The sequence below is a fragment of the Gossypium hirsutum genome, chromosome A04 (assembly GCF_007990345.1).
Source record: "Gossypium hirsutum isolate 1008001.06 chromosome A04, Gossypium_hirsutum_v2.1, whole genome shotgun sequence".
Lineage (NCBI taxonomy): Eukaryota > Viridiplantae > Streptophyta > Magnoliopsida > Malvales > Malvaceae > Gossypium > Gossypium hirsutum.
The window spans coordinates 42392435-42464523 of NC_053427.1; the positions used below are offsets into that span (position 1 = coordinate 42392435).

General features: G+C 36.6%; 1 non-coding gene across 1 annotated transcript; it reads right to left on the bottom strand.

Annotated features, from left to right (window-relative positions):
- Positions 1-36183: 36183 nt before the first annotated feature.
- LOC121228331 (small nucleolar RNA R71) lies at positions 36184-36290 on the bottom strand. The gene has a single exon (XR_005925907.1). It is a non-coding gene; the product is annotated as a small nucleolar RNA R71 (small nucleolar RNA).
- Between the last annotated feature and the right edge of the window lie 35799 nt (positions 36291-72089).

Sequence of the window (72089 nt, forward strand, 5' to 3'; positions counted from 1 at the left end):
TTTTTCACAAACAATACTGGTGCACCCCAAGGTGAGAAACTTGGTCGAGCGAAACCTCTATCCGTCAACTCTTGCAACTGAGCTTTCAACTCTTTTAACTCAGTTGGTGCCATACGATACGGAGCTATCAAAATCGGTGTAGTCCCAGGTACAAGCTCAATACCAAACTCTACCTCCCGCACAGGTGGTAAACCCAGTAATTCCTCGGGAAAAACATCCGGGTATTCACAAACCACAGGCACAGATTCAAGTTTCCTTTCTGGCTCTTTATTATCAAGTACGTATGCAAGATACGCTTCACACCCCTTTCTCACATATCTTTGAGCTAACATCGAGGATATTATTGCTGGCAATCCACTCAAGACAGTAGATTCAACTCGGATTATCTCACTATTTGCGCACCTCAAATTAATAGTCTTGCTTTTGCAATTCACAACCGCATTATGCACGGTCAACCAATCCAAACCAAGAATAACATCAAATTCATCAAACGGCAAAAGCATCAAGTCCGCCGGAAAATAGAAACCTCGAATTACTAGGGGACATTTCTTACACACTTTGTCGACAAGCACGTAACGACCCAAGGGATTTGACACCCGAATTACAAACTCAGTAGACTCAAAGGTAGAGTCTTACTGGATGCTAAGGTTTCACATATATAAGAATGAGTAGAACCAGGGTCAATCAAAGCAATCACATTAGTATCAAAGAGAGTAAAAGTACCGGTAATAACATCTGGCGAGGAAGCATCCTCGCGTGCGCGTATAGCGTAAGCTCTAGCAAGAGCGCGAGCCTCAGATCTGGTTGTAGCATCTCTAGATCCTCTCTGACCACCACTAGGATTTCCCGTGTTTCTAGATGGTCTACCTCGAGCAGTGGTAGCACTCGGTTTCCCACTCTAATTTACATTCTGTTCAGACAACCTCGGGCAATCTTTAATAAAGTGGTCAACAGATCCGCACTTGTAACAGGAGCGGTCATGGAATCTACAACTCCCCGAATTCCATTTACCACAATACTGGCACTCCGTTCTATCTCGACGATCATTTCCAACACTGGCGACCGAAGTGACTCGTGCACTCATAGGGGGTCGATCGCGATCTCTTCTAGAAAAGCCCGAAGTATCTCTAGATCGGCCTAGATCATCTCTAAATTTCTTCGATGACTGTTGGAAGGGCTTTCCCGAAGATCTCTTACGAAACTCCTTTGCTCCCATATCAGCTTTCCTTTTCTCCTTGCTGAGCTCCTCGGCTTTGCAAGCTCGCTCGACAAGTACCACAAATTCTCGGATTTCTAAAATGCCAACATACAGCTTTATATCATCATTCAGTCCATCTTCGAAATGTTTACACATCACAGCTTCTGAAGAAATGCATTCTCGTGCGTACCGGCTAAGCCTCACAAATTTTCGTTCATAGTCGGTACCTGACATGGAACCTTATTTAAGTTCAAGAAATTCCTTCCGTTTTTGATCCATGAATCTCTGACTGATATACTTTTTTCGAAACTCGGTTTGGAAAAACTCCCAAGTTACTTGATCTTTGGGCACAACAGAAGTCAACGTATTCCACCAATAGTAGGCAGAATCACGTAGCAAGGAGATAGTACACTTTAGGCACTCATCGGGTGTGCAAGATAGCTCATCGAGTACCCGAATAGTGTTGTCCAACCAAAATTCAGCTTGCTCGGCATCATCGCTGTCTGTAGCTTTAAATTCAGTAGCCCCGTGTTTTCGGATTATGTCAACCGGGGGCTTATTTGACCTTATTTGGTCAGTTTTCGGAGGTATTGTAGGTGCGGGGGTGGTATTAGTCGGGAATGGAGGTTGTGGAACAGCCGTATTAGTTCGAATGTATTGGTTGAACCAATCATTCATCACGCTATAAAAAGCTTGCCTAGCCTTATCATTCGGATTGCTAGCAATAGGTTGAGAGTCCGCCGGCGCTGTCCCTTGTGCGGGAGCAGGCGTTACACTCTCAAGATCATCAGCTACCACTCGGTCGGGATCGGGATCCATTACTATAAAAAAACACATTTTCAATTGTCGAAATCACCACACTATCAAATAATCACACAAATGGCATGTATAGCTAGACCCAAACGTATTACGGTAGTCCTAGAATTGACTAAACCGTAGCTCTGATACCAATAAAATTGTAACACCCCATACCCGAGACCGTTGCCGGAGTCGGACACGAGGGGTTAACAGAGTTAATTCACTTATTTGCACAGTCTATTTTAAATTTCCAGACGAGCTGGCTAACTACATCACTGTCACCTTAAAAATCATATCTCGAGTTCCAAAACTCGAAAACCAGTTCCGTAATTTTTTACTAAAACTAGACTCATATATCCATCTACAAATATTTTTCTAGAATTTTTGATCGATCCGATTAGTACAGTTTATTAGTTAAATTCTCCCCTGTTACAGGGTTCGACTATTCTGACCTTCATGCATTACGACTTGGATATCTCCCTGTACAGGGATTCGATACTGATTCCGTTTGTTTCTATAGAAACTAGACTCGAAAAGGAATCTATAAATATATGGCATGACTTCTAATTCTCTTTGGTTAATTTATAATGAATTTCCAAATTCGGAACAGGGAATCCAGAAACCGTTCTGGCCCTTTTTGCGAAAACTTTAAAATCTCATAAAATACTGTTCATATGATCGTTTCATTACTTCCCTATGAAAATAGATTCATCAAGGTTCAATTAAATAATTTATTCACTATTTAATTCCATTCTTAATATTTTTAGTGATTTTTCAAATCCACACCACTGCTGCTGTCAGCATCTGTTTTTAAGGTAGACTTTACCTATTTCATAGTTTCCATGATTCAACTAGCCCTTTAGCATATATAGCATAAAATATGATCATGATTAACCATTCCAATGGCTAATCATTTCCAAACATTTCCATACCTCTTAATGAACAACATACAAACGATTATAATACTATGCTCAAAGTGTATATAAGCCATTTTCGCATGGCTATCAAAATTTATACAAAACCAAAGGGTACATGACCAACAACAAAAAGGGTAGTCCTATACATGCCATTTCAGAGTTCAACCAAAAGTGTACCAAAGGGCCTTTGATAGTGTGGACGACTTCGACTTTTACAATCCCGAGTCTGATAGCTGACGAACCAAAATCTATAAAACAGAGATTCAAAGAACGGAGTAAGCATTTAATGCTTAGTAAGTTTTGAGCAATGAAATTAGGCACAACTGAAGTATAGTATTCATATAACTAAACGGATAATTTCATATACACATATTCACAACAATCAGTCCTACTTCACATTTCCAGCCCTTATAGTCATACATAAGGGATCAACTTAACCAAAAGCCGAAAGCTCATTAATCGACTGAGCGAATAATATTTAAACGGAATCACTACTCAAATGCATATACGAAACGTACCTCATCGTTGGGATTTTACGAGCGTGTTAATTGAAATTATTACAGCAAGATCGCTCATTCCCAACCAAGTACCTTCGGGGTTTAGCCAGATATAGCTACTCGCTCAAATTCCTTCGGGACTTAGCCCGGTTATAGTAACTCGCACAATTGCCTTCGGGACTTAGCCCGGAAATAGCAACTCGCACAAATGCCTTCGGGACTTAGCCCAGAAATAGTAACTCGCACAAATGCCTTCGGGACTTAGCCCAGAAATAGTAACTTGCACAAATGCCTACGGGACTTAGCCCGGTTATCATCCGAGTATTCATGCACATATCAATAAATCATGACACATCTCTATTTTATTTTCATAACTAGAATTCAAACACAAGTCACCTATTAAACATTCCCATTTTCGGCTCAATAGCCACTTACAAACAACATGGTTTGGTTTGCTTTATGACATGATCTCTATGCACATACGGCTACCCGTCATACGTATAGACTAATTAACTCAACACATAGTTCAAGTAGAATCATTATATCACCGTATATTTGTTATGCTCATACGTCATGACTTAATCAAATCATTAACTCGAAAACTTACCTCGGATGTTGTCGAACGATTTCAATGGCTATTCGATCACTTTTTCCTTCCCTTTATCGGATTTAGTTCCCCTTTGTTCTTGAGCTAAATATTAACAAATAAATTGATTTAATCATTTTGAACATCAAAGAGGAATTCAAGGTACTTAGCCCTTATATATTAGGCATTAGAGTCATATATGTATGAAATCACGAATCAAATTCAACATATTAGCCAATATTCTCCTTAGCCGAATTTTCTAAGTCAAGATAAAGCCATCAATATGCTTACCTATGGCCGAACATACACAACAACCTATATACTCATTCATGTGGCCGAATATGCATGTCTATGTTGAGGCCGATTGTATACTTAATACATTCTACAAATATGGTCACTTGTATTGACTAAATACCATTTTGTTTCAAGTTCAAAACTCGGCTAATACACATATATACACTAGAAATCAAATACTAACATTTGCACTTCACCTTAATAGCTAGCTTAGCAGACCTTGATTTAACATATAATTGTTCATAACACAATTTAAGCATACTCTCCATTCCATCAATTCCAACACACATACATTACTCAATAATGTTCAAAATTATATTCGGCCTTAGCACACAACTTGCTAGCCGATTCTTCTCCATCTAGCAACTAATGCACATGTGTGCTCATTTGTTAGACTCTACTTCATCTAACAACAACCATATTTTTCTTCTACTTCCTACCATGGCCGAATGCTCAAGATACCTCAATACCGAAACTTTTAACTTGGGTTGCTTAAAGAACTTGGTGATGAGTTAAAATTTATCTAACAACTCAAGCATCATAACACATCCATATAGCTAACATGCTAATAGTATCAAGGCTTCAACCGAAACTTTTGAAGCCTCTTAGTCGAATACTAACTCTCTAATAACCCCAAATCCATCCATGAGATAGTTAGAATTTAGACTAATCATCCAAGGGATGTATGAACTCTCAAAGCAACCTTAAACATACCTTAATCTAGTGAACCACCATAGCCGATTTTCTCCAAGCTCTTTCCCTTCCTTTCTTTCCTCTATTCGGCCAAGGATGTTCAAGAATGAACACTTTTTTTGTTTTCTTTTTTCAATTCACGGTAATGGGGGGGGGGAAACATGGATGAGACAATTTTTTTTCATCACTCCTCCCTTTGCATTACTTTAATACTAACCCCTTTTTTTTATTCTTTCTAACATAACACACTAACACAACATTTTTACAACATGTTTCCACCCATAGCATGGCCAGCCACTAGCTCAATTTTGGGTAATTTGACATGCAAACCCATCATTTTTATAACATGCATTAATAGGCCACTTTACATTTGCCTAGCACATTTCTAAATTTTCTCACATAAGTCCTATTTACTAAAATTCACCTAGAATTAAGAAAATTCAAATATGAAATTTTCACACATGCATATATACATAAAATAAGCATCAAACATGACAGCTAATTATTTTTATAACTCGGGTTTGTGGTCCCGAAACCACTTCCCGACTAGGGTCACATTAGGGCTGTCACAGACCTAGGCGGCTTCTACTCCAAAACTGCTTCAATTTTTCGAGGATCCACCTTAATCCCCTCAGCAGAGACCACATGTCCTAAGAAAGTTACCTCCCTCAACCAGAATTCACACTTGCTAAACTTTGCATAAAGTTCCTTCTCCCTTAACACTTGTAGCACTATACGGAGATGCTCATCATGCTTTGCTTTCGTTTCAGTATATACCAGAATATCGTCAATAAAGACGACTACGAATTGATCAAGAAATGGTTGAAACACCCGATTCATCAGATCCATAAATGCCGTAGGAGCGTTCGTCAGCCCAAATGGCATAACCAGAAATTCGTAATGACCATACTGAGTCCTGAATGCCGTCTTATGGATATCCGTGTCCTTGACCCTTAACTGATGATATCCAGATCTAAGGTCGATCTTAGAAAATACAGAAGCCCCCTTAAGCTGGTCAAACAGATCGTCAATCCTTGGCAGTGGATATTTATTCTTAATTGTTAGTTTGTTCAACTGGCGATAATCAATGCACATCCGCATTGTACCATCCTTCTTCTTCACGAATAACACCGGTGCTCCCCATGGAGACACGCTTGGCCTAATAAAGCCCCTATCCAACAACTCTTGAATTTGTGCCTTTAGCTCCACCAACTCCTTCGGTGCCATCCTATACGGTGCGATAGACACTGGCGCCGTTCCAGGCAACAAGTCGATTCCAAACTCCACTTCTCGGTTTGGAGGTAATCCCGGAAGCTCCTCCGAAAAAACATCTTGAAACTCCTTTACGGTCCTGACCTTATCCACTGTCAATCCCTTCTCTTCTGACTGGCTTACGAATGCCAAATAGGCCTCACAACCTTTTCGAATCCACTTTTCGGCCCTCAATGCCGACACCACATTAGAAAAATAATCCCTTCGCGCACCTATCATCATAACCTCCTCACCCTCCGTGGTCCTTAACACCATTCGTTTTGCAGCACAATCCAAAGTCGCCCTATGCTTAACAAGCCAGTCCATTCCGAGAATGAGGTCAAACTCTCCGAACGGCAACTCCATTAGATCTCCAGGAAAGATCTTACCTTGAGTTTCTAGGGGTACATCCCTATACAGTTTGTCTACCCTAATCGAGTGGCCCAAAGGACTTAACACAGAGACCCCACTCACTATCTTTTCAGAATGCACTCCCAATGACTCAGATATGGCACATGCAACATAGGAATGAGTATATCCAATATCCACCAAAGCAGTATACGGCATGCTAGAAACCAAAAACGTACCAATTATGACGTCAGGTGTGTTGCCCTCCTCTCGACGACGAGCCACATACACCAACGCTGGTTGTCGAGCCTCAGCATTTTTGGCACCCCTGCTAGGCGCCCCTCGACCTCGACCATTTCCATTTCCATTTCTGCCCCTACTTGTCCACGTCCTCTCAGTGGTTGTGGTCCACCTCTCGCGGGTTGAACAACCCTCTGTACAGCAACCTGAGCCTGATCAGCTCTCTGTGGGCAGTCCTTAACTCTATGCTCCATAGATCCGCATCGGAAACAAGCACCGAAACATTTCCTACACTTGCCCAAATGTACCTTACCACAGTCTCCACAGATTGGTGGTCTAACCACATTCATCGGCACTACTCGCACTGGTTCCTCTAGTCTTGCTCTCTTAATATTCTTATTGGCACCACCCGAGGGTCCTGAATCCCTCCGAAAATGGTTTCGATCCTTCTCTTGATTCTACTTTTCAGCCCGCTTAACCTCCTCTGCTATCTTTGCCTTCTCCACCAAGACCTCAAAATCTCGCTCCCTCTGCGGAGCAATCAACACCCTCAGGTGATCCCTAAGACCATCCTCGAGGTGCACACTTCGCTCATATTCCGTAGCAACTATGCCCACGGCATACCTGCTCAACCTCAGAAACTCAGCCTCATACTCAGCAACAATTTTACATCCTTGGACTAGATTCAGGAATTCCTTCCTACGGGCATCCACATAACTTGCCCCGACGTACTTTCCTTTAAAGGCTGTCTTAAACAGCTCCCAAGTAACCCTATCAGCTGGGGTTCCATCCCTCACGGTGAGCTACCACTGATAAGCCTCATCTCGCAGCAGTGATACAGCCCCCTTCAGCTTCTACTCCACCAAGCAATCCAAGTCATCCATAATTCGTTCTGAGGCCTCCAACCAATATTCCGCCACATTCGGGGCTACACCAGATACGCCCCTAAAGATCTCCGCTCCGTTAGCTCGGAGTTGTTCAGAAATCGATCCTCTAATTCTGTTGCCCGAACTTGCCACGAAAACCCTTTCCAGAACTCGAAGCATAGCCTGCGACAGGGCGTCATCCCCGGCACCACGATCATGAGACTCCACTTCTGTTGCCGATGGTACCGGTGCATCTGCCGCCGACATATGTCCCGAAGATGAAGATACCGCTCAAGCCCTTCCTCGGCCACGTCCACGGCCTTTTCTACGAGTGGCTCTTGTACTCATATCGTATTATCTGACTATGAATTTTATGCATTAATACCATTCCAATGTTTATTACAGATGTTTTATGATTCAAACAGTAATTCAGAGTTGGTTTTCGCAGAATCGATGTCTAGCTACAGTTTCAGTCTTTTAGCAAGCTTTTCTAGGATTTCAGTAGCATCCTATCTAGAGTATTCTAGTAAAGTTTCAGTACAGACAAATAATTCAGAATATATTCAGAATACTTACAGCTTGGGTCGGAGATTCGGAATGCCACCTTCAGAAGTCCAGATTTTAAAAACAGAATTTTTTTTTGAAATCTTCATTTTTGTAAACCCATTCCACAGCTGAGTTGTTGCAACTTGGCTTTGATACCACTAAATGTAACACCCCAAACCCGGCCTAGACGTTATGACCGAATCTGACGTGCCACATCAAAAACGTTAAAAATATTTTTCCGTTCTAAGTTCAGAAAATCGTACTTGATGTTCAAAGGATTAATTCATTAAGGGTTAAAGTGAATGGAAGCTGTGTACCAGGTAGGAAACTGGAAAAGGAGGTGAGTCCATCGGACTGCTTAAGTACCAAGCTCTTTCGGATCCAATCCTAGACATGCACACCGCCATTGCCACACTCTAACATCGCGTATATTTTTAGGTTACCATTGAAATTATGTCTACTTTAGAATAAGACGTATTTAAGTTTGTAAAACGTTATCATAGTAGAAGCCTTGTTTGTAATCGTGTTACTTCAAAATCAGTTTATGTTTTTGGAAAATGAACCCTAGATCTAGCCCATTTTTGATAGTTAATATAATTTAAGGTCATTATGATAAGTTATAAATCGAAACCCAATTAAAAATAATCATAAGCGGCCTTATTACATAACAAAACCCAAATCATCAAAGTAAAGAAAATTGAAGTCCAAATCACCAGAAGAAATCGATATTGCAGAACGAGTGGCCACTCCGAATCCCTCGCAACTCCAAGCCCACTATGGCTGGGGATTACCTGCATGGATGAAAATAGGGGATGATTTAGGGGAAACTCAGTGTGTAAAATTAACCCAACCATAGCCCATATCAGCTCAAACCACAAAAATAGAATAAATTGGCCTTAGCCTAGAACAGGATACAGAATTAAACCCATAGGCCTAGAACAGATCAGATCAGATATTTCATGTATATGCAAAACCCAACACATAACCAACCACATACAGCCCCTTACCAACCTTTCACCATGTGGGGAGACTACTCGACCCACCCAACCGCTACACGCCACAGAATTATGCAGCATGGCTGCCAGAACAGATAATGTGACAGAGTCATCAGATACAGATAATGTGGCAGAGCCACCAGAACAGAAATATGTGGCAGAGCCACCAGATCCGATAATTGTGGCATAGCCACCAGGACACTTCCTCCAAAATATAACCCATGTCTCCATGCAACAAATATTCTTTCATGGCATACACCATACAGATTTAAATCAACATGCTTTTCAGACAAAATTAACCTTAGGGGCATATTGGTCATTTACACCTAGGGGTATCGTGGTAATTTTCCATACATAAGGGTATTGTAGTAATTTAGCTACTTTTAGGGTTTTCATGCATATCCTATCCATTTATGTACTATCAGAATACTTACCGCGCATACTTACCAAATTGAGCCCGTTGGCCTATGAACCCGATTTTGGCCCATTAAGCCCAGGTTATCAAAATGCACGAAATTGCACGTACCGTAGTTTATTACCTTCAGAATACCAAACATACAAACCCAGCTATCTTACGAGCATTCGCACACTCGTAATTTCCCAAAATACCAACTTTTCAGCATTTTGACTTTTCAACTTTTGCCGATCTAGTCTATGAGAGGGTGTCAGTTACACACCTGTTTTATGACAATGCACTGACGAGATCCATGCACGAACTGCCTACAATTATAATACTACCACATTAATCTTACTACCGAAACGAACTACATATTAACTTCTTACCATATTGGGCCAACAACACCTTAGGCCTTAGCGTTCCTACCTTTACCAAAAATAGTGTCCCGATCCAGATCCATTCGCTCCACTTGTCCAAGCCCTTGATCAACAGCCTCTTAATCACACTATTACCAAAATAATACTATTATCACAACCCCTTAGGGCTACAAGTCCAAAAAATGATAACCTCCCTAACCTTTTAGGGATTCCAGCTTTTCTTAAAATATGCAAGATAGACTAAGTTGGAAAGACTTACCACCGATTCTTCCAGTCAACGTTCCTCCTTAGTTCCTACTTGATTCTAATGCAGTTCTAAGCCCTCAAATGATAACAAAAGTCGAGCCCTCAGTGATCTCAGTATTCGACTATGTCCCTAGGATAGTGTGGGAGTTTCGGCTTTTTGCAAAAGTGTAGAGAAAGATAAAATATGAGGGTTTTTACTTGTGGTATTGTCAACAAAAACCTAGGTTTTAGAGGTTGAGAGAATCGGCCAAAGATGAGAAAAATAAGAGATTTGGCTAGGGAAAAATCAGTACGAAAGGAGTCAAGTTTTCAGGATTTCGAGATTTGAGGCAATCGGCTATAGTCTTAAAAATAATGGAAGGAAGGTGGTATAGAGTAGGGTGGCTGAAGGATTCGGCTATGGGGAAAAGAAGAAGAAAAGAATAAGAGGATGGAGAGAAAAGAAAAAGAAAAGAAGAAGACAATGGTCAGGAAACGGCACCACTTACCACTAATGCCGAATTTATACTGGCACTAACCCTAGCCGAAATTCCCATGCTAAAGTCCCTTGGCCGGCCACCTCTTGTTCCTTGATCAACTCCTAGATTTCCTCCCTTATCTGCTCCTAAATCCTATCCCTTATCAACTCCTAAATCCTATCCCTTATCAACTCCTAAATCCTCTCCTGACAGACTTTCACTTCAGTTCCACTGCTTACCTTTTCTGAACATAAAAAAAATAATTCCCTTAATATGTTGCCATTGTGACTTGAACCTCAGCTCTCCTAGCATCCACACGCCACTTTTATAGCCTTGCCAGTGGCGTCACATGCCACTTTGCCACTTGCTTCCTTATGTCTTATTTTACCCAAATAATATTTAAGACCCTTGTTAACCAGAACCCCTTTTTCTTATGGAATTAAAATTAATTAAAACTATCGGGTTTTACCTTCATCTTGGGCCTTCTAGAGGCCCACTAACGTACTTAATCCTACGAAAAACAAATAGGACACAGAATTTTCAAATTTTTCCAACATTTTTGAAATTCCCGAAAATTGGGGCGTTACAATAAGTATAAGTATATTTGATTATCTAATGATATATTGGCCTTGTAAGTGAAATGTTGATTACTTATATTGGTTATATAAGCATTCGGCCAAGGTGGGAATTTTTTATAAAAATAAAAATATCATTTATGAAATTGGTAGTTTGGGACTAAGCATATTTATGCTAGTATAATTCGGTTTAGTTTAAAATAAGTTGGTTATATCACTAGATTATTTATTTGCTTATGGTTTACTAAGCTATAATAGCTTACTGTGTGTAGATTTGTATGTTTTATAGATTTTGGATTCAAGTTACAAGCTCGGGGATCGTTAGCAAAGTCTATCACACTATCAACCGCTTTTGGTATTTTATAAGTCACATTTTGGAATTATGGCATGTATGGGCTGGATTTCGTTTGAAATAATGAACTTTGGTTATGTATAAGGCCATGTGAAAATGGCTTAATTTCTATACTAGATTTTGGTTTTAGCATATTTGTGGTTTAAATCCATTTGGTTTTTATGCTATGTGCCATGAATGAATATATTTTGTGTTATGTGATTGTACATTGAAGTGGGCTAATGATTTTGGACGAGGCATGAAGAAATTGATCATAAGTATGTTTGACTACCTTGGTTGTGTTTCATGCTAATATGAATTATATAGGTGAATTTGATTACTATGTTTGGTTTTAATTTGTCATGTCTTTGATTGAAACAAATTAATGAGCTTGATTATTGTTAAAATGATAATGAAAGTCTTGTATACATATGTAATTTAATGTAATGAGGTTCGGCTATGATAGTATGAACTAGGTATACTAGTCAATTTTTGATGGAATTATGTAATGTGATAATTAAAGTGATGGGTGAATGTATGCTAGTTTAATAGATTCGGTTGCTAAGTGGTAGGTATAGCATGGGTTGTATGACCGTTTGGTTGGTTGTTTTAGTATGTATTTAATGCTAAGTATAATATTTATTTTAAGGTAAAATGTGCATTGTATATATTTATATGATGTTATATATATATTTGGCCACATGGTTCATTATGAATGTAATTGAGTTAATACAGATTATAAAATTATTAGATAAAGAGGAAGACATATGCATGATGCAAATTTTGGTGTTCATTTATGAATAAGTTAAGACATATTTATATGACATATGGTCTTGTATTATTAATTAAGTTTTTATGTGTCTTGTATGTGTGTAAGGTGTTCATATTTTGGGTACTTTTTACGTATGTACATGGCTATATGAATTTACTAATTAAGTGTAAGTTGTGAATGTGTATAATGATATACATATATTAGCCGATTAAACCAAGAAATGGAGTGAGTTGATTTATAACCAAAAACTTGCTTAATGGTATTAATATGTAAAACATATGAGTTTCATATAGATTACTATGTTAATGCCGTATATATGAAATTTTTGATGCATATTATATTTTATACTGTTAAATGTGAATGGTATGTCTATTTATATATACATATGGTATGAATGTCCAAATTTGAAAGTTGTATTAGTTTATGAAAATAATTTTGATTAACCTTCAAGACTTGTTTATATGAATAATTATATATTTATATTTAATTGTTTGGGATCATGTGCTATTCTTTAATGCCTTATGACTCTATTCTGGCAACGGATACGAGTTAGGGGTGTTACATTTGATTGGTATTAGAGCTATGATTTAGTTAGTTCTAGGACTAACGCAGCGTGTGTGAGTCTAGCTATACATGCCATATTATATACTCCAATAGTGTGATGATTTTTGACATTTGAAATGTGTTTTCATATAGTAAATGGATCCCGACAGAGTTGTGGCTGATGATGTCGAGAGTGTAGCGCCTGCTCCCGCGCAAGGCACAGTGCCGATTGATTCTCGATCGATTTTGAGTAGCCAGGAAGAAGAGGATAGACAAGCCTTTTACCAAATGATGAATGACTAGTTTACTCGGTATATCCGGACTAACCCGGCTGCACAACAACCTCCACCCCTGACTAATCCATCTTCGATGCCTGCTATTCCTCAAGTAAGTGATCCGTTGAGATCGTGTAAGCCACCTGTTGATAAAATCAGAAAACATGGCGCTGAAGAGTTTAAAGCTACTGATGATGATGACGCTCAGCAGGCTGAGTTCTGGCTTGATAATACTATCCATGTGTTTGATGAATGGTCTTATACCCTAGATGAATGTTTGAAGTGTGCCATATCTTTGCTTCGACATACAGCATATCACTGGTGGAATACCCTAGTATCAGTGGTTCTGAGAGAGCGGGTGACTTGGGAATTCTTTCAGACTGAGTTTTGTAAAAAATATATCAGTCAGAGATTCATTGATCAAAAGCGTAAAGAATTTCTGGAGCTGAAACAGGGTCAGATGACCGTGATAGAATATGAGCCGAAATTTGTGAGACTCAGTCGGTATGCCAGAGAGTGTGTTTCTATCGAAGCCATAATGTGTAAAAGATTCGAAGATGGATTTAATGAAGACATTAAACTATTAGTTGGCATATTTGAGATAAAAGAGTTCGTAGTACTGGTTGAGCGAGCTTGCAAAGCTGAAGAGTTGGGGAAAGAGAAGAGAAAAGCTGATTTTGAAGCCAGAGACTCGCGTAAGATATCATTCAGTAAGTCAGTTCAGTTTACACCAAAGAAGTTCCGAGATGATTTTAGTCATTCTAGAGCCACTTCGGGTTACTCCAGACGGGATCAAAATAGACCACTTGTGAGCTCGAGAGCTACCTCAGTAGCTAGTGTGGGGAATGTCAAATCAAATCAACCTGAGTGTAAACACTATGGTAAATGACATCCCAGTGTTAGCTGAAGAGAATCCAGTGCAAAACACAAGATCAGGTAATACTGCAAATCGGGGTAGACCATTTAGAAATGTGGGTAATGCGAGCGGCAGTCAGAGAGGAATTAAAGATACAACAGTTAGATCTGATGCTCGTGCACCTGCCAGAGCCTATGCTATACATGCACGTGAGGAGGCTTCATCCCTAGATGTTATTACTGGTACATTCACTCTCTATGATACTAACGTAATTGCATTGATTGATCCTGGTTCGACTCATTCTTATGCCTGTGAGACTTTAGTATTCAGCAAGACTCTACCTATTGAGTCTACTAAGTTTGTGATTAAAGTGTCAAACTCCTTGAGCCGGTGTGTTATGGTTGAAAAGGTGTGTAAAAATTTTCCTTTGATGATTCAAGATTTGTGCTTTCTAGCTGATTTGATGTTGCTGCCATTTGATGAGTTCAACATAATGCTGGGTGTGGACTGGTTAACTTTACATGATGCTGTTGTGAATTGCAAAAGAAAGACCATCGATCTACAAAGCCTGAATAATGAGGTCATTTGGATTGAATCTAGTGATTTGAATGGTTTACCAGCAGTGATTTCTTCGATGCTAGCTCAGAAATATGTGAGAAAAGGTTGTGAAGCTTATTTTGCCTATTTGCTTCACAGTAAAGTGGCCAAAAGAAACATTGAATCAATGCTAGTTGTATGTGAGTATCTAGATGTGTTTCCTGAAGAATTACCGGGTTTGCCACCTATTCGGGAGGTAGAGTTTGGTATTGATTTAATGTCTGGGACGACTTGATAGCCATACCTCTGTACAGAATGAAACCTACAGAATTAAAAGAATTGAAAGCTCAGTTGCAAGAGTTGACAATAGAGGTTTCGCGCGATCGAGTTTCTCTCTGTGGGGTGCACCGGTGTTGTTTGTAAAAAAAGAAGACGGAACTATGAGAATGTGCATTGATTATAGACAGCTTAATAAGGAGACTATAAAGAATATGTACTCGTTGCCACGAATTGACGATTTGTTTGAGCAACTGAAAGGGGCTACAGTGATTTCAAAGATAGATTTGAGATCGGGCTACTATCAGTTGCGAATTAAAGACTCCGATGTGCCAAAGACTGCTTTCCAAACGAGGTACGGACACTATGAGTTTCTGGTTATGCCATTCGGACTTATTAATGCACCTGCTATTTTCATGTATTTGATGAATCGGATCTTTAGACTGTATATGGATCGATTTGTGGTCGTGTTTATAGATGACATTTTGATCTACTCTCGTGATGAAACTGAACATGCTGAACATTTGAGACTTGTATTACAGACTTTGTGTGATAAGCAGTTGAATGCAAAGTTCAGTAAATGTGAGTTCTGGTTAAGCGAAGTCAGTTTTCTAGGTCATGTGGTATCAGCATCGGGTATTCGGGTTGATTCGACAAAATTTTAGCTATACTCGATTGGAAACCTCCGAGGAATGTTTCTGAAGTCCAAAGTTTTCTAGGACTTGCTGGTTATTATAGACGATTCGTGAAAGGTTTCTCTATGATTGCAGCTCCGATGACGAAGCTATTATAGAAAGATGTTAAGTTCGAGTGGTCAGAGAAGTGCCAAAAAAGTTTTGATCAGCTGAAAGCCCTTTTGACCGAAGCTCCAGTGCTAGTTCAGCTAGGATCGGGTAAAGAATTTGTTGTTTATAGTGATGCATCTTTAAATGGTTTGGGCTATATATTGATGCTGGAAGGCAAAGTTATAGCTTATGCCTCAAGACAGTTAAAGCCACATGAAAAGAATTATCCAACACACGACCTAGAATTGGCAGCTATTGTGTTTACGTTGAAAATTTGGAATCACTATCTGTTTGGTGAGAAATGTCATGTTTATTCTGATCATAAAAGCATGAAATACTTGATGACTCAGAAAGAACTGAATTTGAGACAACGCCGATGGCTAGGACTGCTAAAAGACTATGAGCTTGTGATTGACTATCACGCAAGAAAGGCTAATGTTGTTGCTGATGCTTTAAGCCGAAAATCACAGTTTGCTTTGTGTGCAATGAATGCGCAAATGGCTATGTCTAATGATGATTTGATAATAGATGAATTAAAAGCAAGATCGTTATTTGTTCAACAAATTTGTGATGCCCAAAAGGTTGATAATGAATTACTAGCAAAACAAGCTTAATGTGATATAGATGCTGATTCAGAATTCAGAGTTGATCCTGATGACTGTTTGAGATTCAGAAACCGAATATGTATTCCGAGCAATTCAGAGTTGATTTAGATGATTTTGAATGAAGCTCACAGTAGTCGGTTATCTATCCACCCAGGTAGGACAAAGATGTATAATGATCTGAAACAACATGGGTGGCATGGTATGAAACGAGCCATTTCTGACTTTGTTGCAAGATGTTTAGTATGTCAACAAGTAAAAGCTGAACATCAGGTACCTTCTAGATTTTACTTTAGTCGATTATGATACCTGAGTGGAAATAGGACAGAGTTACTATGGATTTTGTATCTGGTTTACCGTTGACACCAAGCAAGAAAGATGCAATTTAGGTTATTATGGATAGATTAACTAAGTCGGCTCATTTTGTTTCGATACTTACAGACTACTCACTTGATAAGCTGGTTGAATTGTATGTTTCTCAGGTTGTGAAATTACATGGTGTGCCAATATCTATTGTTTCAGATAGAGATCCGAGGTTTACATCCTGGTTTTGGAAGAAACTGCAAGATACACTAGGTACGAAATTACATTTTAGTAGTGCTTTCCATCCACAAACAGATGGCCAGTCCGAGCGAATCATTCGGATACTTGATGATATGTTGAGATGCTGCATTCTCGAGTCTAAAGGTACGCGAGAACGATACCTACCCCTGATTGAATTTGCGTATAATAACAGTTTTCAATCAAGTATCAAAATGGAAACTTATGAGGCTTTGTAGGATCGTAAATGTCGTACACCATTGTATTGGACTAAGCTTAGAGAAAATAAGATACATGGGGTCGATTTGATCAAAGAAACTGAACAGAAAGTAAAAGTGATCCGTGAAAGTCTAAAAACAGCATCAGACTGTCAGAAATTGTATGAAGACCTAAAACGTAAAGATATAGAGTTTTAGATCAGAGATAAAGTCTTCTTGAAAGTCTCACCGTGGAAGAAAATACTCAAATTTGGTCGTAAAGGCAAATTGAGTTCGAGATTTATTAGGCTATATGAGATCATAGAGCGTATCGGGCCAGTTGCTTACAGATTATTGTTGCCACCTGAGTTAGAAAAGATCCACCATGTATTCCATGTTTCGATGCTCCGTAGATATTGATCTGATCCTTCACATGAGATTAGTTCGTCTAAGATTGAGATTAAACCCGATACGACATATGAGGAAGAACCGATTCGAATTTTGGCTCGTGAGATTAAAGAGTTGCGAAATAAGAAAATTTTGTTAGTTAAAGTACTGTGGCATAGACACGGGGTTGAAGAAGCAACGTGGGAGCCAGAATATGCAATGAGAGAACGCTATCCGAACCTATTCACCGGTAAGATTTTCGACGACGAAAATCCCTAAGGGGGAGAGTTGTAATAGCCCAATTTAGACCCTCATCAGAAAGGTGGTTTTGGGACCATAAATATAAGTCTAAAATATTTAAAAATTATTTTCTGTGTTTATCATGTGTGAATTTATATCTATGAAATTTTTGTGATTTAATTTTGCCGTTTGAGTGCCCAATTAAATAAAAGGACTTAATCACATAAAATGAAAATTTGATGGTTAATAGTAATAGGGACAAATTGTTGATGTCTTTTTAAAGGGAGGCATTTAAGTTGCAATTGGACCAACATAATAAATGTTGGACGGTTGTAGGCAACCAATATAAAGAAATTATATTATATAATAAGGTTAATTAGGTAAATTAAATAATATGTTAATATATATGTCATAATATACCATGATTAAAATAAGTTTTCATATTATCTTTCTCTTGGCCGAAACTTAAACAAGAAAGAAAAAGAAAAAAGAAGCTAGGGTTCGGTTACACTCAATCTTGAGTAAGGTATGAGTTTAGCTCGGTTTTCGATAATTTCTACGTTTTTGAGATCGTTGCTTCGAGTAGTACAAAACCCATGCTTGAATTTCTGATTTTGGTGAATATTTTGAGTTATGCCATTGTTGAGAGCTTGTGATTTTTGTTGTTTGATGATGAAATATGAAAGATATGTTTTAGATTAACATATTTTGTATTGGAGTTTTTGATGATTTTGAGTAATTAGGACTAAATTGAAAAAATAATAATTTGAGGGACTAAAATGTGAATTAAACGAATTATATGGGATTGTATAGACATGGGTAACATTCGGCCTAACATGAGTACTTTGAGATTTTGCATATTTTGTGTTTTGTGCAATAGGGACTAAATTGTAAAATTGTAAATGTCAAGGGTAAAATGGTTATTTTCCCATTTATATGTTTTTGGACTAAATTGAATGAAAATATGTTTGAATGAGCTTAATTTGAATATGTTTAGATCAAGAACCAAAAAAATCGGATTTGGATCGGGGAAAAATGAAAGTTGTCGACTAGTTGCCTTATTCCGTTTTACATCGTCCGAGGTAAGTTTATAAGAAAATAGACAAGTTTAATTGTAGTTAAATGTTAATATTACATGCTGGTATGGAATGTGTGAGCATATAGAATGTGTATAATTATAAAAGTGTGTTCAATCTTGATAGATATATTGTGATTGTCTTCGAAATGATATGTGATATGTATATAGATGTAACCATGTGTATTGATAAACCATAATATATACATATTTTTATCCTATGCTTGGCATATTTTTGGATGATTTAACATAAGTTTTAGAGAATTTGATGCTCCTAATCCTTTAAATTCATGTTTTATACTTAGGTGAGCATAGGAAGGTGAAAAGAGTAAGAAATGGGCCAAAAACGGACAAAATTGGCTTATCTCAGTATTCCACATGGCCTAGGCACTTACACACGGGTAGTCCACTTTCCCGTGTGTAACACACGGGTAGGCCACATGACCATATGGCATAGCCATGTCGACATTAAACCAAGTCCGAATTGCACATGCTTGAGGACCTTCACACGGGCGTGGCACACGGCCGTGTCCCTGTCGATCCAAAGTCTAATTCTATTCAGAAAAGGCTAATTTTGGGCTATTTTGGGCATTCCAGAGTCTATATAAACACCCTAGAAGAGGATCAAAGGGGACACATAGTAAAAGCAGAAAATATTCAAGGATAGCCATCGAAATCAGCTCAGAAGAAGGATCTACTTCAAGAATGAAGATCTCCATTCAATTTCCTTAGAAGTTCTTTAGGTTTCTTTATGTTTTGTTGTTTTCCCAATTTTAAGATGTTTTCCATTATTATGAACTAAACTCCTTAAATACCTAAGGGAGATGAAACCTAAGACAGATCTTATTACTATTTGAATTATATGATAAATACTTGTTCTTATTCTTAATTGTGAGTTTTAATTCTTGTTTTAATATTTCAGGATATTAATTCAGGTTTTGATGTACTTATTCAGTGGAGCAAAAGTCCCTATCTAAGAGTAGATCATTCATAATTAAGCGAAGTTGCATGCAATCCTAGAGTTAAGATGACATAAATTTGTCGGATTAGAGTCAAATCTATTAAGGGAATCTATAGACGGAGTTAATGCGACAATAGGGGTTTTAATTAGAAAGAGATTTCGATTAATCAACCTAGAGTCAGTTGTTTTTAGTCTCGAGAGAGATAATAACATAAACTAGGGATTTCTACGGATTAAGTCAAGTGAATAAATCATCTAATTTAGAAGCAATAAGTGAAGTCTAGGTGGATTCTTCCTTGGGTACTGTCTTCTTCATCAGTTTTCCAAAAGTATTCTTCAACTTTCATCTCTGTCACATTTTTAGTTAATTAGATAATTAAGTTTAGTTTAGAAAACACCCTTTCAATTCTTAGGCTACATAATAAAAAGATAGTAATTACTAGTACTTTTAGTCCTTGTGGATACGATATTTTCGTCTCACCATAACTATACTACTGTTCGATAGGTGTGACAGTCCTAATTAGACCCTAGTCGGAAAGTGGTTTCGGGACCATGAAAACCAAGTTTTATAAATAATTAAAAGTTATATTCTATGTTCATGATGTGAGTAAATGCATGTGTGAAAGTTTCAAGCATTAATTTGGTCATTTTTAAGTGAATTTATTAAAATGGACTTATATGAAACACTTTAGAAATGTGATAGGTTAATTTTTTATAATGGTCTATTAGTGCATGTATTAAAAAGAGTGGTTTTACATGTCAATTTACCCATAATATATATAGCGGTCGGCCAAGAGATGATGATGCTCCACAAATTCTAATTTAATATAATTTTTAAGTTAACAAATGATTTAAATAATTCTAATAAAATGAAAAAAAAAGAAATGATAGGGATGAATAATATAAGAAAGAGAAGAGAGAGAGGGTGTTCATCTTCTTCTTCTTCTCTCAAAGCCGAAACAAAGATGAAGGAATAAGGGGAAATTTACCCCAAAGCAATTCGGCATTTTTCTTTAGCTAGTAAGAGGTAAGTTTTGAATTGTTGATTTGGTTTTATGATATGTTAAGTTAATAATTGGATGCACTCTTGGTAATGTCAAGAAAGTTGAAACTTTTATGGTGGTTTAGGCATCATGCCGTGAATCTAAGTGTTAGAATTAGAGGTTATTTTCATGTTGTATGGAATAAAAGGGGGATGATAGTATGGAATGAAGATTTTTGAATAAGAAGTTTAGTAGCACATTGTACATTCGGTTATATTGAGTCTAATTGGAATGTTAATTTCTTTCTCTATGATTATTTTCCTTTATGTTAAATGGTTCTTTGATAGGGCCGAATGAATTATGAAGGTCATAATTAGAATGTATGAAGTTCAAGGTGCGAATTTTAGTCTTGGTGATATGGATAATTCGGTTGAAATATCGACTATGGGAGTTGCCATTTTAGGTTAAGATAAAAAAAATGATTAATAGGCATTAAAAGGTTAAATGTATGAAATTTGAAGTATAAGAACTTATAGGTAATTACATAGGTAATGTTAAATTTAATTTGGTATATTCGGCCATATAGGTGTATATGTTTGTGATATTATTTTTAACTCTCTATAATCGATTAAAGGAGTAATATTGGCTTATAAGGTTGAGTTGATTCATGATTTTGTATATTAGAATTAAATTAACCGAGATTAAGTTATCTTAGTAGTGGTAGTACATTCGGCCTTGAAGCACTAATCAAACATTAGTTAAGGTTTTAATGTTTTGAACAAGGATAGTTGTGAAATGAAGTGAAAATCATTAAATTATACATAAGTATCCAGCAAGGTAATTAAACTACTAAATGTATTTATTCTAGATCGAGAAATCAAAGGGGGAGAATCAAACAAGGGCAAAGCAAAGACAATTGAGTAGTCGATTGGGAATCATTTTCATCCAATATAAGGTAAGTCCTTAAGCATTTTTGTAAGGTTCATTAGTTTGTATATAAATAATACTAGTGAATCATAAAAGAATTCCTTTTTATAAGTATTCTTTTGGAGTGATTTTACTATTTATTTATGTGACCATATGCGCTATTTGAATTAAGTAAATTGCCTTATCATAATAAGTTAACATATGGCACTATGTGTGCGGAATTAAATGGCACTATGTGTGCTGATTTGGATGTTGAAGCATGAGAGAAAATCCAATGCACTGAGTGTGCGGTTTACTATGGCACTATGTGTGCGAGTGTGACGAGCACTATGTGGGCAAATTCGGTTGATAATATAAAATGTACATGAAAGAACGAAGTGGTAGAACTAATAACTAAAATATCGAACTTGAGACATGTGCTGAGTAGGTATAAATTTATCTAGTGCATCATGGTTCCATGCTTTGAGGAATTGGGTCTAAATCAATTGGGTTGTTTTGGTATTTGATTTGATTGTAGGACTTGGCATGAGATTGAACCGAAATTCTATGAAATTATAGCATAGTTCAGTATGGTTGGAGTAATTGATCTTGCATTATTTGTTTTCTCTTATGATCTTTTATTAATTGACGGTAGTGTAATGCTTATGACTTACTGAGTTATATACTCATTTGGTGTGTTTACTTGTTACTTATTTAGGTTTCTTTGACCCATTTTGTGTGCTCAGGACCATCGTCGAAGTCATCACACCAGCTTGCAACTTTTTGGTACCTTCTTCTTTGTTGGTCTAAGAGAACATTTCGGCATGTATAGGCTATTATGTTTTGTTTGAACTTTGATATGTATACTTTTAGCCATGCGAATATGGCTTAAATGTTAAGTTTGGATTTGGTGTTATGTATGTCAAATTACTAGTTAATCCATGGAAACCATGAAATAGGTAAAATTTACCATAAAATAGATTCAGACAGCAGTAGTGATGTAAATTTGAAAAATCACTAAAATAGTATAAATGGAATTAAATAATGAATAAATTATGTAATCGAAGCTTGATGAGTCTATTTTCTTATGGACGAAGCAAAACAACTATATGAGCTATATTTTTTGAGATGTTTAAATTTTTGTGAAACAGGGCTAGAGCGATTTCTGTATCCCCTGTTCTGACTTTGGAAATTCACCATAAATTTTAAAAAGATAATTAGAAGTCATGCTTTATATGTACAGATTCATTATTGAGTTTAGTTTTATTAGAGACAAACGGCATAGGCATTGAAGCCCTGTACAGGGAGATATCTTTTCCGTAATGCACAGAGGTCAGAGTAGTCAAACCTTGAAATAGGGGAGAACTTAACTAATAAACTGTACTAATTGGCCAGACCAAAAATTTTACAAAACTTTTACTAGATAGATATATGAGTCTATTCTCAAGAAAAATTTACGGAATTTGATTTCGAGTTTGAAAACTCAAGATATGATTTTTAAAGCGACTGCGACGTAGTTAGCCAACTTGTCTAGAAAATTTTAAAATGAATTGTATGAACTGTTTAAGTAATGAATTAAGCCCGTTAACACCTCGTGTTCGACTCCGGCAATGGTCTCGGGTACATGGTGTTACATTTTATTAGTATCAGAGCTATGGTTTTGTCGGTTCTAGGACTACCATAGTGCGTATGAGTCTAGCTATACATGCCTTAATGTTAGTATTTGATAGTGTGATGACTTCTAACGGTCGAAATTATTGTTTTGATTAGTAAATGGAACCCAATCTAGAGGGAACCTTAGCAGATGACGTTGAAAGTGTAGCGGCTGCTCCTGTGCAAGGGACACCGCCTGTTGAGCCTCAATCATCCGCGAATAATCAAGATGATGGGGCAAAACAAGCCTTCTTTACCATGATGAATGAGTGGGTCGCACAATATGCCCGAACTAACCCGGTTGCTCAACCATTCCCGAATTTAAATAATCCGCCTTAGGTGCCTATAATACCATCAATTACTGATCCTGTAAGGCTGAGTAAACCTCCTGTGGATTTGATTAGGAAGCGCGGGGCCAAGGAATTCTGAGCCATAGCTACTGATGATGCTGAAAGGGCCGAGTTTTGGCTTGATAACACCATCCGGATTTTTGATGAGCTGTCTTGCACACCTGATGAGTGTTTAAAGTGTGCCATATCTTTGTTACGAGACTCAGCCTACTATTGGTGGATAACCTTGATTACTATAGTCCCGAAGGAACGAGTTACTTGCGATTTCTTCTAGGCGAAATTTTGAAAAAAAGTATATTAGTCAACGGTTCGTCGATCAAAAGCGTAAAGAATTTTTGGAACTTAATCAAGGCCGTATGACAGTATCTGAATACGAACGTGAGTTTGTAAGACTCAGTCAACATGCTCGGGAGTGTGTAGCTGATGAAATTGCTATGTGTAAAAGATTTGAAGAAGGATTGAATGAAGATTTAAAGCTACTAGTGGGTATTTTAGAGATAAAAGAATTTGTAAAACTAGTTGAACGAGCTTGCAAGGTAGAAGAACTTGGAAAGGAGAAAAAGAAGGCTGAATTTGAAGCTAGAGACTTTCGTAAAAGATCGGCGGGTAAAAATTCATTCTCGGCTGTAAAGAAGTTCAGGGAAGATACTAATAAATCGAAGATGACTGCAGGAATTTCTATTAGAGAGCGACCATCAACGGACTCTCGAGCTACTTCGGTTGCTAGTGTGGGTAACAATCGCCAAGAAAAACCTGAATGTCCACAATGTGGAAGACGACAGGTAGGTGAATGTTGGGGTAAGTCTACTAACAGGGCCTGTTACAGATGCGGTTCGAAGGATCACTTCATTAGAGATTGCACGGAACTTGATGAGAAAAATAAGATGCAAAGTGCAAGACCTAGTGGAACAACGACCAGAGGTAGACCACCGAGAATTTCAGGAGGTAGGGGTGGTAGTCAGAGAGGGACTTCTGATACGGCTGTTCAATCTGAGACTCGTGCTCCTGTCAGAGCTTATGCCATCCGTGCACAAGAGGAGGCATCCTCTCCTGATGTTATCACTGGTACTTTCACTCTCTTTGATACTGATGTGATTGCATTGATTGACCCTGGCTCTACTCATTCATATCTATGTGAGACTTTAGCATCCAGTAGGACTCTACCTGTTGAGTCTACTGAGTTCGTAATTCGAGTGTCAAATCCTTTGGGTCGATATGTACTTGTTGACAAAGTGTGTAAGAAATGCCTTCTAATAATCTGAGATTTCTGTTTTCCAGCCAATTTGATGCTTTTACCGTTTGATGAATTTGATGTTATTCTTGGTATGGATTGGTTGACCGTACATGATGCAGTGGTGAGTTGCAAAAGAAAGACCATTGATTTGAGGTGTGCAAATAATGAGATAGTCCGAGTTGAGTCTACTGACTTAAAGGGAGTGCCAGCAATAATATCCTCGATGATCGCTCAGAGATATGTGAGAAAGGGGTGTGAAGCATATCTTGCGTACGTATTTGATAGCAAAGAGGCGGAAAGGAAACTTGAATCAGTACCAGTGGTTTGTGAGTATTCAGATGTTTTTCCTGAGGAGTTACCGAGATTACCACCTATTCGAGAGATAGAATTTGGCATCGAACTTGTACCTGGTACCACACCAATCTCGATAGCTCTGTATCGTATGGCACCAATGGAATTGAAAGAATTGAAAACGGAGTTACAAGAGTTGACGGATAGAGGCTTTGCTCGACCGAGTTTCTCACCTTGGGGTGTACCAGTATTATTCGTGAAAAAGAAAGATGGAACCATGAGAATGTGCATCGACTATTGTCAATTGAACCAAGCAACAATAAAGAATAAATATCCATTACCACGTATTGATGATTTGTTTGACCAACTAAAGGGAGCATCAGTATTTTCAAAGATAGATTTGAGATCGGGTTATTATCAATTGCGAGTTCGAGACTCGGACATACCTAAAACTGCTTTTAGAAAAAGATACTGTCACTACGAGTTCTTGGTGATGCCGTTTGGACTCACTAACGCCCCTGCGGTATTTATGGACTTAATGAATCAAATTTTCAGACAATATCTGGATCGGTTTGTGGTTGTGTTTATAGATGACATCTTGATTTATTCACGAGATGAAACTGAACATGCTGAGCATTTGAGATTGGTATTACAGATGTTACGAGACAAGCAGTTATACGCAAAATTCAGTAAATACGAATTTTGCTTGAGAGAGGTTAGCTTTTTGGGGCACGTGGTATCCGCATCGGGTATTAGAGTTGATCCAAACAAAATTTCGGCCATACTCGATTGGAAGCCTCCGAGGAATATTACTGAAGTTAGGAGCTTTTTGGGACTTGCTGGTTATTACCGACGGTTTGTAAAGGGTTTTTCGATAATAGCTACACCGTTGACAAAACTACTTCAAAAAGATGTTGAGTTTGAATGGTCAGAAAAATGTCAGGAAAGTTTCGATCGATTAAAAACCTGTTTAGCTGAAGCTCCAGTGCTAGTACAGCCGGAATCCAGTAAAGAATTTGTTATTTACAGTGATGCATCCTTGCTTGGGCTAGGTTGTGTGTTGATGCAAGAAGGTCGAGTTGTGGCTTACGCGTCGAGACAATTAAAGTCGCATGAGAAAAACTATCCGACCCATTATCTTGAATTAGCGGCCATAGTATTCGCCTTGAAAATATGGTGACACTACTTGTTTGGAGAGAGGTGTCATATTTATTCGGACCACAAAAGTCTTAAATATTTGATGACTCAAAGAGATTTGAATCTGCGACAAAGACGTTGGCTTGAGTTGTTGAAAGATTATGAACTCGTCATTGATTATCACCCAGGAAAGGCTAACGTGGTTGCCGATGCTTTAAGTCGTAAAGCGCTGTTTGCTTTGAGAGTGATGAATGTTCACCTGTCCGTTTCATCCGGTAATGTGCTAGTAGCAGAATTAAAGGCCAAACCATTATTGATCCATCAAATACTTGAATCCCAGAAAGTTGACGCTGAATTGGTTGCTAAACGAGTTGAATGTGCTTCAAATGTGGACTCAGAGTTTTAGATTGACGACAATGATTGTTTGACGTTCAAAGTCGATTATGTGTTCCAAGAAATTCAGAACTTATTTCAATGATTTTGAGTGAGGCTCATAGTAGTCGAATGTCAGTTCACCCGGGGAGTACAAAAATGTACAACGATCTGAAACGTCAATTTTGGTGGCCTGGCATGAAACGAGACATTTCTGACTTTGTTTCAAGGTGTTTGATATGTTAACAAGTGAAAGCAGAACATCAAGTGTCGTCAGGATTACTTCAGCCGATCATGATACCTGAATGGAAATGGGATCGAGTAACGATGGACTTTGTAACTGGCTTACCGTTGACACAGAGTAAGAAAGACTCAATCTGGGTTATTGTTGATAGATTGACGAAGACTGCTCATTTTATCCCTATTCGTACAGATTTCTCGCTCGATAAATTGGCAGAATTATATGTCTCCCAAAGTGTCCGATTGCATGGAGTACCTATTTCTATTGTACCGGATAGAGATCCGAGATTTACATTGCGATTTTGGAAGAAATTGCAAGAAGCATTGGGTACCAAGTTGCATTTTAGCACCGCTTTTCATCCCCAAACTGATGGTCAATCTGAGCGGGTAATTCAGATACTCGAAGATATGTTGAGATGTTGTATCCTAAAGTTTTGTGGTTCATGGGAAAGGTATTTGCCTTTGATTGAATTCGCTTACAACAATAGTTTTCAATCAAGCATTAAGATGGCACCTTACGAGGCTTTGTATGGTCGTAAATGTCGTACACCCTTGTTTTGGACTAAACTTAGTGAAAGTAAAATTTTTGGGGTTGATTTAATTAAAGATGCTGAGCAGAAAGTAAAAGTAATCCGTGAAAGTCTGAAAGCAGCATCGGATCGTCAGAAGTCATATGCGGATTTAAAAAGAAAAGACATTGAATATCAGGTTGGAGACAAAGTGTTTCTTAAAGTGTCACCTTGGAAAAAGGTGCTCAGATTTGGCCGTAAGGGTAAATTGAGTCCGAGATTCATCGGGCCGTATGAAATATCCGAACGAGTTGGACCAGTCGCATACCGATTAATTTTACCCCCTGAACTTGAAAAGATTCACAGCGTCTTTCATGTCTCGATGCTTCGACGATATAGGTCTGATCCATCGCACATAATTACTCCATCTGAGATTGAGATTCAATCTGATTTGAGTTACGAAGAAGAACCGGTTCGCATTTTAACACGTGAAGTAAAAGAATTGGGAAATAAGAAAATCCCATTAGTGAAGGTACTGTGGCATAAACACGGGGTCGAAGAAGCTACTTGGGAACTTGAGGACTCTATGAAGGATTGATATCCTAATTTGTTTGCTGGTAAGATTTTCGGGGACGAAAATTCCTTATGTAGGGGAGAGTTGTGACAGTCCTAATTAGACCCTAGTCGGAAAGTGGTTTCAGGACCACGAAAACCGAGTTTTATAAATAATTAAAAGTTATATTCTATGTTCATGATGTGAGTAAATGCATGTGTGAAAGTTTCAAGCATTAATTTGGTCATTTTTAAGTGAATTTATTAAAATGGACTTATATGAAACACTTTAGAAATGTGATAGGTTAATTTTTATAATGGTCTCTTCATGCATGTATTAAAAAGAGTGGTTTTGCATGTCAATTTACCCATAATATATATAGTGGCCGGCCAAGAGATGATGATGCTCCACAAATTCTAATTTAATATAATTTTTAAGTTAACAAATGATTTAAATAATTCTAATAAAATGAATAAAAAAAAGAAATGATAGGGATGAATAATAGAAGAAAGAGAAGAGAGAGAGGGTGTTCATCTTCTTCTTCTTCTCTCAAAGCCGAAACAAAGATGAAGGAATAAGGGGAAATTTACCCCAAAGAAATTCGGCATTTTTCTTTAGCTAGTAAGAGGTAAGTTTTGAATTGTTGATTTGGTTTTATGATATGTTAAGTTAATAATTGGATGCACTCTTGGTAATGTCAAGAAAGTTGAAACTTTTATGGTGGCTTAGGCATCATGCCGTGAATCTAAGTGTTAGAATTAGAGGTTGTTTTCATGTTGTATGGAATAAAAGGGGGATGATTGTAACACTCCTATCCCGTAACCATCGCCGGAATAAGCAAGGGGCATTACCGGACTTGTAACTCATGACAGAACGGTAAAACTTTTTTTTTAAGATCATTCATTTGGATAAACACTAAACACAGCCAGGGATAAAATTTAAACTTCTATAAGTAAACATTCAAAAGATGTCATTTTCGCATGGCTTATATACAATAACCAAATTATTCTTTCGCTACTAGTCTATTCTATACATGCCATAAGATAATCCAATCTCATGGCTACCGTAATGGTAGATAGTGTGATGAAGTGCTGACGATCCCCGAGCTAGTAGTCAGAATCCACAACCTACAGACCAAAAACGTGAACGAGCAGAGTAAGCTTTCATAAGCTTAGCAAGTTTTAAGCAAAACGATAATTTTGTTGAATCAATGACGTTTTTCACATATACTTAATCTAGATAAAATCTCATTTGACCCAATATACCTAACCAAAATTTCACATAATTTAATTCGCCTTTCTTTAGCCTTGAGCTTTAAGTCGCAAAGTGTTTTCATTCAATATCTTTGGTCATTCATTTCAACTGTTCGATGAAGTTAATCTAGAGCTTCATCTCGAACTATAATATCAATAAACGCATCACTTAACTCTCACATATATATACTTTCGTACAATAGTGATCTAGATGGTCGAATATTTCCAAAGCACATTCTTCATCAACTGAAGATGGATTCACATGGTAAGCACATTCTTCACCAATTTACAACTTTCAATAATCCTTTCCACTTGTTCATAATCACATCCATATTTTCAAGTATTTCAACATGACAAGTACTAAATTTCTGTAGGCACCTAAAGAACCAAACATATTCCTTATTACATATACATAAGTTTACAGAATATAATCCTTACCTTGTACTGGCACATCTAGCTGAACGCAACCCGTACTCAAATCATAAGGCCTTTGGGCAGAATATGCACTAATACATAAGAATATTTCATCCCTTACTTCATTATACAAGCATACCATTACCAATTAGATCATTCTCATATTTGAAGTTATAATATTGATCACATTTACATACCTTTTTGATACTAATAATTCACTTTGAAATCAATCCACCGACGAGTAAGTAATACGTACCTGAACATCTTTAAATACGTAATACTTATTTGATGGTAACGTACTGTGGATACTCAATATCAAAGTCTTACTTGAATCTTCGGGTCTTCAAAACCCGGATATAGTACGAGCACGAAGCATACGGATATTAATTCAGAATAATATTCCCGCATAAAGCCTGCGGGATCTTAACACGGATATAGTACTGGCACAAATGCCCTTCGAGACTTATCACATTTATACACTTTCACATCCATCACATTGGCCATTCGGCCTTATCACATATATACACCTTCACATCCATCACATCGGCCATTAGGTCTTATCTCATATATACACATTCACATTCATCACATTGGCCATTCGGCCTTATCACATATATACACTTTCACATTCATCACATCAGCCATTAGGCCTTGTCACATATATACACTTTCACATTCATCACATTGGCCATTCGGCCTTATCACATATATACACTTTCACATTCATCACATCGGCCATTAGGCCTTGTCACATATATACACTTTCACATTCATCAGATTGGCCATTAGGCCTTATCACATATATACACTTTCACATTCATCACATTGGCCATTCGGTCTTATCTTATATATACACTTTCACATTCATCACATTGGCCATTCGGCCTTATCACATATACATATCTTGTACATCAATTTCATCATAACAAATTTTACTAGGTATACTAGTCATTTACGGCTTATAGCTTCACTTTAATATGGATTTGGTACTTTGATTACCAATATTTAATCGATAGCTTATAAGCAACTCAAATAGTTTTATTAAGGTTTACAACATAATCACAAATTCAGCACAAGCTGTTTTTCCTGAGCAACAGTCATTAAATTATTCGTAAATGGAGCTACGAAACTCCAAATGAAGTGCCGTTAATTTTCCCTAAAAATAGACTCATACATATTTTATCCAACAAATTTTCAGAATTTTTGGTTTGGCCAATCAATACCAGATTTTTATTAAAATTGCCCCTATTTCACTGTTTGACTATTCTGACCACTCTTCACTACGAATCAAATTTCTCATTGTACAAAATTCAAAATAAGTTATAGTTTATTTCATTTGAAACTAGACTCACTAAGGCATATATAATATAAATTTTGTATTTTAAAAATTTTTGTACAATTTATAATGATTTTCTAAAAACAGAACAGAGGATTACAGTGTCATTCTGCACTGTCTCACACAACTTTAAATATCTCATTATCGGAAATTCCTTTGCTTACACGGTTTCTTTTATAAGAAACTAGACTCATTAAGATTTAATTTCATGTTTTATTCAGCCTCTAATTCAAGTCCATAAATTTATGGTGATTTTCAAAAGTCACATTACTGCTGCTGTCCTAAGTAGATTATTTCAAATTACACTTAAATTTCCAAGCTCAAACACTTAAGAACTTACCATTTGAGCTTAGAACATATCATGGCCCATCATATCTTATTAAATCAACTCAATATGTTCTATTATGATTGAATTTACTCAACGTTTAATCACTTAAAACTTACCTCGGAAGTGGTCGACGACTAGATATCCACGGCTATTCGTTTACTTTCTCTTTTCCTTTATCCGACTTTGATCCTCTTTGCTCTTAAGCTTAAGTGAAACAATAGATTGGCTTAGGTACTTAACTAATATTATTCACTTGACAATCACATTTGGCAATCACATATCATTTTCAATATGTATTAATTAATAAAACATGCCATGACTCGATTTCATGCTTATTTAATCTATATCTAATTCACATTCACAAGCAAAGAGTCACTTAATTTATCATTCTTTCTTATACAAGAATTTAATTATATTGCCAAATGTCCTTATGTGTACATGGTACATACATAAGGCATACATATACATAATTCATATTCATTCCATTTAAGTACTTAAAACTTACAAAGGAATCAAACTCAAATACTTAAGAACCTACTTTTCAAACACACCTATAGCCGAAACATATGTATATGAATATAAGATTTTCCCTCATTTGAAGAAAGCACAAATACATAATTCACTCTCTCACATACCCTTTTTGCACTTCACATTATCATATCCATTCAACACTTTCACTAAGTGTAGCCCAATATCTTATTCAACAACTAATTCGGATAACACATAAAGAACATCTCAATTTATATTCATTCAAAATCAAGCTAAAACTAAATTTAATTACTCAACTTAATATGCGGCATTTATCTACCAATTCAAATGACAAGTTGAATTCATGGTCGAATGCAACAATCAACCCAATTACATAATCAATTTATCACTTAGGTGCTAATTTGAATAATTCTAATACAACTATTATCAATACACATTAATTTTTGTATAAGCCCCCACATTGCCGATTTTCACAATCAACATAGTCACAAGGGCTCACCCTATCCACTCAAAGTTCAATTCACCAATTAAGCAAATGCTATTAATGCTAAGAATTTTTTTTTTTACAATTTATCCTAGTTTGCCGAAAGAAATTATACCCTAATTCATGAACTTAAACAACATTGGCCAACTTTCCAAGCTCATTTGAGCCATCAAGCACATTTAGTTTGTTCATACTCAACTAGAATCAATTATCCTCCCAAAATCATCAAACATACAAAATATACCCCATTAAGCTCATGACCGATTGCTACATGCTTCATGAACACAAAAATTTTCACATGGGTCTTGTTGCAAGCTTCAAAACCAACCAAAATTCACAAATTTTCAAAGAAAATAACATGAACCTTACCTTATTTGAAGCCTTCTTTTGCCGAATGCCCTAAGCTCAAAGGTTTCTATTTTCTTTCTCAACTCACGGCAAGAAGAAGAAGAAATGGCCTTGTTATTTTCACCTCAAACATATTTTATTCATTTATTTTATTAACTTTTATTATTTCTATTTTATGAAACCATTTTCTTTAATATAAGCAAATATATTATTAACATTATTTACTAACATACAAAGCACAAAATGCCAAAACAAAGTCATCATTACCTTCCACTAACATTAAAAGGGGAAATTTGACATGCAACTCCACTATTTTGCATGCATGAATCAACTAGTCATCACACATTTCCCCATCATACTTTCAAAGTTTACTACTAAGCCCTTTTTAGTGAAATTCACATTTATAACTCTAAGTTAAAACATCAAAAATGTCACACATGAATTAACACATATTATAGGCATCAAAATGAATATTAAATTATTTTTATGTCTCAGTTTTGTGGTCCCGAAACCACTTTCTAACTAGGGTCAAATTAGGGATGTCACAATAATAGTATGGAATGAAGATTTTTGAATAAGAAGTTTAGTAGCACCTTGTACATTCGGTTATATTGAGTCTAATTGGAATGTTAATTTCTTTCTCTATGATTATTTTCCTTGTATGTTAAATGGTTCTTTGATAGGGCCGAATGAATTATGAAGGTCATAATTAGAATGTATGAAGTTTAAGGTGCGAATTTTAGTCTTGGTGATATGGATAATTCGGTTGAAATATCGAGTATGGGAGTTTCCATTTTAGGTTAAGATAAAAAAAATGATTAATAGGCATTAAAAGGTTAAATGTATTAAATTTGAAGTATAAGAACTTATAGGTAATTACATAGGTAATGTTAAATTTAATTTGGTATATTCGGCCATATAGGTGTATATGTTTGTGATATTATTTTTAACTCTCTATAATCGATTAAAGGAGTAATATTGGCTTATAAGGTTGAGTTGATTCATGATTTTGTATATTAGAATTAAATTAACCGAGATTAAGTTATCTTAGTAGTGGTAGTACATTCGGCCTTGAAGCACTAATCAAACATTAGTTAAGGTTTTAATGTTTTGAACAAGGACAGTTGTGAAATGAAGTGAAAATCATTAAATTATACATAAGTATCCAGCAAGCTAATTAAACTACTAAATGTATTTATTCTAGATCGAGAAATCAAAGGGGGAGAATCAAACAAGGGCAAAGCAAAGACAATTGAGTAGTCGATTGGGAATCATTTTCATCCAATATAAGGTAAGTCCTTAAGCATTTTTGTAAGGTTGATTAGTTTGTATATAAATAATACTAGTGAATCATAAAAGAATTCCTTTTTATAAGTATTCTTTTGGAGTGATTTTACTATTTATTTATGTGACCATATGCGCTATTTGAATTAAGTAAATTGCCTTATCATAATAAGTTAACATATGGCACTATGTGTGCGGAATTAAATGGCACTATGTGTGCCGATTTGGATGTTGAAGCATGAGAGAAAATCCAATGCACTGAGTGTGCAGTTTACTATGGCACTATGTGTGCGAGTGTGACGAGCACTATGTGTGCAAATTCGGTTGATAATATAAAATGTGCATGAAAGAACGAAGTGGTAGAACTAGTAACTAAAATATCGAACTTGAGACATGTGCTGAGTAGGTATAAATTTATCTAGTGCATCATGGTTCCATGCTTTGAGGAATCGGGTCTAAATCAATTGGGTTGTTTTGGTATTTGATTTGATTGTAGGACTTGGCATGAGATTGAACCGAAATTCTATGAAATTATAGCATAGTTCGGTATGGTTGGAGTAATTGATCTTGCATTATTTGTTTTCTCTTATGATCTTTTATTAATTGACGGTAGTGTAATGCTTATGACTTACTGAGTTATATACTCATTTGGTGTGTTTACTTGTTACTTATTTAGGTTTCTTTGACCCATTTTGTGTGCTCGGGACCATCGTCGAAGTCATCACACCAGCTTGCAACTTTTTGGTACCTTCTTCTTAGTTGGTCTAAGAGAACATTTCGGCATGTATAGGCTATTATGTTTTGTTTGAACTTTGATATGTATACTTTTAGCCATGCGAATATGGCTTAAATTTTAAGTTTGGATTTGGTGTTATGTATGTCAAATTACTAGTTAATCCATGGAAACCATGAAATAGGTAAAATTTACCATAAAATAGATTCAGACAGCATTAGTGATGTGAATTTGAAAAATCACTAAAAATAGTAGAAATGGAATTAAATAATGAATAAATTATGTAATCGAAGCTTGATGAGTCTGTTTTCATATGGAAGAAGCGAAACAACTATATGAGCTATATTGTTTGAGATGTTTAAATTTTTGTGAAACAGGGCCAGAGCGATTTCTGGATCCCCTGTTCTGACTTTGGAAATTCACCATAAATTTTACAAAGATAATTAGAAGTTATGCTTTATATGTACAGATTCATTATTGAGTCTAATTTTATTAGAGACAAACGGAATAGGCATTGAAGCCCTGTACAGGGAGATATCTGATTCGTAATGCACATCGGTCAGAGTATTCGAACCCTGAAACAGGGGAGAATTTAACTAATAAACTGTACTAATTGGCCAGACCAAAAATTTTACAAAAATTTTAATAGATAGATATATGAGTCTAGTTTGAGGAAAAATTTACGGAATTTGATTTCGAGTTTTGGAACTCAAGATATGATTTTTAAAACGACTGCGACGCAGTTAGCCAGCTTGTCTAGAAAATTTTAAAATGAATTGTATGAACTGTTTAAGTAATGAATTAAGCCCGTTAACACCTCGTGTTCGACTCCGGCAACAGTCTCGAGTACGGGGTGTTACAATAGGTGCGCTTACTGTAGTCAAATTTTTAGTTAGTTTCACAATCATCGAGTTTTTGGTGCCGTTACCGAGGGCTAAGATATTAGGAACGCTTAATTATTACTTTAGCCATTTTTTTATTGTAATTTAATTTTTTTTAATTACTAAATTTCTTTTTCCTTACTTCTGGCAGGTTTTTATAGTTTATGACTAGAGGAAACCCGTCAGGACCTCTACTTTTTGACAGTGAAATTAAGAGCACAGCTCGTAAAAATCGAAGAGAAATAAGACGAAGCCTACAGTACATAGAGGAAGAGAGAGAGGGTGATATCCGTACTACAACCGAGGAGATGGCTGATAATCAGAATAATTTGTTACCTCCTGTGGTTGCTGCAAATCCAGTAGATCAGAATCCTACTCCTCGTACTATGTATGATTATGCTAAACTTACTTTAACAAGAAAGGAATCGAGTATAGTTAGACATGCTATTGCTGCAAATATTTTTGAACTGAAACCTAACATGATTCAAATGATACAATAGTTTGTTCAGTTTGATGGTTTGCAGGACGAGGATCCAAAAACTCACTTAGCAAATTTTCTGGAATTCTGCGATACCTTTAAGATTAATAGTATTTTTGATGATGTCATTCACCTACGGTTATTTCCCTTTTCATTGAGGAATAAGGCTAAACAGTGGTCGAACTCATTACCGTGAGGGTCAATCACCACTTGGGAACAAATGACTGAAAAATTTTTGCTTAAATATTTTCCACTGGCTGAAATGGCTAAATTAAGGAATGATATTTCTTCTTTTATGCAGATGGATTTAAAAACACTTTATGATGCATGGGAGAGATACAAGGATCTATTGAAAAGGTGCCCACACCATAGGTTGCCTCTTTGGCTACAAGTTCAAACTTTCCACAGCTGTTTGAATCCCTCAACTAGACAAATGATCGACGCAGCTGCCGGTGGAACCATCAATACTAAGATACCTGAAGAAGCTTATGAGTTCATAAAAGAGATGTCACTGAACAATTATCAGTGGCAAGTCATGAGGATAAAGCCAACGAAAGTAGCCGGCATTTTTAACGTTGATTTGGTTACTATGCTTTCCAATCAGGTAGAACTTATGAATAGAAAAATTGATGATTTACTTGGTTCTACACAGGTTCATCCAGTAATACAGTGCAATGCAAGTGGAGGTCGAATGAGCAAATGAATTATATGGGTAATAATCCTCGGCCTCAAAATAATCCTTATAGTAACACTTACAATGCAGGTTGGAGGAACCACCCAAATTTCTCATTGGGAGGCCAAGGCAATCAGAGATCGCCACCCACTTCAGGCTTCCAACAACAACCTTACCAGCAAGAGAAAAAGCTGAACCTTGAGGAGATGATGAAAAAGTTTATTTCTATAGCAGAGACTCATTTTCAGAACATTGAAATTGCACTTAAAAATCAGCAAGCATCAATTCAAGGGCTCGAGAATCAAATAGGACAGCTAGCTAAGATGATTTCAGAGAGACCACCGGGGAGTCTACCTAGTAACACCGAATGCAATCCAAAAGATCATGTGAAAGCAGTTACATTAAGGGGTGGGGAGGTGTTAGCTGAATTTGAAAAGAAGCTTCCACCAGAAGCTGACAAAAAATAAGATGAGGAGGTAAAACCCAAAAACAATGAAAAACCGGTGTTTAAGGAATATAAACCACCAATCTCGTACCCATCAAAGTTGAAGAAAGACCACATGGATGCACAACTCGGTAAATTTCTTGAACTTTTTAAACAGTTACATATTAACTTACCTTTTGTTGAAGCTATCTCGCAGATGCCTACATATGCAAAATTTTTGAAAGAGCTTCTAACAAATAAAAGGAAGCTTGAAGAATTGTTTACAGTGGAACTCAACGAGGAGTGCTCAGCCATACTCCAAAATAAACTGCCAACCAAACTGAAAGATCCAGGAAGTTTTACTATTCCCTACTTAATTGGTAGTTTAAATGTTGATAAGGCACTAGCTGATTTAGGCGCTAGCATTAATCTGATGCCTTACAAAATGTTCAAGCAACTTGGCCTTTGGAACCAAAACCTACTAGGATGAGTATTCAACTAGCTGACATATCTATTAAATATCTTAGGGGTATTATTGAGGATGTACTTGTAAAGTAGATAAATTCATATTCCCTGTCAAATTTGTTGTGTTTGACATGGATGAGGATGTTGAGGTGCCTTTAATTTTAGGTCGTCCATTTTTAGCCACTACTAGGGCTGTTATTGATGTGGGTGATGGTAAACTCATGCTTAGGGTAGGTGACGAAGAGATTATTTTTAAAATTTATGATGCCATGAGATTTTCTAGGGAACAGGATGACTCATGTTATTTTATTGACTCTATTGATCATGCTACTCAAGATTCTTTACAGGAAATCGTAGATAAGGACACATTGGAACTGTGTCTTGCCCAAGGAGAGGAGGTAAATGATGATGATTCTACGATAGGTAAGATAAAAAATGAACTAAATTCCAATGAGCCTTCATTGAGACAGAAGAGCTACAAGGTTATTGAGGTAAACAATGAATTAAAATTAAAGCCCTTTATTGAAGAACCTCCTAAATTGGAATTAAAACAATTACCTGATCACTTAGAATATGTGTTTCTTAGAAATAATTCCACATTACCAGTGATTATTGCTTTAGATTTACAGCCAACCGAAAAAGACGAGTTACTCCAAGTATTAAAGGAGCACAAAAGAGCCATAGCTTGGAAGATTTCTGACATAAGAGGGATTAGCCCTTCTTTTTGCACACATAAAATTTTAATGGAAGATGAATATAAACCTTGTGTGCAAGCTCAAAGACGACTAAATCCTAACTTGAAAGAAGTTGTAAAAGCTAAGGTAATTAAACTTCTAGATGCTGGAATTATTTATCCTATTTCTGACAATTCTTGGGTGAGCCCTGTGCAGGTTGTTCCTAAGAAAGGAGGCATGACTGTTGTGGTTAATGAGAAGAACAAACTGATCTCAACACGAGCAGTCACGGGATGGAGAGTTTGCATTGACTATAGGAAATTGAATGATGCCACAAGAAAAGACCACTTTCCCTTACCATTCATTGATCAAATATTGGAAAGATTATTTGGACATATGTATTATTGCTTCCTAGATGGACTCTCTGGTTATTTCCAAATCCCAATAGGTCTTGACGACCAAGAGAAAATGACATTTACATGTCCATATAGTACATTTGCTTATCGACGAATGCCTTTTGATTATGTAATGCTCCTGCTACTTTTCAGCAATGCATGTTGGCCATTTTTGATGAACTTGTAGAAGACATTATAGAGGTATTTATGGATGACTTCTCAATATTTAGTAACTCTTTCCATATTTTCCTTAAAAATTTAAAACGAATTCCAATGAGACGTGAGGAAACGAACCTAGTACTGAATAGGGAAGGGAATGTATTAGGCCACAAAATTTCTAGTAAGGGAATCGAAGTTGACAAAGCGAAAGTTGAAACTATTGAGAAATTACCTCCCCCTAGTTCAGTTAAGGCTATTTGAAGCTTTTTAGGTCATGCTAGATTTTATAGAAGGTTTAGTAAAGATTTTTCTAAAATAGCTAAGCCTTTAACAAAGTTACTAGAAAAAGATGTGCCTTTCAGTTTCAGTCAGGAATGTTTAGAAGCATTTAATATTCTTAAGGATAAATTAATTAATGCCCCAATTGTGGTTGCACCTGATTAGAATTTACCCTTTGAACTAATATGTGATGGGAGTGATTTTGCAGTAGGTGCGATTCTTGGACAGTGGAAAGACAAGCACTTTCAACCAATCTATTATGCTAGCAAAACTTTGAACGTCGCATAAGAAAATTATACGACGACTGAGAAAGAATTGTTGGTTGTGGTTTTTGCATTCGATAAATTTAGACCATATTTAATATTATCTAAAGTTGTCATTTACACTGACCATTCATCTCTTCGATACCTCCTTACTAAAACAGATGCAAAACCTCGACTAGTAAGATGGATTTTATTGTTGCAGGAATTTGATTTCAAAATTCAAGATAAGAAAAGAGCAGAAAATCTTGTAGTAGATCATCTATCTAAATTAGAAAACCCACATCTCAAGGGACTTGGCAAACAGGAGATAAATGACTCATTCCTTAAAGAACAACTATTTGCTATATCGGACTTTGAGGAACCTTGGTTTGCAGACATTACGAATTATTTAGCTGCTAATGTTACACCAAAAGGATTGACACATCAGCAAAAGAAGCAATTCTTCACTAATGTGAAAAACTATTTTTGGGAAGAACCTTTTCTTTTTCGTATCTGTGCAGATCAAGTAATTCGAAGATACGTTACAAAGACAGAAGCAATTAAAATTTTGGAACATTTCCACTTAAGACCGACTAGAGGACATTACAATGGAACTAGGACTGTAAATAAAACACTCAAATCAGGTTTTTACTGGCCCACACTATATAAAGACACCAACAGGTATGTTGCTACTTGTGATAAATGCCAATGAGCAGGTAATGTCTCTAAACGTGACGAAATGCCCCAAACGTACATGCTTTCATGTGAAATATTTGATGTATGGGGTATTGATTTCATGGGTCCATTCCCTAGCTCGTTTGGGAATTAATACATATTAGTAGCCGTTGATTATATGTCCAAATGGGTGGAAGCCCAAGCCTTACCTACTAATGATGCTAGAGTGGTGGTGAAGTTCCTTAAGAAACTTTTCTCTCGATTTGGAACACCTAGAGCAATTATCAGTGATAGGGGTACTCATTTCTGTAATGCTCAATTTGATAAAACCCTTAAGAAATATGGAGTTTCCCATAGAACAGCTACCCCTTACCATCCTCAAACTAGTGGAAAAGTCGAAGTCGCTAACCGAGAGCTTAAACGTATCCTAGAAAAGACTGTAGATACAAATAGGAAGGATTGGGCAAAGAAAATAGATGATGCTTTATGGGCCTATAGAACTACTTTTAAGACCCCCCATAGGAACATCTCCTTACAGACTTGTTTATGGGAAGAGTTGTCATTTACCGTTTGAACTAGAATATAAATCATTCTAGGCTATAAAATTTTTGAACTTTAATCCCAAACTCGCAGGTGAAAAGAGATTGGTGTAGCTGAACGAGTTAGATGAATGGCGAGCTAATGCCTATGAGAACTCACGATTATACAAGGAAGCAACGAAGCGCCACCATGATGTTTGTTTAAAGCAACACAAGCAATTTGAAGTTGGAGATCTTGTCCTATTATACAACTCAAGGCTCAAATTGTTTCTTGGGAAGCATAAATCATGATGGTTAGGTCCTTTCGTAGTCTAAATCATCTTTCCATATGGCACAGTAGAGGTAAGTCACCCAACCCAAGGCACTTTTAAGGTAAATGAACATCGTCTTAAACTTTATAATAGTAATAATTTTAAAAACAATGGAGAGGAGCTACGGCTCCGCGAACCTACCTAACATACCCACAAGGTAAAGTCAAGCTTAGACTCTAAATAAGCACTTTTGGGGAGGCAACCCAAGCACTAACCCCACTAAGTAACTTTAGTTTATTTTTCCATTTGTTTTACAATCTAACAGCAAGTATTCTTGGCACACACGGCCTAGCACACAGGCGTGCTCAAGGCCATGGGATTGCCACGGGTAGGAGACACAGGCGTGTCCATGGCCATGCTAAAATAGGACAAGCATTTTTTCCAAGACAGGATGACACACGGGCTACGATAAATAGCCAAGGCCATGCGACACAACCGTGTGCCATGTCCCAGACCGTGGTGAAACTGCATTTTAATTTCCTAAATAAATCAACAGAGACACGGCATACGTTAAATCACCAAGGCCGTGCGAGGCCGCAGTGGATGCCACATAGTCATTAACACGAGTGTGCTTGAGGCTGTGTTGGAACTTGCTCAAAGATCGAAACGTTCAACAAGCCAGAATAGAACACGGGCTAATGCCGCGACCGTGCCCGAAAGCCGTGTGTAATCCTGATTAATAAACACGGGAGTGTTGGACCTACAACGGGCGTGGCAGAAGCGAATAAATCGCCACATGGTCGTGCAATACGGCCGTGTGGGCCATAGGCCTATGAACACGGGCATGTCCACAGGTCATGTGTAATATTGACTTAAATCACCAAACCATAAGCACAAGTCATGAACACAGGCGTGAGAGAAGTGAACGAATGTGTACACGACCGTGCACAGCACATGTCCTAGGGCTATGGGTGTGATAAAGGGACCGTGATTGACACTGACTAAGATTTCATGAAAAACAGGGCTAGGAGCACGTGTGGCCCAAAATGGGGCTTACACGACTGTAGCCCCCATTTATTCCCCTCTCCTAACCCTAATTTTCCCCCTTTCCTATTTAAAGACTCTCTACCACTATTCATCCCCTCCACATCGACACCACGATAACCTCTTCGCTGGGCACTGTGATTATGGAACCCAACCTCTGCCACTACCTTCACCTCTGTCTACATGTCACATACACATCACTTTCAATGTCTCTAAACCCGCTTCTTCTCTTTCAAGGACTACATCCAAATTCACGGCAGTTTCACTTTTCCCCTATTCTATGATATTATGCTTATATTGTCCTTATCTATCTTCGTACATTGAGAACAACATACATCTTAAGTGTGGGGAGGTTATTTATATATTAGAAAACTCCTGAATCTCTATCTTGTTCTCAAATAATTTCCTCATACCATTATTAGAGTGAATTTTGATTGATTTATAATTTTTATTAATATATTTTTAATTTAATCATAGGGAATTGTGCATTGATTGTTCAAACTTTAAAGGCATTAGAGAATCAAGGATGATCAGTTGACTTTTGAGAGTTAAAATTGCTAGGTTGTTTCCCTGAATTGAGGTATTATCTTGAAATTTTGAATTTACAGGGTTGACATGAAAAACCCATAATTTTCGTGAGACTTTGAGCCTTTTAGAGCATATATCTTTTTTTGCTCACTGATTTTCTTTTTATGAGTGTGTCAACATTGATTTGATATTCTAGAACTTGCATCGATTATACATGTCGAGACCACACCTTTGATTTCATATACTAAAATGATAAAGGCACTTAGGTTTTAACCCATTTACCCTATAAAAAGTCTACCTACATAATTGACCCCTAGTGAATCCCTTTGATCCTTAACTATTATTTCTTGATTTTCCCTTTAATATTAACCCACAACTTAACCCTTTTTGATTCGTTAAGAATTTCTCCCTTTTCATTGACTCCTTTTTATCGAGATTTGATTTGATTAGTTACCTAACTATGTTCATTATTCCAGTTGCTGAACTATTTCTTATTATGTACTACCCATTATTGTACTTTCTCTTATTCTTAAAAAAAGGAAAAAAAAGGAAAAACGTATATTTATATTCATTCAATTACATATTGTTCTAAAGAGCTTGGATAAATTAAAGTCATTATATTGAGAGAAAAGCTCACTGCATTAGTTTTGGATAGTGTTAATTTTGGCACCTGTTTGTAATTCAGTAATTAGCTTTATTTTTTTATGTTTGGTAATTTATTAAATTAATCTCGATTCTAACCCTCTTTTTCAGCCTTTGTCCACACTTTTAACCAAAGCCCTATTACAACCCTGTTAAAGACCTTTAGATTTGTGTATCATCTCATTCATAGTGGTGGAGATTTGATTTTCATGCAAGCCTATGATAATAACTTTTCATGTTTGACTATTGAGTGCTTAATTACTGAACCTTAAACACTTTGAGTGATTTGAGTGAATCTTTAGAGAGGATGTCAACCCTTGTCAATTTGGAATTAAAGGTAATTACTTAGATAAAGGGGGATACCTATGATTGTATGATTAAAATGCTCAACTCGAATTGTTTGAAACTTTGATGTTCTTTTAGTTGAATTCTCAATATATGATTACATGTGGTCTATTTCGATACAGTATTGATGAGAATTATAAGTTAAGAAGAATTTATTTTAATTAAGAGTTGAGGATTTTGCTTGAGGACAAGCAAATGCTTAAGTGTGGGGATATTTGATAAACCATAATATATATTTTTATCCTATTCTTGGCATATTTTTGGATGATTTATCATAATTTTTAGAGAATTTAATGCTCCTTTCAACATCCCAAAATAGGGCTTGGTCATAATAGTGGTTTCGGGACCACAAATTTGACATCAAAATATTTATTTTATGATTATGACGAGGCTTAGAATATGAGAATATTCATGTGTTAAAGTTTCATGAAGGAATTCTTTGAGTAAGTGCCCAATTGGAAAATTGGGGACTAAATTGAATAAATTGAAAAACTTGGATTCTAGAAGCAATTTACATGAAATTGCTTTAGATTATAAAATAGAAGGTCTTGGGGAGAAATTTTTCCAATTTCTAAATTTTTGGACAAGAATGGGCTTGCATGGATGAAATTTCAAAGAAAGGGCTTCAGGGCATTTTGGTCATTTGGCATATTAATGAAATAAAATCAGAAAAAGAAGGTAAAAATCAACCATTCTTCTCCCTTGTCCAGCCGAAATTCCTAAGCCACCATAACTAGGGTTTCCAAGCTTTTCAAGCTCATTAGTAAATGCCCCCAAGCCCCGTTTTTAATGTTCTTTGTAATTTTGAGATCTCGGTAGCTTACTCTCTCCATTTCTACCCATATTTCATGCTAGAGTTCATTTTTAAAAATTTACCCATGCATGAGTTACTTTTATTTTGATGTATTATGGAGAAATATGAAAGTTTGAAGTGTGTTAAACATTATGGAGAAATATGAAAGTTTGAAGTGTGTTAAACAACTTTTCCTAAGTTATTTTCATGGAAACCCCTAAAGGGACCTTTTTGCAAAAGTTGTAAAATCTGTGGTAGAAATGTGAAAATAATGGAAAATATGGGCTACCATAAGAGGGAAAAGTGTTCGGCTAGGATTGAGTAAGGTAGAAATTGCATGCGTTTCATTATACGAGCCTAGGGACTAAATTGTAAAAAAATGTGAAAGGTTAGGGGCAAAACGGTCATTTGGACCAGGGGTGGGATTTAGACTTGAAATGTATAATGTGGAGTGTTAATGATCTATTTTTATTGTTATAGACCTCGAAAAATAAATTTCAAAGGTCGATCGAGGAAAACAAAGGTTTCGGAATAACCGAAACACGACACTGAAACAAATACTAGGTAAGTTCCTATAACTTAAAGTAAACACTCAATGTGCCGAATTATATGATTTATGAATGCACGATGATTGCATTTATTAATAACATGAAATTCTATGAAATGCATGCTTAAGTATGAATTGTAATAAATGACTCGATTGAGGTTAAAAAAGGGAATTCGATGGATAAACCATGATTGACATGTGTAATGAGGTCTTGCATGTGTTGCAGTAAGGATTTAGCCTGAATGGGTAATCTGTTGATCTCATTTATAAAGGGATCTAGCTCGGACGGGTGTTCTTTTGAATGGTCGAGCCTTCTGAAGAATATGTGTGCATTATGGATTTAACCCGAACCGATAATCCGAATAGAATCTAAATTTAACCTGGACTGGTAATTCAGATCTGAGCTCAATAAAGGTGTTTGTCGTTATTAGGGATTTAGCCTGGACTGGTAATCTCGACATCACTTATGAGTTCATAAAATGGGGGATTTAGCCTAGACTGGTAATCCCGCCATAGGATGTGAGGTTCGCGGGAGTGCATATCTGAAATGATCATTGTACGAATTGACGGTAAAAGGGATATTCCATTTAGATTTCCTATAAACTCAACAAGATTGATGTGACATATATACAAAAATGAGATATTGAGTGATGAGCTCATCTAAGATAACTTTCATAGTGTATTGTTATTTGACTAACTCATTGATTGAGTGTATGTGATAGGGAAGCCATCCTATGCCCATTGAATTTATTACCCAGTTTGATTGCATGCTAGTTACTTCGTAAATTTACTTTTCGGTTATTTGAGCTTACTAAGCATGAAAATGATTACCGCTCTCTTTTTCCTGTCTCCCATAGAGCTCGAGGACTTGTAAAGATTGAAAGACGGTTGGAGAGTTAGCATACTATCAAATAGACCAGCTTTGGTATAAAGACATTTCTAAATTGTTCAATGGCATGTATAGGTCTTTTGAGTATTTTGTTATATGTGTCATTTGATTTTCCAAATGAAGGCTTGTAAAGATAAATTATCTTTTTGTTTATGGCCATAGAGATCGGCTTGTTTTGAAGTAGGCTATGACCTACAAAATTTCCTTGCAAGTTTGTAATCATGTGCGATGGTTGAATTCCAATTGGCAATGAGTCATAAGAACGAGCCAATCTTGAATGTATTAAAGTGGTATGACAACACATAAATACAAGATGGGAAATAGCCTAGCATGTACGAAACCAAGATATGAGGTTTCCATGCAATGTGTTTTTGCCAAGATCATTTATGAGAGCATAATTATGTTTTACTTTGTTTTTAATATTCATGAAGTATAAGTGTTAAAAAGGGGGCGACCATAGGCATGGAAAATAGCCTGATAGGGTCTACACAGTTGGGTACACGGGCGTGTGCCTAGGCCGTGTGTGACACACAGGCTACACCTGTGGGTGTGTGGCATGGTCATGTGTCCCCTACATCTAAAATGGTAAGTCTGTTAAATGAACATGGGCTAGACACACGCCCGTGTGAATTTAACAGAATGCTCAAGTCTTGCACACGGGGTGATTGCACGGGCGTGTCCCAAGTCACATGGGCGTGTGACACTTCAAGTTAAAAGAAATTTTCCAAGGTGCCCAAAGTTTATCAAACGTTCTCGGTTCTGCTCCGCACCGCCTCTAGGCATGTTTTAGGTTTTTAAGGCCTGTTTAAGGGAAAGGATATACATATTTGAAAAGTTTTAAATTAGAGCGCACCTTAGTGACTTGATTTAATATGTTTATGAACGTGAAATCCTGGTAACGCCTCGAGCCCTATCCCGGCGTCGGATACAGGTGAGGGGTGTTACATTTAGTGGTATCAAAGCTATAGTTTAGTCAGTTCTAGGACTACCGTAGAGGACATTGAGGTATACTATACATGCCATTATTCGAATACTGATAGTGTGACATCTCCTAACTGTTTAAACTGTTTTGAATATAGTAAATGTCTTCTAATCCAGCACAAGATGAGCTCGAGCGAGCCGAAAGCCATGCTCCAGCTTCTGTGCAACGAGCTATGTCTAGTAGTAGTAGAAGGCTTATGTCTGAAGGCTGGGAAGAGGCCCGAGCTGCCTTTTTTGATATGATGGATGAATTGTTTAGGGATTACTTGAGGAATATCCCCAACATACCAAGACCTCCCTCGCCCCCTAACCAACCTGATGAGGGTTTGCCACGGGGTATGGCACCGGTAAGAATTGGTAAAGCCTCTATTGATAAGCTTAAAAAGTATGGGGCTGAGGAATTCAGAACTGAAGTTGATGATGATGCTGAAAGAGCCGAGTTTTGGCTCGAGAATACTATACGGGTGTTAGATGATTTGTCGTGCACACCTGAGGAGTGTTTGAAGTGTGCCGTGTCCCTCTTGAAAGATACTATGTATCATTGGTGGAAGACTGTATCCTTAGTAATGCCAAAGGAAAATATCACTTGGGATTTCTTCCAAGCAAAGTTTAGGAAGAAATACATTAGCCATTGGTTTCTAGACTCGAAATTAAAGGAGTTCCTGGAACTCAAAGAAGGGAACAAGACTATAGCAGAATCCGAACGAAAGTTCGTGAGGCTAAGTCAGTATGCAACTGAATGGGTCTAAACCGAGTCAGAAATGTGTAAACGCTTCGATGAAGGTCTGAATGAGGAAATTAAGTTGTTGATCGAGATCTTGGAAATATGGGAATTTACCGCATTGGCTGATAGGGCCAAGAAGGCCGAAGAGTTTAACAATTAAAAAAAGTAAGCAAAGAGAGAGGCCCGAGTCACGAGCAAGAGGTCCAGTGGTAAAACACTCTCGTTTCCCACAAAGAAATCAAGGAGCCAGCATGAATGCTCTATTTCATCAGTAGGATATTCGGATAGAGCGAGAAGCTCTAAACGAAAAAGTCAAAAGTCTTCCTCCCCGATGGTAACTAGTGTGGGGAGTGTAGATGATCAAAAGCCAAAGTGTCAGAGTTGCAACAAATTTCACTTTGAAGAATGCCGAATGAAGAGTGGTGCATGTTTCAGATGTGGTTCTCTTAATCACTTTTTCAGAGACTGCCTAGAACGAGTGGAAAAAGAAGTGGAAGTAGCCCCAAAGTCGAGTACTCCCATTCCATAGGGTAGACCTCTAAGATACCCTAGGAGTGCTAGTGGCAGTCGAGTTGCGACTAAAGACATTGCAAAGACAGAGGTTCGAGGCCCAGCAAGAACGTACACGATACGTGCGAGAGAAAGCCTCTGCTCTTAATGTTATCACGGGTACTTTTTCTCTTTTTAATACAAGTGTTATTGTTTTAATTGACCCGGGGTCGACGCATTCATATATTTGCATGAGATTGGTGTCTGGTATGAACATACCCATTGAACCTACGAAATTTATCATTAGAGTACCGAACCCACTAGGCAAATCAATCCTGGTTAATAAAGTCTGTAAGAATTGTCCTTTGACGATTCAGGGTTATTGCTTTTCGGCTAAACTTATGTTATTACCATTTGATGAATTTGATGTAATACTTGGTATGGATTGGTTAGCGTTTCATGATGTAATTGTAAATTGTGGTAGTAAGTGTATTGCTTGGATGGTGGAATGCTTCGGGTCGATTTAAGAGAATTGGGTTCACCACCGGTTGTAATCATGGTAATGGTTCCTCAGAGATATATGAGGAAAGGATATGAAGCCTATCTTGCGTTTGTACTGAACACCAACAAAATAGAGTTGAAGATTGGGTCTATGCTGATAGTATGTGAGTACCCAGAAGTGTTTCCGGAAGAATTACTAGAATTACCTCCTAAAAGGGAAATAGAAATTGGTATTGAGCTGGTGCCAGGGACAGCTCCTATTTCAATTGCTCCATATAAGATGGCACCAACTAAACTGAAAGAGTTGAAAGCACAGTTGCAAGAGCTGATGGATAAAGGTTTTGTAAGGCTGAGCTTTTCACCTTGGGGTGCTCCCATTCTATTTGTAAGGAAGAAAGATGGTTCGATGAGGTTATGCATAGATTACCGCCAACTAAACAAGGTAACTATCAAGAATAATTATCCTTTACCAAGGATCAACGATTTATTCAATCAATTGAGAGGAGCCACCGTGTTCTCTAAGATAGACTTGAGGTCTGGCTATTATCAGCTGCGAGTTAAAGAATCGGATGTACCTAAGACAGCTTTCAGAATGAGGTATGGTCATTATGAATTTCTCGTCATGCAGTTAGGGTTAACAAATGCACCAGCCGTATTCATGGATCTAATGAATAGGATCTTCCGGCCATTTTTGGATAAGTTTGTCGTTGTGTTCATTGACGACATCTTGATTTATTCCAAAGATAAGTCAGAACATGCAAAGCACTTGAGAATTGTGTTGCAGACTTTGCGGGAAAAGCAGTCGTATGCTAAGTTTAGCAAGAGTGAGTTTTGGCTTCAGGAAGTTGGATCTTTGGGTCCTATTGTTTCGGGTGAAGGCATCCGAGTTGATCCAAGTAAGATTTCTACTATCGTCGAATGGAAACCACCTAAAAATGTAACCGAGGTTAGAAGCATTTTTGGCTTAGCCGGTTACTATCGAAGGTTTGCAAAAGGATTCTCCATGATAGCAACCCCGATGACGAGGTTGCTACAGAAAGACGTTAAGTTTGAATGGACGGAAAAGTGTCAGCAAAGTTTTGAGAAGTTAAAAACATTGCTGACTGAAGCTCCTGTTTTAGTATTACCTGAGTCTGGGAAAGAGTTTGTGGTCTATAGTGATGCATCCTTAAATGGATTGGGCTACTTATGCAAGATGGCAAAGCGATAGCCTATGCTTCACGGCAATTGAAGCCACATAAGAAGAACTATCCTACACACGACCTAGAACTTGCTGCCATCGTTTTTGCTTTGAATATTTGGAGGCATTATTTATATGGTGAGACTTGCCTCATATTCATAGACCACAAGAGTTTGAAGTATTTGATGACTCAAAAAGAATTAAATTTGATGCAGCGGAGGTGGCTAGACTTAATCAAGGATTACGAACTGATTATTGACTATGACCTGGGAAGGGTGAATGTGGTCGCCGATGTGTTGAGCAGAAAATCCTTGTTTGCATTAAGGGCCATGAACACTCGTTTGGCATTGTTGGATGATGGTTCAGTCGTGGCAGAGCTAGAGGCTAGGCTGACATTCCTTCAGGAAATCTCTGATACGCAATTTAATATGATGACTTGCAAGCAATAAGGACTCAATGTGAGTCATGTATTGAATCAGATTTTTAGATTTGTTCTAATGGATGTTTGATGTTCAGAGATAGGGTTTGTGTACCCAAAAACAATAAACTTATTAGGAAAATTTTGCAAGAAGCACATAACAGCCGTTTGTCAATTCACCTGGGAAGTACCAAGATGTACAATGATTTGAAGAAAATGTTCTGGTGGAATGGCATGAAAAAAGATATTTCCGAATTCATATCAAAATGCCTGGTATGTTAGCAAGTTAAAGTTGAATAGCAAGTACCTTCAGGGTTGTTACAGCCTGTGATGGTCCCCGAATGGAAGTGGGAAAAAGTTACCATGGATTTCATGACGGGATTGCCATTAACTCCGAAAAAGAAAGATGCCATATGGGTCGTAGTAAATAAGTTGACGAAGTCAGCTCATTTCATTCCGGTGAGGATAGATTACTCCCTCGATAGATTGGCCGACTTGTACATTTCTTAGATTGTAAGATTGTAATATTGCATGGGGTACCACTGTCGATTATTTCTGACAGAGACCCGAGGTTCACTTTGAGATTCTGGTAGAAATTGCAAGAAGCCTTGGGTACGAAGTTAAGCTTTAGTACAACTTTTCACTCTCAGACAGATGGTTAGTATGAATGGAAGATTCAGATTCTTGAGGATATGTTACGATGTTGCATCCTTGAATTTCAGGGTAATTGGGAAAAATATTTACCGTTAGTAGAATTCGCCTACAACAACAGTTTTCAGACGAGTTTGAAGATAGCACTTTATGAGGCCTTGTATGGAAGGAAGTGCTGAACTCCATTGTACTGGATAGAACTTAAGGAAAATCAGATTCACAGAGTTGATTTAATTAAAGAAATTGAAGAGAAATTTAAAGTGATATGTGACGGTTTGAAAGCGGCATCGGATAGGCAAAAGTCATATGCTGATCTGAAAAGAAACGAAATTGAGTTTCAAGTTGGAGATAGAGTATTCTTGAAAGTGTCTCCATGGAAAAAGGTGTTGAGATTTGGCCGAAAAGGCAAACTGAGTCCTCGATTTATCGGACCGTACGAGATCATTGAAAGAGTTGGACCATTAGCCTATCACTTGGCATTGCCACCTGAACTGGAAAAGATTCACGACGTGTTCCACGTATCTATGTTAAGGTGATACCGATCAGACCCCTTTCACATGATTTCGTCAACTAATATTGAAATTCAACCGAACATGGCCTATGGAGAGGAACTAGTTAAGATATTGGCTCGTGAGGTTAAACAGTTGAGGAATAAAGAGGTGGCCTTAGTAAAAGTTTTATGGCATCGACATGGTGTAGAAGAGGCTACATGGGAACTAGAAGAAACCATGAGAAGCCAATATCTGAATCTGTTCACTGGTAAGACTTTCGAGGACAAAAGTCCCTAAGGGGGAGAAAGGTAACATCCCAAAATAGGGCTTCGTCAATATAGTGATTTCGGGACCACAAATCTGACATCAAAATATTTATTTTATGATTATTACAAGGCTCAGAATATGAAAATATGCATGTGTTAAAGTTTCAGAAAGGAATTCTTTGGGTAAGTACCTAATTGGAAAATTAGGGACTAAATTGAATAAATTGCAAAACTTGGATTCAAGAAGCAATTTGCATGAAATTGATTTAGATTATAAAATAGAAGGTCTTGGGGAGGAATTTGCCCAATTTCTAAATTTTTGGACAAAAATGGGCTTGCATGGATGAAATTTCAAAGAAAGGGCTTAAGGGTATTTTGGTCATTTGGCATATTAATGAAATGAAATGGGAAAAAGAACGAAAAAATCAGCCATTCTTCTCCCTTTTCCAGCTGAAATTCCTAAGCCAGCATATCTAGGGTTTCAAGGCTTTTCAAGCTCATTAGTAAGTGCTCCTAAGCCCAGTTTTTAATGTTCTTTGTAATTTTGAGATCCCGGTAGCTTACTCTCTCCATTTCTACCCATATTTCACGCTAGGGTTCATGTTTAAAAATTTACCCATGCATGAGTTACTTTTATTTTGATGTTTTATGGAGGAATATGAAAGTTTGAAGTGTGTTAAACAACTTTTCGTAGGTGATTTTCATGGAAAACCCCTAAAGGGACCTTTTTACAAAAGTTGTAAAATTTGTGATAGAAATGTAAAAATAATGGAAAATGTGGGCTAGAAAAGTGTCCGAATAGGCTTGAGTATGGTAGAAATTGCATGCATTTCATTATACGAGCCTAGGGACTAAATCGTAAAAAAATGTGAAAGGTCAGGGGTAAAACGGTCATTTGGGCCAGGTGGAATTTAGACTTTAAATGTATATTGTGGAGTGTTAATGATCTATTTTTATTGTTATAGACCCTGATGAACAAATTTCAGAGGTCGACCGAGGAAAACGAAAAGTTTTAGAATAACCGAAACACGACACCGAAACAAATACCAGGTAGGTTCGGATAACTTAAAGTGTACACTTAATGTGCCTAATTCTATGATTTATGAATGCATGATGATTGCATTTATTAATAACATGAAATTCTATGAAATGCATGTTTAAGTATGAATTGTAATAAATGACTCGGTTGAGGTTAAAAAAGGGAATTCGATGGATAAACCACGATTCACATGTGTAATGAGGTCTTGCATGTGCTGCAGTAAGGATTTAGCCCGGATGGGTAATCTGTTGATCTAATTTATAAAAGGATCTAGCCCGGATGGGTGTTCTTTTGAATGGTCGAGCCTTCCGAAGAATATGTGTGCATTATGGATTTAGCCCGAACAGGTAATCCAAATAGAATCTGAATTTAGCCTGGACTGGTAATTCAGATCTGAGCTGAATAAAGGTGTTTGTCATTATAAGGGATTTAGCCTGGACTGGTAATCCTGACATCACCTTATGAGTTCATAAAATGGGGGATTTAGGCTGGACTGGTAATCTCGCCATAGGATGTGAGGTTCGCGATAATGCATATCTGAAATGATCATTGTACGAATTGACGGTAAAAGGGATATTCCATCAATATTTCCTAGAAACTCAACGAGATTAATGTGACATATATACAAAAATGAGATGTTGAGTGATGAGCTCATCTAAGATAACTTTCATAGTGCATTGTTATGTGACTAACTCATTGATTGAGTGTAAGTGATAGAGAAGCCATCCTATGCCGATTGAATTTATTACCCAATTTGATTGCATGCTAGTTACTTGGTAAGTTTACTTTCCGATTATTCGAGCTTACTAAGCATGAAAATGCTTACCCCTCTCTTTTTCCTGTCTCTCACAAAGCTCGAGGACTTGTAAAGATTGGAAGACTATTGGAGAGTCAGCATACAATCAAATAGACCGACTCTGGTATAAAGACATTTCTAAATTGTTCAATGGCATGTATAGGTCTTTTGAATATTTTGTTCTATGTGTCATTTGATTTTCCAAATGAAGGCTTATAAAGATAAATCTATCTTTCTATTTATGGCCATAGAGATCGGCTTGTTTTGAAGTAGGCTATGACCTACAAAATTTCCTTGCAAGTTTGTAATCATGTGCGACGGTTGAATTCCAATTGTCAATGAGTCATAAGAACGAGCCAATCTTGAATGTATTAAAGTGGTATGACAACACATAAATACAAGATGGAAAATAACCTAGCATGTACGAAACCAATGATATGAGGTTTCCATGCAATGAGTTTTTGCAAAGATCATTTATGAAAGCATAATTATGTTTTACTTTTTTTTAATATTCATTAATTATAAGTGTTAAAAAGGGGGTTACCATAGGCTTGGAAAATAGCCTGATTGAGTCTACACGGTTGGGTACACGGGCCTCTGCCTAGGCCGTGTGTGATACATGGGCCACACCCGTGGGCGTGTGGCATGGTCGTGTGTCCCTTGCATCTAAAATGGTAAGTCTGTTACATGAACACGGGCTAGACACACGAGCATGTGTCTTGGCTGTGTGAATTTAACAGAATGCTTAAGTCTTGGACATAGGGTGATTGTACGGGCCTGTCCCAAGTCACATGGGCGTGTGACACTTCAAGTTAAAAGAAATTTTCCAAGGTGCCCAAAGTTTATCAAACATTCTTGGTTTTGTTCCGCACCGCCTCTAGGCATGTTTTAGGTCTCGAAGGCTTGTTTAAGGGAAAGGATATACATATTTGAAAAGTTTTAAATTAGAGCGCAACTTAGTGACTTGATTTAATATGTTTATGAACGTGAAATCTCGATAACGCCTCGAGCCCTATCCTGATGTCGAGTACGGGTGAGGGGTGTTACACTCCTAATCCTTTAAATTCATGTTTTATACTTAGGTAAGCATAGAAAGGTGAAAAGAGCAAGAAATGGGCCAAAAACGGACAAAATGGGCTTATCTCAGTATTCCACAAGGCCTAGGTACTTCCACATGGTAGTCCACACACTCGTGTGTAACACATGGGTAGGCAACACGCCCGTGTGGCATGGTCATGTCGACATTAAACCATGTTAGAATTGCACACGGCATGAGGACCTTCACACGGGCGTGGCACACGCCGTGTCCCTATCAAGCCAAAGTCTAATTCTATTTGGAAAAAGGCTAATTTTGGGTTATTTTGGGCATTTCAGAGTCTATATAAAGACCCTATAAGAGGATCAAGGGGGACGCAGAGTAAAAGGCAGAAAATATCCAAGGACAACCATCGGAATCAGCTCGAAAGTAGGATTTACTTCAAGACTGAAGATCTCCATTCAATTTCCTTAGAAGTTCTTTGGGTTTCTTTATGTTTTTTTATTTTCCCAATTTTGAGATGTTTTCCATTATTATGAACTAAACTCCCTAAATACCTAAGGGAGATGAAACCTAAGACAGATTTTATTACTATTTGAATTATATGATAAATACTTATTCTTATTTTTAATTGTGTGTTTTAATCCTTGTTTTAATATTTAGGATATTAATTCAGGTTTTGATGTGCTTATTCAGTGGACCAAAAGTCCCTGTCTAAGAGTAGATCGTTCATAATTAAGCGGAGTTGCATGTAATCCTAGAGATAGGATGGCATAAATCTGTCGGATTAGAGTCAAATCTAATAAGGGAATCCATAGACCGAGTTAATGTGACAATAGATGTTTTAATTAGAAAGAGATTTCGATTAATCAACCTAGAGTTAGTTGTTTTTAGTCTCGAGAGAGATAATAGCATAAACTAGGGATTTCTACGGATTAAGTCAAGTGAATAAATCATCTAATTCAGAAGTAATAAGTGAAGTCAAGGTGGTTTAGTCCTTGTGGATACGATATTTTCAGTCTTAGCATAACTATACTACTGTTCGATAGGTGCACTTGCCTTAGTCAAATTTTTACTTAGTTTCACGATCATCATGTATTCGGCCATTTAGGTAATGTGTACATGATGATATATTATGATGCTTGAGTTTGTGTTTATGAGTATAAGTATATTTGATTATCTAATGGTATATTGGCTTTGTAAGTGAAATGTGAATTACTTATATTGGTTATATGAGCATTCGACCAAGGTGGGAATTTTGTATAAAAACAAAAATATCATTTATGAAATTGGGAGTTTAAGACTAAGCATATTTATGCTAGTATAATTCAGTTTAGTTTAAAATGAGTTGGTTACATCACTAGATTGTTTATTTGCTTATGGTTTACAAAGCTATAATAGCTTACTGTGTGTATATTTGTTTCTATTTTATAGATTTTGGATTCAAGTTCAAGCTCGGGGATCGTCAGCAAAGTCTATCACACTATCGACCGTTTTTGGTATTTTATAAGTCGCATTTTGGAATTATGGCATTTATAGGCTGGATTTCGTTTGAGATAATGAACTTTGGTTATGTATAAGGCCATGTGAAAATGAATTAATTTCAATACTAGATTTTGGTTTTGGCATATTTGTGGTTTAATTCCATTTAGTTATTATGCTATGTACCATGCATGAATATCTTTTGTGTTATGTGATTTTACATTGAAGTGGGCTAATGATTTTGGATGAGGCATGAACAAATCAATCATAAGTATGTTTGACTACCTTGGTTTTGTTTCGTACTAATATGAATTATATAGGTGAATTTGATTACTATGTTTGGTCTTAATTTGTCATGTCTTTGATTGAAACAAATTAATGAGCTTGATTGTTGTTAAAATGATAATGGAAGTCTTGTATACGTATGTAATTTAAAGTAATGACGTTCGGCTATGATAGTATGAACTAGGTATACTAGTCAGTTTTTGATGGAATTATGTAATGTGATAATTAAAATGATGGGTGAATGTATGCTAGTTTAATAGATTATGTTGCTAAGTGGTAGGTATAGCATGGGTTGTATGACCGTTTTGGTTGGTTGTTTTAGTATGTATTTAATGCTAAGTATAATCTTTATTTTAGGGTACGTTGCGCATTGTATATATTTGTATGATGTTATATATATATTTGGCCATATGGTTCATTATGAATGTAATTGAGTTAATATAGATTATAAAATTATTAGGTAAAGAGGAAGACATATGCACGATGCAAATTATGGTTTTCATTTGCGAATCATGTTAAGACATGCGTATATGACCTTTGGTCTTGTATTATTAATTAAGCTTTTATGTGTCTTGTATGCATGTAAGGTGTTCATATTTATGGGTAGTTTTTACCTATGTATTTGGCTATATGAATTTACTAATTAAGTGTAAGTTGTGAATGTGTATAATGATATACATATATTAGCCGATTAAACCAAGAAATGAAGTGAGTTGATTTATAACCAAAAACTTGGCTTTAATGGTATTAATATGTAAAACATATGAGTTTCATATAGATTACTATGTTAATGCCGTATATATGAAATTGTTGATGAATATTATATTTTATAATGTTACATGTGAACGGTATGTCTATTATATATACATATGATATGAAATGTCCAAATTTGAAAGTTGTATTAGTTTATGAAAATAATTATGATTAACTTTTGAGACTTGTTTATATGAATAATTTTATATTTATATTTTATTGTTTGGAATCATGTTTTATTCTTTAATGCCTTATGACTCTATTCCGGCGACGGATACAAGTTAGGGGTATGAGCGTGTATCTACCCGTGTGGACCTTGTTAGGCTATTTTCCAAGCCTTTGATCACCCTCTATCATCCCCATACTCTGATATATTACCATAATACATAACAAGGCCTAATTATACATCCCAAATGACCTTGATATATCTCATTGCATGTAAACCTCATCTCATTCGTTTTATACATGCTAGGTTATTCCCTTTTGTATTAGGGATTTCTATGTCTTATAACACAATTAAGATTGGCTCATAATCTTAACTCATTGCCAATTATAACCTAGCCATCCCTTGTGATTTGGTCACATTACATATACTTAATTGTGATATGCCATATTTAATCATCACAAGAACATTGGAACATAATTATGCACAATTTAGCAGGTCATAACCTACACCAAAATGAGCCAATTCCCATGGCCATATACAAGTGAATATGTAGACTTTTATAAGCCTTCATGTTGGATAATCAAATGACACATATAACAAAATAACAAAAGCCCTATACATGCGAATAAACAAAATAAAAGTATCTACATACCAAAGCTAGACAAGATGATAGTGTGTTGATTCTCCAATCGTCTTCCAACCTCTATGAGTCCTCGAGCTCTGTAAGATAGGGAAAAGAGAGGGGTAAGCATTTACATGCTTAGTAAGCCCGAATAACTGGAAAGTAAAATTACCGATTAGTTAGTATACATCCATATTAGGCAATGAAACCAACAAGCATAAATTAGTTTTCCCTATCACATGCACTCAATTAACAAGTCAGTCTCATAACAATACATAATGTAAATTTGTCTTAGATGAGCTCATCATTCAACATTTTCATTTTTATATCTCTTATTAATCCATTTGAGTTTCTCAGAATTCTCAATGGATTATCCATTTACCGTCAAGTCATAAGAGCAATCATCTCAAGTACGCACTCCCGCGAACCTCATATCTTACAGAGGGATTACCAGTCCAGGCTAAATCCCTTATAGCGACAAACACCCGTAATGAGCTCGGATATGAAGTACCAGTCCAAGCTAATTCTACAATGCACAGATATTCTTCGGGAGGCTCGATCACTCAAAGAACACCCGTCTGGGCTAGATCCTTTCTATATTTGAGATCAACGGATTACCCGTCCGGGCTAAATCCTTTTCTGCAACACTTGTAGGATCTCGAGTCATCTAAGCCACGGTTTATCCATCGAATTTCCATTTTTTACTTCAACCGGGACATTTATTATCATATCATTATTGTTAACATATTTCATGGATTTTCAAGCCATCATTATAACCAATTATCATACATTCATAACACATGCAACTAGTGTAACATCCCGAAATAGGGCTTAGTCGGAATAGTGGTTTCAAGACCACAAATCTGACATCAAAATATTTATTTTATGATTATTATAAGGCCTAGAATATGAGTATAAGCATGTGTTAAAGTTTCATGCAAAAATTCTTTGAGCAAGGTGTTCAATTGGAAATTAGGGACTAAATTGAAATAATTGCAAAACTTGATTTCTAAAAGAAATTTGTACGAAATTGCTTTGGATTATGAATTAGAAGGTCTTGGAGAGTAATTTATCGAAATTCTAAATTATTGGACAAAAATGGGCTTGCATGGATGAGATTTTAAAGAAAGGGCATGAGAGCATTTTGGTCATTTGGCTTTTTAATGAAATAAAATGGGAAAAATGAACCAAAATCAGCTCATTTCCTCCTTCACCCAGCCGAAATTCGCAAGTCACCATAGCTAGGGTTTTCAAGCTTTCCAAGCTCAATAATAAGTGCTCCCAAGCCCCATTTTTCATGCTCTTCATATTTTTGAAATCCCAGTAGCTTGCTTTCTCCATTTCTACCCATATTTCATGCTAGGGTTCATGTTTAAAAATTTACTCATGCATGAGTTGCTTGTATTTTGATGGATTATGGAGGAATATGAAAGATGAATGTGTATTAAACATATTTTCCTAGTTGATTTTCATGAAAACCCCTTATAGGGACTATTTTGCAAAAGATGTAAACGTGTGGTAGAAATGAGAAAATAATGGATAATGTGGGCTACCATAAGAAGGAAAAGTGTTCGTCTAGGCTTGGGTAAGATAGAAAGTGCATGTGTTTCATTATACGAGCCTAGGGACTAAATCATAAAAATATGAAAGGTTAGGGGCAAAACGGTCATTTGGACCGGGGGTAGATATTAAACTTGAAATGCATAATGTAGTGAATTAATGAGTTAATTTTATTGATTTAGACCTCGAGGAACAAATTTTGGAGGTCGATCGTGGTAAACGTAAGGTTTTAGAATAACCGAAACACAACTCCTAAACGAATACCAAGTAAGTTCGGATAACTTAAAAGTAAACCCCTAATATACATAATTGTATGAATTATGAATGCATGATGATTTCATTTATTATGGGTATGAAATATCATAGAAATGCATATTTAATGATAACATGTGAAAAATGTCTCGGTTGAGGTTAAAAAGGGAATTCAATGGATAAACAATGATTTACAAGCGAATTGAGATATTGCGTGTGTTGCAGAAAGGATTTAGCCCAGTCGGGTAATTCGTGATCTCAATTATGAAAAGGATCTAGTCCGGACGGGTGTTCCTTGAATGATCAAGCCTTCCGAAGAATATGTGCATTATGGATTTAGCCCTGACGGGTAATCCGACTAGGATCTGAATTTAGCCTGGACTGGTAATTCAGATCCGAGCTCATTAAGGGTGTTTGTTGCTATAAGGGATTTAGCCTGAACTGGTAATCCCAACATCATCTTATGAGTTCATTATATAGAGGATTTATCCTGGACTGGTAATCCTGTCATGAGATGTGAGGTTCGCGGGAATGCATATATGTGAAATGATCATTCGTAAGAATTGATGGATAATAGGTATTCCATCGAGAATTCCTAGAAACTCAACAGGATTAATATGATGTATGCCAATAAGATGATGAATGATGAGCTCATCTACATAAATTACATGATGCTTTGTTACATGACTAACTCATTGATTGAGTGCATGCGATAGGGAATCATTTCATAATTGATGATTTCATGATTTAAATATGGATGTATGCTAATTATCCGGTAAATTTACTTTTTGGTTATTCGAGCTTACTAAGCATGAAAATGCTTACCCCTCTCTTTTTCCCTGTTCCATAGAGCTCGAGGACTCGAAAGAATTGGAAGACGATTGGAGAGTCAACACACTATCAACTAGACAAGCTTTGGTATAAAGACTTTATTTGTTTTGTTCAATGGCATGTATAGTATTTTTGAGTATTTTGTTATATGTGTCATTTGATTTTCCAAATGAAGGCATGTAAAATATGTTTATCTCTTTGTATATGGCCACGAAAATTGGCTTAAATAAAGTGGACTACGACCTATAAATTTATGTATGGTTTTATTTATAAGTGATGGGTCATTACCAATTGGCAATGAGTCACATGAACGAGCCAATTTTGATGAATTAAAGTGACATGGGAACCTATAAACACTAAATGAGAAATAACCTATCATGTATGAAACCAATGATATAGGTTTCCATACATCTAGTTTAATCGAGATTATTTACAAGTGTATAATTGTGTTTTACTTTGAATTTGGTAACCACTAAGCACAAGTAGTAGAAAGGGGTGACTAAAGGCTTGGAAAATAGCCTATTAGAGTCCATATGGTTAGACACACGGGCATGTGTCTAGGCCGTGTGTGACACAAGGTTCCATCCCATAGCCGTGTACTATGGCCGTGTGTCCTCTACACTTAAAATTTTAGCTCAAAGTCGTACAGGGGTAGGCCACATGGGCATGCACCATGCCGTGTTAAAAAGATAGTGTGATCCACGGGCAGGTAGCACAGGTGTGTGCCATGCCTCTGTTGATAAGTTAGTGTTGCCCACGACTGAAGGGCATGAGCGTGCCCTAAGTCACACGGGCATGTGAGTCTACATGGCCCACCTACATAGGCGTGTGACACTTTATGATAAGGAAAAAATTTCCTAAGGAGCCAAAGGTTTATTGAACGTACCCGAATTTGTCCCGCACTACCTCTAGGTATGTTATAGGCATCGAAAGCCTATATAAGGGACGAGTTGTTCATGGATGAAAAGCTTAAAATTTGAGTAAAACTTGGTGACCCAATTTGGTATGTTTTGAAATGTAAAGTCCTGGTAATGCCTCGAACCCTATCCCGGTGTCGGGTACGGGTGGGGGTGTTATATTTATTGGTATCAGAGCTACAGTTTAGTTGGTTCTAGGACTACCGTAGAGGATGTTAAAGTTCTTTATACATGTCATTATTTGAATGTTGATAGTGTAACGTCTCCTAATTTTTTAAACTGTTTTGAATATAGTGAATGTCTTCCAATCAAGCACAAGATGAGTCCAAGGGAGCCGAGAGCCATGCTCCAGCTTCCATACAGTGAGTTGTATCTAGTAGTAGTAGAAGGCTGATGTTAGAAGGCAGAGAAGAGGCCCGAGCTGCCTTCTTTGATACGACGAATGAATGGTTTGGGGATTATCATAGAAATCGCCCCAATATACCAAGACCTCCCCCGCCCTCTAACCAACCTGATGAGGATGTGCCACGAGGTATGGCACCGGTGAGAATTGGTAAAGCCCCTGTAGATAAGCTTAGAAAGTATGGGGTTGAGGAATTTAGAGCTAAAGTTGATGATGATGCTGAAAGAGCCGAGTTCTGGCTCAAAAATACTACACGAGTGCTAGATGATTTGTCATGCACACCCGAGGAATGTTTGAAGTGTGCTGTGTCCCTTTTGAAGGACACTGCATACAATTGGTGGAAGACCGTATCCTCGATAGTGCCGAAAGAAAATATTAGTTGGGATTTCTTCCAAGCAAATTTTAGGAAGAAATATATTAGCCAACAGTTTTTGGACTCGAAGCAGAAGGAGTTCCTGGAACTCAAACAAGGGAACAAGACTGTAGCGGAATACGAGAGAGAGTTCGTACAACTAAGTCAGTACGCAACTAAATGGGTCCAAACTGAATCGAAAATGTGTAAACGCTTCGAGAAAGGTCTAAATGAGGACATCAAGTTGTTGATTGGGATCTTGGAAATAAGGGAGTTTGCCTCATTGGCCGGTTGAGCCAAGAAGGCCGAGGAACTTAATAATGAAAGAAAACAAGCTAAAAGAGAGGCTCGAGTTACGAGCAAGAGGTCTAGTGGTAAAACACTCTCGTTCTCCATGAAGAAAGTCAAGAGCCTGCATGAACTTTCCACTTCGTCAGTGGGATATTCGGGTAGATCGAGAAGCTCTAAACGACGAGGTCAAAAATCTTCCTCCCCGATGGTAACTAGTGTGGGGAGTGTAGATGATCCAAAACTAAAGTGTAAGAGCTGTAACAAATTTCATTTCGGAGAGTGCCGAATGAAGAGTGGCGCATGCTTTAAGTGTGGTTTATTCGATCACTTTCTCAGAGACTGCCTGGAATGAGCTGAAAAAGAAGTGGAAATAGCTCCGAAGTCGAGTGCTTCCATTCTACGAGGTAGACCTCTGAGACACCCTAGGAGTGCTAGTGGTAGTCGAGTCGTGATGAAAGACACTGCAAAGTCAGAGGTTCGAGCCCCAGCAAGAACGTATACGATACGTGCTCGAGAGGAAGCCTCTACTCCTGTTTGTTATTACAGGTACTTTCTCTCTTTTTAATAAAGTGTTGTTGCTTTAATTGACCCAGGGTCAACGCATTCATATATCTGCATGAGATTGGCATCTAGTATGAAAATACCTGTTGAACATATGGAAGATATTATTAGAGTGTCAAACCCACTAGGCAGATCAGTTCTAGTTGATAAAGTGTAAGAATTGTCCTTTGACGATTCAAGGTCGTTGTTTTCCGGCTAACCTTATGTTGTTACCATTTGATGAATTTGATGTAATACTTGGTATGGATTGGTTAGCCCTTCATGACATAATAGTGGATTGTGGTAGTAAGTATATTAAGTTAAAATGCTCAGATGGTAAGATTCTATAGGTCGAATCAAGAGAATTGGGTTCGTCGCTGGTTGTCCAGAGATATATGAGGAAAGGATATGTAGCCTACCTTGCATTTGCACTGAGCACTAAGGAAACTGTAACACCCCTATCCCGTAACCGTCGCCAGAATAGGTAAGGGGCATTACCGGACTTGTAACTCACGTCAGAACAGTAAAATTTTAAACTTTTTCTTGAAATAAAGATCATTCATTTAAATAAGTACTAAGCACAGCCAGAGATAAAATTTAAACTTCACTAAGTAAACATTCAAAAGATGCCATTTTCGCATGGCTTATATACATTAACCAAAAATATTCTTCCTCCACTAGTCTATTCTATACATGCCATAAAATAGTTCTAAACATAACAATAACAAGCAGTGGATAGTGATAGTGTGACTAGTTGCTGACGATCCCCGAGCCTGTAGCTTCGCAATGAGATCTATAAAACAGAGAAAACAAAGTAAAAGGAGTAAGCATTACAATGCTTAGTAAGTTTTAAGCAGTGTCAACAGATAACAATCAAATTAGAACATAGTTGTTCGTATTTTTATTTCACTCTTCCTTCGGGCATACCATCCCTTTACCGAATATGCACATCTCATCATATACAATAGGCAGATAAACTTTCACATAAAAGTGAGCTCATGTGACATAGATATATTGTATGATTTCACATAACCTCTCACACTGATCCGATGTCACATTATCATAGGAATCGTCTCATCGATTGCTCTCGTATGCATCACATAACTACCTTATGATTTAGTTCAAATCAAGCTCACATATAAACTTGGAGTACATACCTGTTTAACCTTTCGCATTGAATATATTTATAAGCAATTCTTATCATGAAGTCTTATAGCTTTAACCTCTACTCGGATTATCGGTGAGACCTTTAGCTCAGACAAAATCTCCACACGAAGTTATCGGGTCTTACCCGGACAAAATCTCCACACGTAGTCATCGGGTCTAACCCGGACATAATCTTCACACGTAGTCATCGGGTCTTACCCGGAATATATTTCCAAGTTCCATCTACATTTAATCACATGTTACAACATTCACATCGACTGTCATATTTGTAATTCATTTGCCTCATCAAATATCTAATAATACACACCTTTCACATTTGGTCGTTCAGCCACAATATACGCACATTGCCTACATATTTCACACTATCCATTCGGCTTTACCACATATATGCATGTTCATATTCATCACATTGGTCATTCGGCCTTATCACACATATGCATGCTCACATTCATCACATTGGCCATTCGGCCTTATCACATATATGCATGTTCACATTCATCACATTGGCCATTCGGCCTTATCACATATATGCACATTCATATCACAATTATCCAAATATACTTCACATACCACATATACTATCATGTATACACTTTGTCTTGGCCGAATCTACATTAATCATTTTCCAATGAATAATTCAATTTCACGCCATACTATCATTTCATATTCGAATACTCATAAACTTACAATTTCACAAAATTGAATATCAAAGATCCATCTAACACTCATATATCGTTTTACAATATCACGATTTAGAATTCACGTATGGGTTTAATCAATAGCTTATGAGTAACTAAAACAAGTTTTATCCATGTTTACAACAAAATCACATATTCACTACGAGCTGTTTTCCTGAGCAGTAGTCACTAAATTATTTATAACTGGAGCTACAAAACTCCAAATCACTTGCCGTTAATTTTCCCTGAATATAGACTCGTATATCTTCCATCCATAAAATTTCCAGAATTTTAGGTTTGGCCAATCAATACCAGATTTTTCTTAAAGTTCCCCCCTATTTCACTGTTTGACTAATCTGACCACTCTTCACTACGAATCGAATTTTTCATTGTACAGAATTCAAAATGTGTTCTATTTGATTTCATTTAAAACTAGACTCATTAAGGAGTCTAAGCATATAAATTTTATCTTATAACCATTTTTGTACAAATTATAATGATTCTCTAAAAACAGAACAGAGGATTTCGGAGTCATTCTGACACTGTCCCACACAACTTTAAATATCTCTTTATAGGGAATTTCTTTGCTTACACGGTCTCTTTTATAAGAAATTAGACTAACTAAGCTTTGATTACATATTTTATTCAGCCTATAATTCCACACCAACAATTTATAGTGATTTTCTAAAATCACATTACTGCTGCTTTCCAAAACAAATTATTACAATTTGCTCTTAAATTTCCAAGTCCAAACACTTATGAACTTACCATTTGAGTTTAAGACATATCATGGCCACATCATATCTTATTAAATAAACTCATTATGTCCTATTATGATTGAATTTACTCAATGTTTAATCACTTAAAACTTACCTCGGAAGCGGTCGACGACTAGATATCCACGGCTATTCGTTTACTTTCTCTTTTCCCCTATCCGACTTTGATCCTCTTTGCTCTTGGGCTTAATTTAAACGAATGAATTTGTTTAATCATTTCGAACATTAAAAGCTCTTTTAAAGCAGTTAACCCTTATACTCAATAATGAACCAAACCATATAGCTAATTATTTTATCACATCACCTCAAGCACATATATTAACTATCATACACCCAATTCACATGCCAAGTTGCAATAAAAAAAATGCATACACACCAATAATTTAATTACTCATTTCAACCTTATAGGGTAACTTCAATGCATTATGTATATACCATTTGCCATACACGTACCACATTTTTAACAAGCCGAAATTACTCCTACATATTATCCATTATAATTATTTCATAGATATAAAACATAGCTGAAAAATCTTTAGCCTAAATGTGTATAATAACACCCAAATCATCAACTATTTTAACGAACATGACACAAAAGATTAACTAAAACTCCATTCAATTTTAAGGTATTAACCCTACTAAACTCATACCATGACCATATCTAATCGAATTCAAGTAGAGGATTAATTACAACCATGTACACCAATATATAATTATAACATGTTTTGATATCTTATATATCCCATTCGGCCTTAACCACACAACTTAGCTTTTATAATAAACCTTATCTTAACCGAATGTACATATATATATATACTCAAAATATCATTTGATTTCAAAGGCATATTAGCACCATATAACCGAATGTTCATAGACTAATATACATATACTCATAAATCCAACTTTAAAAACTCATACTTATACATAGCATATAACCAAAAATACTTCATGAATCCACCTACATTTACATTATTATCATATATAGAATTTGCATTTACTATCAAATAACAACTTAACTTACTTTCAATTAGGTAGTCAAATACCTCATACCCAATCATTTAACAACTAAAATAATAAACCACAACATTTAAATTCATCTTATTCTTCTCCCATTTGACCGAATGAACATTTGTCTATTGATGCATGAAATTAAACCATGGGTTAAATAAGCTATGCACTTATCAATCTAATCTCATAGTCAATTAAAAAGAAAATCACAATGCATACCTTAAACTAGGATAGCCATGGCCGAATACCTTGGTTTTTCCTCTTCAATCTTCCCTTTCCCAAATTCGGCAACCAAGAAGAAAGATGAGCATGTAAAATTTTTTTTTCTTTTGTTATCTTTCTTCAACTCACGGCAATGGAGGGGGGGAGCATGAATGAGACAACTTTGTTTTCATCACCCCTCCCTTTTCATTTCTTTATTACTAACCTTTTATTTTATTCTTTCTCCCATAAAACACTAACACCAAATGTTTTTAATAGGCTTTAACTTATAGCATGGCCGGCCACCTTCTTGTTCTTTGGTTAATTTGACATGCAAATACAATTATTTTGCAACATGCATAAATAGGCCACTTACATTTGCCTAGCACATTTCTAAATTTTCCCACATAAGTCCTATTTAATAAAATTCACTTACAATTAACAAAATTGAAACATGAAATTTTCACACATGCATATGTACATATAATAAGCATCAAATATGACAGCTAATTATTTTTATGACTCGGTTTTGTGGTCCTGAAACCACTTTTCGACTAGGGTCAAATTAGGGGTGTCACAGAAACAGAGCTGAAAATTGAGTCTGTGCCGATAGTGTGTGAGTACCCAGATGTGTTCCCGGAGGAATTCCCAGATTACCTCCTGAAAGGGAGACAGAGTTTGGTATTGAATTGGTGCCAGGGATGACTCCCATTTCTATTGTCCCATACAGAATGACACCTACCGAGTTGAAGGAGTTAAAAGCACAGTTGCAAGAGCTGACGGATAAAGGATTCGCTAGGCCAAGTTTTTCACCTTGGGGTGCCCCCGTGTTGCTCGTAAAGAAGAAAGATGGTTCGATGAGGCTATGTATCAATTATCGCAATTGAATAAGGTGACTATCAAGAATAAGTATCTTTTGCCAAGGATCGATGATTTGTTTGACCAGTTGAGAGAAGCAATTGTATTCTCCAAGATAGACTTGAGGTCTGGCTATTATCAGTTGCTAGTTAAAGACTCGGATGTACCCAAAACAGCTTTTAGAATGAGTTATGGCCATTATGAATTTCTTGTCATGCTGTTTGGGCTGACGAATGCACCGACTGTGTTCATGGATCTAATGAATAGGATCTTTCGGCCATATTTGGATAAGTTTATCGTTGTGTTTATTGACAACATTTTGATCTACTCTAAAGATGAGACAGAGCATGCGAAGCACCTGAGAACTGTGTTGCAGACCTTGCGGGAGAAGCAACTGTATGCTAAGTTTAGCAAGAGTGAGTTTTGGCTCTAGGAAGTTGGATTTTTGGGTCATATAGTTTCAAGTGAAGGCATCCGAGTTGATCCAAGTAAGATTTCTGCAATTGTTGAATAAAAATCTCCAAAGATTTCTGTAATTATTGAATAGAAATCGCCTAAGAATGTAACCGAGGTTAGAAGCTTTTTGGGCTTAGCCGGTTACTATCGAAGGTTTGTAAAAGGATTTTCCATGATAGCGACTCCGATGACGAAGCTGTTGTAGAAAGACGTTAAGTTTGAATGGACAGAGAAGTGTCAGCAAAGCTTTGAGAAGTTAAAGACATTGCTAACCGAAGCTCCTATTTTAGTGCTACCTGAACTAGGAAAAAAGTTTGTGGTCTACAGTGATGCATCCTTAAATGGATTGGGTTGTGTACTTATGCAAGATGGCAAGGTGATAGTCTATGCTTCACGGAAATTGAAGTCTCACGAGAAGGATTATCCAACCCACGTCCTAGAGCTTGTCGCTATTGTTTTTGCCTTGAAAATTTAGAGGCATTATTTGTATGGCGAGACTTGCCATATGTTCATGGACCAAAAAAGTTTGAAATATTTGATGACTCAGAAAGAATTAAATTTGAGACAACGGAGATAGTTAGAATTAATTAAGGATTATGATCTGATTATTGACTATCACTCGGGAAAGGCGAATGTGATCGCCGATGCATTGAGTAGAAAATCCCTATATGCTTTGAGAGCCATGGATACTTGTTTGACATTGCTTGATGATGGTTCAGTTCTAGCCGAGCTAGAGGCTAGGCCAACATTTTTGCAGGAAATTCATGATGCTCAGCTTAATGATGATGACTTGCAAGCAAAAAGAGCTCAATGTGGGTCTGGTGTTGAGTCAAATTTTCGAATTAGTCCTGATGGATGTTTAATGTTTAGTGATAGGGTTTGTGAACCCAAAGACTATGAACTTATTCAGAAGATTTTACAAGAAGCACATAACAGTGGTCTGTCTGTTCACCTAGGAAGTACCAAGATGTACAACGATTTAAAGAACATGTACTGGTGGAACGGCATGAAAAGAGATGTTTTAGAATTTGTATCGAAATTCCTAGTATGTAAATGATAAACCATAAATTATACATATTTTTACCCCATGTTTAATGCATTTTATAGATGATTTCTCATTAGAATTGGTGAATTCGATACTCCTAATTGTAAATCCTGAATTAGGGCTTAATTGGAATAGTGGTTTCGTGACCACAAATCTGAGATAGAAATAATTATTTTACAATGATTTTGATGTTTATGATATGATTGCATGATTGTGTGAAAATTTCGTGATGAAATTCTATGCCTAAAGTGCTTAAATTGAAAGTAGGGACTAAATCGAATAAGTTGCAAAACTTGCATTCTAGAAGTTTTTAGTATGAAATTGTTTTGGAATATTAATAAGGAGGTCTTAAATAGAAATTTGACCAATTTTAAGTTCATGGAAAAAATTAGGACATGGAAGGAATTTTTGGAAAGTTTAGTAGTAAGGGTATTTTGGTCATTTAGTTATTAAAATGAATTAAAAACAAAATTAAAAGCCAATTTTTGTCCATCTTCTTCATTAGGCCGAATTTTCAAGGGTTCTCCATAGCTAGGGTTTGTTTCAAGCTTCCAAGCTCCATAGTAAGTGATTCCAAGCCCCGTTTTTAATGTTCTTTACGTTTTTTGAATCCCGGAAGCTCGATTAAGTTTATGCTAGCAATAATTCAACCTAGGGTTTATATTTGGAAAAATACCCATAGGTGAAATTTGTGTATTTTGATGTTTTATGATAGAATATGGGGTTTTAAATTATGTTAGACAACTTGTGCTAGTCAGTTTTTAGTGAAAACGAGTAAAAGGGCTTAATCGACAAAAATACCTAATAGTCACAAGTATATGTTAGAGAGAGAATTTGATGTTGCCATAGAAGGAAAAAGTGATCAGCATGTTATAAAACATAAGAATAAGGAATAAAGTTTAATTCCCAAGCCTAGGGGCAAAAGTGTAATTATGCAAAAGTTTAGGGGCAAAAGTGTAATTTTTAAAGTTCGTATTAAATGCTGTTTTGATAAATGTATGTATTAAATAAGATTAATTTGGTATTATAGATCAAGAAAAACGAGATTCAAGTCGTGATCGAGGAAAATAAAAGATTGTGGACTAAATTGCAAAATCTTTATATTTTGGTACCAAGGTAAGTTCATGTGTAAATAATGTAGCATAAATGTTATTTTTAAGTTATTAATGTTAATTATATGTATGCTGATTTTAATCATGAAATATTATGCTTTGTGGTTAATGTTGAGTAATATGCAAATTATGTTTACTACTTGATAAATATGAATTGCTACCGAGTATCGGTTCCGATATTCCATGGAAGACGGCAAATGTGAGATCGAGGGAAAAGGCCCGTTTGAACCTTAGGAATAGATTAGGATACAAGTGACATGTCACTAGGATGGTTGAGCATCCGAACTCGTTGAGTTGAGTCCGAGTTCACTTATGGATGCAAATGTCCGAACTCGTTGAGTTGAGTCCGAGTTCGTGAGATGTAACTAGGCATCCGAACTCGTTGAGTTGAGTCCGAGTTCATTTATGGATGCGAACGCCCGAGCTCGTTGAGTTGAGTCCGAGTTCACTTAGGGGTGGGTTACATGATTTCTTGATTACATATGTGGCACTTATGTGCAAATTATCCATGTATCCGAGTTATATTCCGATGTGTTCAACGGGTGAAATTTCTAGTTTAATGGAAGAGCACTTAAGATATAAGTGACGTTTTGGGTAAGTGTTGTGAAATGGACACTTTGGACAGGTATGTTCTTAACCCTCGGGTTGAAAATAGATACAACAACGATAAGGTGGTAAGATGATGAATGATGTTTAAAGATGTGATATATGTTTTGGTGGTACCATGCTAAAGTTGTTTGGTATATTTGTATTGTTATGTTACTTATTATTTATATATAAACTTACTAAGCATTTATGCTTACTCCTTTCTTTTTATTCACTGTAGTTTTGAACAAGCCGGCTCAGGAATCGGGACAGGTCGAAAGTTCGATCACATTATCCAAAGGACTTTTATCTTGGTAAATGGCTTGTACAACTACTTAAGTATGGCATGTATAGCAGTATACCTATTTTGTGTAAATAATTTTATGATATGGCCATGTTTGGTTGAGAAAATGTTTGATATTGATAAGTCATGGTGATGGCTAATTTAGGTCATGTTTGATATCATTGAAGTTTAACAGGTTATCTAGTTCATAAAAATTTATGGAAAGATGAAACTTGCCTTAAAACAGAATATTGCTGCAGCAATGACATGAATTTGAAAAATCACTAAAAATAGTATAAATAGAACTAAATGATGAGTAAGTTATGAAATTTAAGATTAATGAGTCTATTTTCATATGGATTGAACAAAACAGGAATATAAATTATATTTTATGAGATATTTAAACTTTTTCGAAACAGGGCCAGAGTGATTTCTGGATCCCCTGTTCTGACTTTAAAAATTCATAATAAATTTTACTAAAATAATTAGAAGTTTTTATTTATATGTACAGATTCCTTATTGAGTCTAGTTTTAATATAAACAAACCTCATAGTCATTTAAATTATGTATAGAGATATATCTGATTCGTAATACACAGAGGTCAGAGCAGTCGAACCCTGAAACAGGGGATACTTTAATTAATAAACTGTACTAATTTGCCAAATAAAAAATTCTATAAAAAAATTAGTAAATAGATATATGAGTATAGATTCAGGGAAAATTTACAGATCTTGATTTTGAGTTTCGTAACTCGAGATATGATTTTTTCTTGTAACTGTGACGCGAGTAGCTATTAAGCTGTGAATGTAGAAACAAATGATTTGAAGTTCTTAAATTGATAAATTATGTTCGGTAACCCCTCAAGCTCGACTCCAGTGATGGTCTCGGGCGTGGGGGCATTACATTTAGTGGTATCAGAGCAGGTTTAGTCAGTTCTCAGACTACGTGTTGTATGTACGGATTTTGCTATACATGCCATATGTATGAATTGTGATAGTGTGACGACTTCTGACCTTTTTAAATGATTTTTATATAGTAAATGGATCCCGATCCAGTTGTGGCAGATGAAGTACAGAGTAATGCGCCAGCTCCGGCTGAAGGGGCGGCGCCGACTGAAAACCCACCTCCTACTGTTGGTTAGGGAGGAGGAGAAAGGGATCGGGAAGTCTTTCTCCAAATGATGAGTGCATGGTACACTGAGTTCGTTCATACGAACCTAAATGTATGACCTCCCCCACCTCCCCCAATTCCTCAACCTATGCCTCCAATGCCTCAAGGAGTGGATATGATAAAATTTCACAGAACCCCCGTTGATAGAATTCGTAAACAAGAGGCTGAAGAATTTAGAGCAAATATTGATGATGATGTAGAGAAAGCAGAGTTCTGGCTTGAAAATTCTATCCGGGTATTTGATGA